The 72,089-nt window shown below is 36.6% G+C and overlaps 4 protein-coding genes across 4 annotated transcripts in view; 2 read left to right on the top strand and 2 right to left on the bottom strand.

Moving 5' to 3' along the window:
* The window catches only part of sh3d19 (SH3 domain containing 19), a 33,791-nt gene extending 26,499 nt beyond the window's left edge, over positions 1 to 7,292 (bottom strand). Inside the window, exon 1 of the mRNA XM_084401744.1 lies at positions 7,078 to 7,292. Within this exon, the coding sequence (XP_084257870.1) occupies positions 7,078 to 7,150 (73 nt within the window). The 5' untranslated portion in view covers positions 7,151 to 7,292. The remainder of the gene's footprint in view (positions 1 to 7,077) is intronic.
* A 6,537-nt stretch (positions 7,293 to 13,829) lies between these two features.
* fhip1aa (FHF complex subunit HOOK interacting protein 1Aa) lies at positions 13,830 to 38,813 on the top strand. Its single transcript, XM_084402977.1, has 13 exons — positions 13,830 to 14,129; positions 22,982 to 23,111; positions 24,700 to 24,908; positions 26,042 to 26,734; positions 31,686 to 31,844; positions 32,287 to 32,373; positions 32,459 to 32,626; positions 33,638 to 33,717; positions 33,962 to 34,161; positions 34,958 to 35,911; positions 36,620 to 36,798; positions 37,403 to 37,517; positions 38,031 to 38,813. The coding sequence occupies exons 3-13, from the start codon at positions 24,804 to 24,806 to the stop codon at positions 38,231 to 38,233; spliced, it is 2,943 nt and encodes a 980-aa protein (XP_084259103.1). The 5' UTR covers positions 13,830 to 14,129; positions 22,982 to 23,111; positions 24,700 to 24,803; the 3' UTR covers positions 38,234 to 38,813.
* Positions 38,814 to 42,472: 3,659 nt separating this feature from the next.
* On the bottom strand, positions 42,473 to 61,535 carry gatb (glutamyl-tRNA(Gln) amidotransferase, subunit B). Its single transcript, XM_084402980.1, has 13 exons — positions 61,307 to 61,535; positions 59,364 to 59,514; positions 59,110 to 59,223; positions 52,689 to 52,887; positions 52,477 to 52,599; positions 50,705 to 50,818; positions 49,646 to 49,730; positions 47,657 to 47,701; positions 45,667 to 45,859; positions 44,550 to 44,683; positions 44,005 to 44,083; positions 43,757 to 43,891; positions 42,473 to 43,433 (listed from the first exon to the last, which is right to left on the bottom strand). Exons 1-13 carry the CDS (start codon positions 61,465 to 61,467, stop codon positions 43,308 to 43,310), a joined length of 1,659 nt encoding a protein of 552 aa, XP_084259106.1. The 5' UTR covers positions 61,468 to 61,535; the 3' UTR covers positions 42,473 to 43,307.
* Positions 61,536 to 61,579: 44 nt separating this feature from the next.
* dctpp1 (dCTP pyrophosphatase 1) lies at positions 61,580 to 62,563 on the top strand. The gene has a single exon (XM_084402983.1). The coding sequence runs from the start codon at positions 61,736 to 61,738 to the stop codon at positions 62,225 to 62,227; it is 492 nt and encodes a 163-aa protein (XP_084259109.1). The 5' UTR covers positions 61,580 to 61,735; the 3' UTR covers positions 62,228 to 62,563.
* The last annotated feature ends 9,526 nt before the right edge of the window (positions 62,564 to 72,089 follow it).

Raw genomic sequence — 72,089 nt, 5'->3', positions numbered from 1 at the left:
TAAACAAGTATAGCAACTGAAATAGTTACCTTTACACATAAATGACAACTTAAACCTATCTATCTATCAATCTATCTATCTATAGATTATTTTTTTAGATTTTCTGCTTTGCCTGAGTTCTGTTCGCTATAGTTAGTTTCTCTGGTTTCTGATTGGATTACGTTCACCTGTTGTTCATTGTGGGGTTTTAAACTAAAAACATAAAACTTTTTATGCGTTTTGGCCGTTCGTTTACACACCAACGGCGTTTTGGGTGCCTGAATAAAGGAAACTTTTGAAAACGGGTTTCAAAGTGCAAGTTTTTGAAAACAGTCTCCGTGTAATCAACAAAAACGCAAATCTCTGATGACGATGACGTCATGCACATGCGTATTACGTCTTCAGTCAATAGTATTTCATCGCCATCTAATGGCCTGGCAGCAGAATAGCAGCGTTTTTAGTCATTTTCGTGGATTCGTGTGAATGGGGATCATTTTGACAATGGTGTCGACAAACGCTGTATTCTGCTGCCAGGCCATTAGATGGCGATGAAATACAATAGACTGAACACGTAATACACATGTGCATGATGTCATCGTCCTCAGAGATTTGCGTTTTTGTTTTTTACACAGAGACTCTGAAACCCGTTTTCAATGTTTCCTTTTTTGTCCCACCCAAAACGCCATTGTCGTGTAAACAAATAGTCAAAACGCATAAAACGTTTTACGTTTTTTAGTTGAAAATGGTGTCGTGTAAACAGCCCCTTAGTCACCTTGTTATCTCTGTTCATTGTTCTGTGTCTTAGAGAGACGGACGGACAGATAGATGCTATTATTATTTTTGTTGTTAAACTCGAAATAGTATTTTATTTTGTTATTATTTTAATTGTAACATTTAACAAAAAAATATTATTGTAATAATATTATAGGGTCATTCCGTGTCAAATCAACTACATTTCGGAAACTTCCCCGACTTATATTTTAGATTTTTTTTTGTAAGAAAGACAGATAAACAGTGATTAAAGCCAAAATATTAAATGTCATAGATATGTACTCTGAGTAATCCACTATTTTGTAGAAGGGGGTCAAAATGACAATTTGCACATTAGATTTCGAGCCAAATTACAGGGGGGTAAAAATGACTTTAGAAAGATGGCAACATAATTATTTTTTTTTTTTTTAAACAGAGATTGGTAGATCTATTAGTAAAATCTGTTGATTTTAGTAATCTTTGTTGCATTATATGCCAACGGTGACAGTTCAAAAATGGGAAAAAGCAATTATTGTGTTTTTTGCCAAGTTTGCATGCCTGTAACTCAAGAATTATTAAAGATACCTTAATATCGTTTTAGATTCTGGTTGTTAACAACCATTTCTTTTAGTATCTTCTGTTTAAAGGCCCCATATGGTACAATCCCAGAGATGTGGAGATCTTAATGCAGCTCCCTGAGTAAATTGGTCAATTGAACATTTACAGTGGTCAAAAAAACAAATGTGGGTCACTTTGCATACAGTTGATTTTCTTCTTTTTTTTTTCTTTTACAGAGGAATATCTGAACAAGCAACACAATTGCATACAACATACCTGTCATAAGTGCCATAATTTTCTTTTTCCAAAGTTTGTGTTAACATCATCTGAACATCCCAATATCTCTGGGATTGAACCATATAGGGCCTTAAAAAAATTTAGATTCCAAATATGAAAAGTTTTGTAGCAACAAGAATCTAAAATGATAATAAGATATCCTTAACACTTCTTGACATGTAAACTTCAGAATTTTTTTTTTTTTTTTTTTTGCACTCAGAGAGGGATGCTATATGCAATTATTGTGATAAAGGAAAACAAGATACAGAATCAGCTATTTGAAAAGTTAGCTACATTTGTTTTTTAACCATTGAAAATGTTTTAACACCATTGTGTTTTGATAATCGCATTTGATAATCACAAATCCATATTGCATTCTTACAACCACACATTGTTAAAATTCATTAACCTTTTCATATTTTTACTTGCATTTGACGCTTGACGAGTGTTAATTTTGGAGCATTGCTGAGATGTTAAAGCTGTTCCACATACAGCCACTAGATGATGTCACTACCTTGCACAGTACTGTCAAAAGCTACAGTATCCATGTAGGAAATACCTTTTTTATGTATTTGAAAATGCAGCAATTTTCCCCCCCTCAAATTTATGCAATCCATATGGGCCATATTCCTCTGAATCATACAACAAGGCCGGTTACATAATAACAATTGCAAACAACAATGATCCAACGATCCACTCAATTCCCAATGGACAAAGTCAAGTTCCACCCAACACTTTTTCTTGTTTGAGAAGCCGTTTTATTCGGATAAAGGCCTACGTCACAATAGGGAAGAAAAGACTATTGTAACTTTGCTTTCATGCCAATTTTGAAGGGGACCAATTATGCTTTTTTTATTTTTTTATTTAACCTTTAGTGCGTAATATAGATGCTTGTGCATGTAAACAATCTGAAAGAAATTACAAAGCAGAACGTCCACGAAAAAGGGAGTGAATCTCTCCAACATCAAACACCTGCCTCAAATCCCTTGTTTGTAGTACTGCCATTACTTCCATAACGAAGCACCATGTCACATATTTGCACAATGCCCACCTGCTGGCTACTTTGCCTCACCCTCAAACAAAAGTGGGTATAAGGCCAGGAAGAGTTTATCTCTTTGTTGAGGAAAGTTTTTTTTTTTTCCCACTTGTTCTAGCAAATGTTTTTTCGGGTTCGATTAACTTGTTCTTCTTGACTGTGCTAATCGGACTCGGGCTTGAACTGATATGGCAAAACTGATGCTATAGTTAGCGTAGTTAAGAGTAGTATTTACTGTGCCTTTGGAAGCTTCAGGACTCACTGGTTATTGTGGGGCATTACATTTTTCGACACACACTCTAAGCAGTAGACCAATCACAACAGACTGGGGCAAGATCACCAATTAGAGCATACAACCATTTAAGAAGGTGGATTTTAAAGAAACGTTCAGACAGAGGGTGAAAACAGCTGCTGCAACAATGTAAATGGATCACCAGTTGCATAAACACAGCCACTATGCTAAATCCCCCCTTTAGTCAATCATTTTATCCCTTAAAACTCATCTTTGATCACCAAAATGACATATTTAAGTGTTTTTTCCATGAAAAAAAACTCTTCATGCCTTAAAATAGCTTGAATTCTACACCCTTGCCTCATTTAGTATAGCCTGTTCTATGTATATGCAAATTAGCCCCAATTCCACTCACTCACATGTATATGCAAATTAGCCCCACCTCCACTCACTCACACCAGCTCAGAGAATCACTCACACGTAGACGTGATCGGTTACAAGGTAGTTTGTGACGTCAGAAACACCAGCGATTTCAAACCATGTCTTTGGTTCACTGCCGTTTTAAGGAGAAAATACTCAGCAATGGTTTTGACTTGCACATGGTTGGTCTTTAAGCATATTAAAAACACCACATAGAAGTATAAACAATATTAAAACCTTGATTTCCAGCAGAGGGGGACTTTTAGACTGTGTCTTAAGAACATCTGAACAACAACTAGCAGTTAGACAAAGTGGTAATCAGTCTTACTTTTCGAATTCAAATTAGACCAATCTAACCTACATTTTTATGTAAAAAAATGGCTTTAAAACAATAAGACCAGTCTTAAAGAAAAAGCACTTAGATGACTAATTTATCGCCAACTAATCGTCAAGTGTTTTATGTAACCGGCCTTAAGTGTAAACAGGGCCTTTGGGAGAAATAAAAAGCGGGGGAGAACTAGAGTTTGTAGAGGAAAAAAAGAAAGCTCTCATTCTGAAACTTTCACAAAATCTAAACATCAAGTGATTTCCATTCTCAGCTGAAACCATGCGAGACATTTTTGTGAGACAATTTTGTGGATACTGATCTGTGTTTAGACAAGTTGGAAGGCCTTATGAACAGACTATAGGATACATTTGTGCTGACAGAGTGTCTCTGAGCCTGTCTGTGTAGGCCAACACTTTCACACATTGTACTGAGACAAAACCTTTTCACACTGACCTGAAATCAGATTGCACCAAACAGCACAGGATAGAAGCTAAATCCACTTTGAACAGCTCTTTCCAAATCATGGAGAAAACAACAGACTTTACTAGCACACCTTAAAGCAGTGGTTCTCAATCTTTTTTGGCCACGCCCCCTTTTAAACCTTTTTAAAAAATCATCTTTGTTTATTTCCCTGACAGTTCGAGTTATATAGTTTGCGTGATCATGATTATCAACACAACGAGGCCGTGAAAGCGGACTAGTGAGTAAGCCTAGATGAGTTTAGCAGATGACAGATGACATTTAATGTGTAAAAATTATGACAGAATTTTTATGAACTATCCCTTTAATACAGAAAGTAACATAGTGTGCACAGTCAAATAGAAAGATAACTATATATATAGATATAGATAATATAGGCCTACATATAAACATATAAATATGTACATTTGTTTTACTTGTAAGTGCATTTCTTTTTTTTGTACTACATAAATATTAAATAAAAGATCATACTGACATAAAAGTCTGAGAGAAGCCAGCAGGCAAAAGCACAGATGTCAGTCCTCTAAATGTGAAATGCCACTGACACAGCGGCCGGTGAGGTCACTGATGACTAAACAACATGTCAAAGTAAGAGTCACACTGCACTCTTATATCTCACAGAACGTTCCCAAAAGACAAAACAAGCAATGCATGTTCTAACAGTCAGTGCAACACTGGAAAAATTGTACAAATATAAATGCATGCTTTCACACCCACTATATTATTTACAGCACATTTACCCATATTTACTTAAGTAAGCTGGGTTAATGATTATCAATGAGCTACAACAAAATGTACTGGCATACAAAACATTAAACATTAATACAATATGTAAACTTGCAGTCAAAGTAAACACAGCACAACTTCCCTGTTAGAAAAATAGGCCACAATTAAAAAACATCAAAAACATCATAAGATGCAAAAAGGCATAAGACTGATTTTGTTGGAGAAACAGATGTGATTTATTGTGTTCATGTTTGTATGTGTTAAAGAAAGTAGGTAAAACTCCTGTATGATAGTTCACATCTCTGAAAAACACACAGTAGTAATGGTTTTCTTTTTCTTTTTTTTCTAACTAATTGGTTGAAATGGTAAAGTGAATAATCAATGGTTTACTCAAAGACGGTTACTTGTCGCCATCTACTGGAATAATAAAACGTGCAGAAAGAGTCAATAAAAAAATCACCACCACTAGCAGTGCATATCAGAACACTCAACCAATCAAATTCAAGGGCCAGAACTAATATTGTGTAATGCTGAACTGTACGGTTAAAGAATTTTAATGAAAACGGGACTTTCCTGCTAGGTGCTGCCCAATGCAGAGCCTAGTAGATAATGCTATGATAACATGCTGGAACATGTTGAAACTGGAGCATTTCATCATGATTTCAAGAGACATGTTTTAAAGTCGGCACGAAACGGAAGTTTCAATCGCCTTTTCATCCCTATTGTGTTGTATATCCAGGTGAAACCAAAAAAAATGTAGGACCGGACATGATTTTGTGCATCGGGAAATGACTGGCTCGTTGGATGGTTGTCTTTTGCTATTGATTTGAGTGACAGGTTGTCTCGCATTGCGCCGCTGAACACATCATCAGAGAAGAGAACAAATGTTGCAAGAGAGAGGGAAAGTTATTTTTATTTAAGATAAGGAGGGCAAAAAAAAAAAAGATGTGCACGGCTAAATACTTCATAATATATAGGCTACTGCAACGTTCCATATAAAATTGTCCATTTTGATTTTATGATGCCTTTGAGTAGATGAGATTAGGGGTAGGCAGGAAGTAGGAAGGCTATAGACACTTGTTATAAGGGCATGTACCAATTTCATATTTTCCTCTAAAAACAACGCTTCAAGGTTAAAAACTAAGCCTATGTTTTTGTACCATAAGACCAACATTAAAAAAATAATCATATGAAAGACTGAACAACATGTGAGACAGTTTAATATGCTGAGTATGCCAACTGTCCGGACACACATATGACGCTGCACAGGTGGTATGCTTTCACACAGGCTGCTGCAAGCACAACTGCTGCCTCATGTTTCCTCAGTTGTGTCACCTGTTGTGTGTCAACATAGGGGAAAAGCTGTAACCTGCTGTTTTTCCTCCCACTCACAGCTGACTCACCGATATACACCCAGACTAATGCTGAGGAGAGCAAGAGGAACTTTCCACAGATCAGTTTTTACTTTCTGATATTTTTCAATGTTATTAACAAATTGCCTATGCTAAATAATAATACACAAAAAAAATTCTTGAATATTGTGAACCAGAGGTATAGGCCAATAATGATTGGGTGCAATTCCTTCAATTTTCTCACAGAATGTGTTTTCCTTTTCCTCACTATATGGGTCAGCAGCACCACTGGATACATAAACAATGTGACAAATATTTATTATTAATATTGTCAAAAGTTGCATTCACTTTAATTAGTGAATTAATTGGAGGTTTTTAAATAGTAGTGTTAACAATTTATTTCAGACATGCATAAGCCAATTTTTATATTTTCTGGTGCAGCCTATTTCATTACTAGGATTTGAAAATGAGAGAAATTGTCTAAAAACCACAAATAGACTAAGTTGATATATATTAATAGCCTATGTAAATAACCAAACATATAGAAAGATGACTATCAGGATGAAGGATGATTTTGATATTGATTGTATAATGTTTGATGTCATCATAGCCTATCTAAGAGAGTGTTGACAAAAAGTAGGGACCAAGTTGCAAAAACAAAAAAGTTTTTAACTTTTTAAGTGAATGATAATGCAATGCCATCATTCTGATAAAATAAAGAGAAAATTAAATGTAATGGTACATTTGCGTGAAGAATATTATATTGATAATCTCTGATTAATAAAGTGGACTATTTTCAAAAGTAATGGTAGGTGAATTTGTGACATTTTTGTCCGCTGTCTGCAAAATCCGTGAACCACGCTAAGATTTCAAACAGTCGCAAAACTACACAATCTTAAATCTGTCACAGAAGTAATTGTAACAGTAATAATTGTCCTACCTGTTGAACCTCTTCTCCTCGTAATAGAAACATTTGGGAATTCTTCATCTCCATCATTCCGTGCTTCAGCCATTAGTTTAACGGCTATGTCCGTGTTTAAAATCCAGACCTTTAACTTGCGTATATTAAACAAAACTGAGAAGATGTCTGAATTCTCTTTAGAAACTCTAACGGTATGTCTAAAAAGTCAGTTGTATAGTTTGAGTTATCGCAGACCTGTGTGTCTGTTAAACGGGAACTGTTGATGAACTGAACACTGCGCTTGGCGCTTTTGCGCGAGCATCATGACAAGCTGATGAGTGTGCTGTGCACGCGCGTCTGTACATGTTGTTCAGAAGAGGGCGGAAAAGACAAAAAAAAAAAAGGTAATAATGATAAGATTGAAGAAGATTTATAAGATTAAATAAGAATTAGAAAACACTTAAAATAAGATTAATATTTTATTTGTTTACCTGTATATGTGACTCCATGCCATGACGTGACTGCAGTAGCCTGAATGAAAGGAAATAAAACTCCTTTTCTCTCTGTGGAAGGTTGAATGTACCACTACAAATGTACTAAATGCATAGAAATTCATTTGTAATACCTGGTTGTGGTACACACTATTACCTCTTAAGTTTTATATAATTAGTTTGAAATCTGTGATCTCCAAAATGCTTACAGATTATTAAATATAGCCTATTTTTTGTCCTGATGATATTGCCAACATACTGTATTTGTCAGTTGTGTCAGATATATTGAACATATTGATGTCTAATTAAAATGAGGAAACAATGAGATAATCAATCTTATTTAAAATACTAGCTCTATAGTGTAAAATATTTTTTAAAGATAACCTACACTTAAAGATAGGCTACATCTTTTTAATGACACGTTCAATTTGAAAAGATACATGGAAATTGTATCACTGTAGGCTACATGAGACATTCTTTGATCCCGATTAGCCTAGCCATAGTGCATGAGGCTATATTTTAATTTAAATTTTTGCTTCACTTATTGTTGAACAGTTATTGTTATATTGTTATTATTATTATAGTATTTTTAACATTATTTATTTCAAACAAAAGTTTTGGAGTTCTGAGGTCTTTTTTTCACCGAAGAGCGCAGTGATGCTCTTCTGCCCTCTTGTGTTTGGATACAAAATTTTAGCCAGAATATTTTTGCCAGTAGCTTTAAAATGCTGACGTGAAAAATGACAGAAACGGCGCTGGAGTGATTTAAGAAAATAAGTAGGGGAGACCGGGGATGATTGTAACATGGGAAGAGTTCCATTCCATTGAGGGCGTGAGTCATGTGATCACTTCAGTATTTTCCTACTTCCTCCCCGATCCAGCATGGTGATTGTCAAGGCTGGAAACAGGCACATGCAGAATATATAGAGAAAAAACTGATTTTGTGGTCAAAAAGTAAAAGTTTTGACCAATAGGCTACTATATTTTGTTTAGTAGCCTATCTGTACTAAAATTGTATGACTTATTAGATTAAATAGTAATTTCTTAGGCAATATGTGATGCATCCCCCCACCCCCCTGCTAATTTCAAACCACCATGCTAATACAGCTTGCTAAACATTGGCTGACAGGGGTGGGGTAGCTTGTAACACTTATTTAAAAGTGTTTCAACCATCCCCTTACTAAGAATATAACTAAGAATTTTCTTGATTTTCATGTTTTTAAAGAATAACTAGGGCATGGAAAAGAAAGACTGACAGAGGTGTCTCTGCCAGTGTTTTAAATAAAGTGGTTTGCATGAAGCCATTTAACAACTCAGAGCCAAAGAAGGTTTGGATGAAATGCGCCCTATGCTGTTTCTGGGCCCATCAAGCCTGGACTCCAGGGTTACCAGCATCATTCATCTGTCAGAACTGTGACTTTGATATATATATATATTACACTACATTACCACTCTCTGAATCATTTAGATGTTTGTAAATGCAAGCAGCTTCCCACATCATGCATAATGCTGTCAGTCACCAGTGCAACATTTAATATCCCAGGGGTGAGGGGTCGCAACCATGACCATGCCGTGATTACTTGGATCCCATCAGCAGCACAGTATTTAACATGCCAGCGACTACTGGGATCCCATCAGCCACCGGCACATATGGTACATTCAGCACAGTAAGGAACGATGGCCCTCCTAACTCCCCGTCCACTCCCTATCCACTCCCGCCTCGTCCCCGCTATTTATCTATCTTCGTTGCCCCTAACCCTAATCGACCCCGAACAACACCTCCCTCCCGAAAATGTGAGTGCCGCCGTCCTATTTCCTCTTATAATTTAACCGTAACCGAGCCCCCGTCCATTGTCTTTTGCACTCTTTTTAAGCCTTTTTCCACTCTCTGAATACACAGCTCCTGCCCCAGTGTTCCTCATTCCCCAATCAGTCCCATTAAATTGCTGCCAAGGCAATATTCCAAAATGCAACACACATTACACTATTAGCTCAACTGGCCCCCAAAGGAAGATCTAACTGGTCAACCACCTTCCGACTTGAGCACTGGGACTCAGCTCCCTCTTGCGGTAGGACCAAGGGTGCAGCTGTTTCTGAGAGAGAAGAAAGAACATAATGGTTTGAGTCTATTATAATGTACCACTATCCCCCAGTCCCCTGTCCAAACATGATCTTGTAAGGTGTAAATCCTGTACTGGCATGGACACTACTTCGATAAGCCATCATAACATATGGCAACAGACAGTCCCAGTTGGTTTGATTCTCATTAACAAACAAACTCAACATCGACAGTAAAGTAAGGTTAAATCGCTCCACCAAACCATTAGATTGTGAGTGATATGGGGAGCTACGTGTCTTACTCATATATCCAACAGTCGGCAGACTCGGCACAATTCTTTAAACAGGGCAGACTCAAAATTTCGGCCCTGGTCAGAATGAATACTGCGGGGACTACCAAAGCGACATATCCACTCCTCAACCTCACAAGCAACTGTCTGTGCCTCCTGTTTGGGAAGGGGAAATGCCTGTCCACTTAGAAAAGTAATCACTCACGACAAGGATATACCTATGCTTTTTAGGCATCTCAGGTAGAGGCCCCAAAATATCCAACGCAATACGTTTGTGAGGACGGGATGTAACTGAAGAATTCATCGGGGCACAAGAGGGCTTCCCTTGCGTCTTTCGAGAAGCACAATCTACACATTGCCTACACAACTGTCTTACGTCTGCAAACCACCCTGTCCCTGGCCAATAGAAACAATCTCTTACTTTCTCTTGCAATTTTTGAATACCCAGATGGCCTCCCATTACTGAGCTGTGAAGCTGATTCAACACAGATGCTACCAGCACCTTAGGGAGCATCATCTGTACTTTTGAAGCTGCATCTGAGTAAGGAGGCACCCGCCAAATCCATCAGGGCGACTCGGCGCAGTAAAAAGTCACGTTGGTTCTAATGACAGAAGTGAGAGGGAGAGGATTTTTCAGTAGTGATGATATTACTGCGCCGAGTCGAAGTGCTCCCAAGTGCTATTCCGCCATACATTATAGTTATCCTTTTTATCCGCTTAGAAAAGCACCACGTTTTATTTTGTGTCACCATACTTGGTCGTGTAACTACTCGTGTAACTGTATTTAAATAGGGAAAACGTGGAGGTGTTTGGTCGCTTCTAGCTTCATCTCTGTTTGGATCCTAATGAATGAACTGGGCTAAGCTAAGTGCTATCAAAGCGTCACCGCGCGCCAGAGCGATTGAGTGCACGCACTGAGACGAGAGAGGTTTGTATCAACTCGTCTTAGTTAAGGGAATAACATAGTTTAATATGAAAAAACGGTGGAGTGTTCCTTTAAGTTTTATGGTGTATTACAATAAGATTTCAAAATGTCTTACATTGCATCAGGAAAGGTTTGTGACATCAAACACTTGTCTGCCAGTAGAAGTTATTAGGATTTCCAGCCAAGTTAAAGGCAGTCAGCAATGGTACTATTGTTTGATTTTGACACATTTAGTATATTCTGAATTTATTTTTGGTATCTTTACCTTTATTTGTGGTAAAGCTTGACCAGGTTTTGAGTAAAAATGACCCAGATGAGAACATTTCTCAAGCAGGAAACATTACACTACACCGAAAAGATTTCTGGATCTTGGGCCTCAATGCAGAGCTTGAGGCAACAGCAATGATTACATTTTTTTTAATAAAAAATAGAAAGATCGACCATACAACTGATAAATTATTTGCATAAAAACCCCCCCAAAAAACAACAAAGAGCTGTCCAGTTTATCAGTGTCCATGGAGACATGAAGAGAAGCACACAACAAAGATAATCCGTTGCTGGAACTTTACTTATAAGACACAGGTTTTCAACAACAGGGGTTTTATGCTCTTGCCCAGAGTTATTTTTTTGTCTTTTGTAATAGTTTTGCAATTTAATGCTATAGGGAATGGATGTGTTGGCAGCGGATTCGTTACCTGGCTACCACCACTTGATTTGGACCCATAATTTTACAAATTGCATTCATTTCTAATTAAACTGATTATTATAGTATGATATTAAATGTAAAAGTGATTTCATGAAGCAATACAATAACAACTGTATTAACAAGCCTAAAAACATCCCTAAGGGATTGGTGATACACAATATGTGACTGTCTTCAGATTGCACTAATATAGATATTATATATTTTTTTGTATTTTATTTACTTTCAAAAGATGATGCAAATACACGTTAAGTTTCGTTTACTAAAATAATGATAAAAATATATTTTTTAAAGTGTAGGTTGTTTTAGTGAATTTTAATAAACACCCACACGTGTATCATAAAAAGGGACAGTAACAGGCAATTGTTTTAATTAACCAAGCCCTTTCTAAAGCACATAAAACAATTATTACAAATGAACAAAAGACAAATTATACATAAACTTAATGGTATGAAATGATTACATTTAATAGCATACACTTTCATAAAAATATTATTAATTGACGACTTGTAAAAGGTGTGCAATGCATGTTTGGGTTGTTCTCGTTGGTCGTCACATTTACGTTTAAACCAACAGATGTCGCCAGCGTGCGGTGTTTCTAGTCAATTATTTTGTATTCTAGTATGATTCGTTAGAAAAGCCTCGTTTCTCCCATGAGACCATCACTGCTACACAATCTTCCTGTTTTATAAAAACACATACACTTTCATAATTTCATAACTTTCATTTTCACTGTCAAATTTGTTACCAGAACCAAAAACAGAATTACATCGACAAACCCACTAATTAACTAGATATTTTGTTTATACCTTCTTCGTGAGACATTATCTAATGTTACATGTTTCCCGAAGCCATAATGTTTGTTTACAAAAGTTTAGGCTAATAGGAAACTGAGACACGTTTATGGCGCAAGTGATGACAGAATCTGATCTTCTCCGATCTTTCTTCTTCTTTCTTCTTCGTTTATTCGCAGTTGGTATTTGGTTTAGGCCTAGGCCTACTAGCGCCACTAACTGGGCAGGAGTGGGGAGCTTATATACTGTCAATGGGAGCACCAAGGGAAGGAAAAATTAGGCTGAAGTTTTATTTATGTACTTAAATTTGGGTAGCCTCAGCCTATATAAATGTGTTACTCTGAGATACTTTAATGTGGCACACCTTTTCTTGTCGTGGACCATTTAAAGAAGATTCAGCAGTGTAAGGCTGACTTCCCCCATATAGCTTGTAATTACATTGCCAGTTTGAACACACACAACAGGAACGAGCGCAATGGACAATGAAAATTGGCAAATTGGCAACTCATCTGTCTCTAGCCAACTTAATAGCAATAAACATACATTCTCATGATTTATGTTTATCTATAGTAAATAGTGAATGATATAAACGAGTGTCCTGTTCTGATAATAATAATACTATAATATTTTCTATTATTAGCCTATATAACGACCCTCTACTAACTGCTTTTGAATAGGCTACTATTTAAATGAATTCTTACCACTTTAGTGTTAAATAATGTTTATGTTCCCTTTTGCTTCTGACTTAATCAAAGGTATTGTTGGGGTCACGGGGTGCCATAAAGCTTTTTTTAGCCGATGTATCAGCAATTTTATAGGCTACCCCCACCCTGGTAAAAGACAAGACATGGCATTTTGTGGTTCTTAAGGAACTCAAAAGAATTTAATATTTTAGGCATATATATATATATATTGACAATATTGTCCACTTGAAATGTTTATTAAAGCTGAAAACGAGACAGTAGCCTACATTACCACATTTAATACCTGAACATCCTCCACCCAGTGAAGGGTAACAAAACTGATTTTAATTCAGTTGAAATACAGATATGACATTAAAAAATGGGAATATGTATTGCTGTAGTTGTGTGAGAGAACGTGCTATTTCATCTAAATTTGAAGATGTAGCATAATTGAATATTTTCTATATTTAAAACTTCAAACAAGAGTGTGTTAGAATCAGGTCAGAATACATTATACTCAATTATAATTAAGGTATTATAATCTAGGCTTCTTTTATTTATATGGCGACATTATATAGCCTATGCAAAAAGAAATGTATTATATGTAGATATTGTTACTGTTTGTGGCTATAGGCTATACGCCATTGCTTGGGATGTCTCTACGCACGCAGTATTATGAATGTTATTGACCGGTATTTATTTGTTTATTTATTTTAGTCTATTATGTCACAAACCTTTCCTGATGCGACATGTTGAAATCTTATTATAATACACCATAAAATGTGTTACTGCTTCACAAGAGACGAATAAATTATTCAAATAGGAGTGAGCAATCTCCCAAGCAGCCAATCCGGGTCGGTGTAGAAAGTAGGGGCGGGGCTTGTGTTGGAGCTCACCTTTCTAATCCACACTCAGGTGACCGAGCAAGAACCGTGGCGTCAGAGCTCTCTGGATCTATAAAGTGAGATCTGACAGATAAATAGAACCGTCGTGGCGAATTGCACTGAGCCACGATTATGAAATATGAAAAAGAGACGGTATTATGATTGGTTCAACGACAGAGGAATATAACACAGGGACACGGAGCTGCTTAGTCGAAGTTTTGACAGGTGTCGAAGAAAAAAAGCGTTTGGACATTAAAGGCGAAGTATGTGCTATTTTACAATGCTGTCTATGTTGGTGCTGTTTTATTCTTATATGTTTTATGTTTTAAAAAAAAGCATATTCTACCGGGTTATTGTGTTGTTCTGCTCGAAATCGGAGTTGTAGACTACCTTGTTTCTAATCCAGCCCGAACATGAACATGAACAGATTGATCTTGGTTAAAAACATGCGTGGACTCTTGATGGAGCCATGACTACTAAAACAAAACTCTAGTTATTTACATAACCACATAGTTAATAACCTACCTAGTTATTTATACACATACTCAGTCCATTGTCCATTCTAAAGATCTTCCTCTTGTGTAGTGTACCAAGTTTGGCTTCTTTGTTGACATGACATGAAAAATGCAACAGATGTTTTGTTTGAATTTGGTCATACAGGAAACACCTATATTTTACACATGGCTCATTTTTATTTAAAATGTAATGCAGTGTGTATGCTGGGATTGGCTCAACGAAGTTGGAATTCAAACGTTTATACACTGATAATGAGACAGTCAAGAAAACGTTAACAAGGGTGGGAATAAAAATTAAAGGGGAGCTGAGCAGAAATGTAAGTTAAGGGGGAAGAAACGGACATAGAAACCAAAATATGACAGAACAGCAGGAGGGTCTGAGAAAATCACTGCTAGATTTAGTATGAAAGTGTGAGAATTCCAAGAATGCTCTAGATCCCTCCGTGTGATGTTATTCTTCAGCAACAAGTGAAGTTGCACATCTGAAGCTTTTTTTCTGGTTGCACCTGTGATGGAAGTTGGAACCATGTGACTTTATGGCTGTATGTTTTTACCAAGTTGAAATAGATAAGTAATTTGATTTAAAAAATTTTTTTTTTTTTTTTTTTTTTTGTGCTTACAGCAGCAAAAAATACTGTTAAGTTGTCACATATGTTAGTGGTTCCCAACCCTGTTCCTGGACGCACACCAACACCACATATTTTCAAACTCTTCCTAATCAAATACACCTGAATCAACTCTGCTTGTTTATAGAGACTCCAAGACCAGAAATATATTGATCGGATAAGGGAGACATCCAAAAATGTGCACTGTTGGTGTGCTTCCGGGAACAGGGTTGGGGAACACTGACATATATGCTATCATCCCCACAGTTGTCTCAATAACTCTGAAATGCGTCATCTCAAAGCTTGTCCATGATGCTTTCCAGTAGCTGCCAAGCTGAATATAATGGATTGTATGGTTTTTGAAAGGAGAAACCCTTCAGGTTGATTTTATGCTACTTTTATGTGGATTTGCAGTAGAAGACAGATTAACAGCTTTAACTTGTTTCTAAACTTCAGTATAGCCTACAATTCCAGCCGTAGCTCCTCCCCTCTGCTTGCCCCTGTCTGGTTCAGCCTTGTCTTGTGTTGAAGATTAAATCTCACACAGACACTCACTCACTTACTCACTCACTCACTCACTCACACACACACACACACACACACACACACACACACACACACACACACACACACACACACACACACACACACACACACACACACACACACACACACACACACACACACACACACACACCAACCTTCAGTACTGCATAACTGTGACATTAGACTCACTAGGAATGCTGGGGGAATAGTGACTTGATTATTACATCACTTTAACTATGAATGTCACGATGTTGGGCAAACAACATTTTTAATCCCTGCCTCCAGTTATTTGACTAATTTCTGGTTTATTATGTTCTATTCATAAATCGTGTTTACTGAATCATCAGAGACTCCTTGTGAAAGAGTGGCATTGAATGCTTACAGGAAAAAATGACTCAATGGAACTGCAAAGAGCGTTCAGACTTCAAAAAGCACTTTGTGTCTCTCTCATCTCTGCGTTTGATCTGACTTGTGTAACTGGAGCATGCGTGCATCTCTTTTGCTTTGTGAGACAAACCACGTCGTGAGGGTTTTCTGTGTGCAAACATTCCCTCTTCTTTCTATATTTTTTTACGATCTGCCTCATTTTGTTTGCCCTTCCCCTTTGAATCATACACAAACAGCCTTTGCTCATTATGTAAACCTCTTACACGTTTTGATAAATGCTAGCAAACCAACAATGATGTAGCATGCCTGTTATATCAGAATCATGTCAGGAAATTGTTTATGTTGTTTCCTTAGGCTTTAATTACGATGATTTAATGATTTAATGACGAGATTGGTACTCATGAACACATCCTGAACTCGAATAGCCTAAGTTTAACGCCAAGAGAAGGCCAATAATCATTTTAAAGGTGCCTTCAGTAAGCCTTTGTTTGCCTTCTCTTCTTCATCCTATGGTGTTGGGCTTTATATATAGCCAAGTCAAGTCAAGTCAAGTCAAGTCACCTTCATTTATATAGCGCTTTTTACAATACAGATTGTTTCAAAGCAGCTTAACTGTGGTAATAGGAAATTAATGCAACAATTAATGCTCTAGAAGAAAGTCTTAAGAAGATGCTCTAGAAGATTTTACTTAATCTATGGCTGTGACGATTATTTTGGTAATCGTGTAACCGGTCGATTATTTTGACAATTAATCGAGTAATCAGATATTTTTTGTGGTAGTAAAAATAGACCTATATGCAAACAATAATAGCCTTTACAATGACTTAAAATAGATTCATCAAGCACAGTATCAAAAGCAAGTAATCATATAATTTTGTTGAACAACACCGTTAAATTGCATAATGTAATATACATAATATAAACACAATCGTATTAGCCTATGTACATTACAAATTATAACAAATGCCTGCAACGGCCTGGTGATTGTTGTTACACTTTACAGCAGATCAAATCCTTGTTTCCATTTCATTAAAATGTCCACTTAGTCTTTAATGTTTGGTCACTTCTTTACGATACAAAATGCTACAGCATTACAAAGAACATGTGGACATCAAAACATGCTAGGCAATGATCAGTTTGCATATTTAGAAACCTATTGATGTATTCTCCTGTGTTGGCGTAGGTTTGTAAATGATTTACGTAACAAATCTGGTGAAATGGCGCACGTTGCGTTCCCAGATGAATGTTATAAGCAACCCAAACTCAAAGAATATGCAGAGATGGAGTTTGAGACGTGCTCGCTCCACACATGTAAATGATAATGGAGTAACACTTTGCTATGAAACACAAAGCACGTCAGACTTTAAATGCATTCCTAAATGCATGTTATTAGAAACCCAAACAAACAGCACATGCAGAGTTCATGTGGAGCAGCACTTACTGTGAACGGAGCTGCTCTGAGATACTGGAAGAAACCGTAACCTACACGCTGTAACCAAAGCTTTGCGCTTCAATCTGAAATCTGCAGGGCATATACTTAATTGAATCAGCCTTTGTGATTTCACAATAGCACTATGTTATATTAGGATTTTGAAATGGTTTTAATATGCAGCCTTAGAAAATGGTCTAATAATGTGGTTAATGGATTCTCATCTATGGAATGCGCCACTTTGTGTATTTTGCCTATTTAGGTTGTTTTTAACCCAACATCTGGGTAAATATAGGACAGAACACATGTTGGGATAATCTTACCCAACAAGTTGTGTGGTTTGTTTAACCCAGCATAATAGTTTTTTACAGTAATACTACCTTATTTACTTTATACATGATTTAGTACTTACAGATTAACTTAAATCATCTAAACTTTTGTCAAATACTCACACAACCACTGGTCTACATGATATCTTTTTTTTTTTAATGAGTAGTTCTTAATACAGTATTTTATACAGTTTTAAAACATGTACACAATATTGCCAACATATAATTTATTGCCAGTTTAAGTGAATGCAAAAAGCCTGTGCTCTATTACCAACACAAAAACTACCCAAACACTGAAAAAATAGTTTGGGTAGAAAAAATAACCTAGCATTTTTTATAGTGTAGTGAGTAGCCCAGTCAATTGCGTGACGCAGTTGGTCATGTGATCTTAAAGTCGTCATGAAACAGAAGTTGTGATGTATATCCGAGTGAAACAGCAAGGGAAAGAAAGTATAGGGTAGGACTTGATTTGGTCTATTGCGAATTGATTGGATGATTGGATGGCTGAGGTTTGCTATTGCTGTGATCTCATGTGAGTGACAGGATGTCCCACCCTCATGCCAGTAAACACATCATCAAAGAAAAGAAGAGATGTTGTTTCAAGAGGGAGGGGAAGTTATTCAGATTAAAGATTACGAGGGCACATGAATAAAAAAAAAGTGATGTGTGCATGGATAAATCATTTAAAATAAATGCTGTAATATTCCATAAAAAAGAATTGTAAATGTTATTGCTGGCTCCCATGAGAGCACAACCCACTCTGTGTAGCATAAAACTACTTTTAAATAGTGAGCACACCTTTAAGCCTGCAGGATTTCTCACATAATGATGTGCTTTATCACAAAAGGCAAACACCTGACTGCTGTTCCTTTGTTTGACTTAATGGGGCCACCATAGTTTTGTTTTATCTCAGTGTAACAGGCAGCATCATAAAATCCTTTCATTTTGAAAAGCTTTCTTCTGTGGGAACTGGGAAGGATTGCCTTGCTTGGTGTCATAGATTTTCTGTTTCTCTCTCTGTGTGTTTCGTCAGGATTGTTGTGTCAGATTTTCTTACTTGTAAGTGTGGAAACAGTCACGCTCTGTAAACAGAAGATGAACACCAACCATGTTTTGTATGAAAACATTTTAACATGCCATATTTGCATGGGTTTTTGCATTATGTAAAGTCGTTGTCTCCCCAACCCACTTCCCTGTTTGCAAGTAACACTCGGGTTGCGAATGTCCCCATAGTAACTGGTCCCAAGTTACCTCTAGGCCTGTGCATTTTCCAACAATCAGGAGACAGGTGTGTTAATAATATTTATGCAGATCAGGTGCTTTGAACTCTGGGTAGGGAACAGACAGTATAGTATGAACCACAGGTGTCAAACTCAGTTCCTGGAGGGCCACAGCCCTACAGAGTTTTGTTCCAACCCTGCTTCAACACACACACACACACACACACACACACACCTGCAGTTTTCAGATAAGCCTGAAAGACTTGATTAAACTGTGCAGGGCTGTGGCACCCCTGGTATAAACGCACAGCACGTGTTTGGATCTAGCGTGCATACAGTAAAACCTTCACAGGCCATAAAATTATGATAAGGGGTTCTGGTTATCTGCTGCATTTTGCAAAACAAAACCTAATCATTTAAAGATCCTAACCCTGCCCTTTATGATTCCATGGGCAGGTGTTGCTTTTGAAAATGTGTTTTCACGTGTGGGTTTGCTTTCAGGTCAGAAATCGTGACCTGAGCCGGGATCAGTACCTGAGGCTGTAGTTGTCTCATTGCATCCATTGTAAATTTTTCAGTAGTCTCTGTCACTGTAATAGCCCTCACGTCACCCAGTCACCATGGGCACCATGCAGGACTCCTGGTGAATTCCCTTGTTTGTCTTCAGACAGCGCTTGATCATGACAAATGTCCCTGCTTTGATTTGCATGGGTGTCCTTCATGTGTACGTGCATCACTGTGTGTGTGATAGAAAGAGAGAGAGTGAAAGAGAAAAGAGGAAGGGCCAGGTGTTCCCATCTTCAAAGTCATACGAGATCAAAAACCATGCATTACTGTCTATTGGTAATGTGGTAATTTTGCGATATTGGTAATTTTTACTTATAGATTTTTATTTAATTTTTCTGATATTTTCATGCATTTAAACATTTAATCAAATGAATTGCAAGAGCTAATTAATTATGAAATTATTGGATATTGAATATTTAATTATACTTGCTCATTTGCCCCTATTTTCATTTCAATTATATTTCCCACCACTCATTTAAATGTTATCTTTAAAAAAAAAAAGGTAACTTGTTAAATGTATTCTTTCTTTAGCAAATCTCAGTGAATACCCATTTTCACACTACATGCAACGCTTAATTTGCATGTAGCATTTAAAGTGAGTAATTTTAGTTTAACACACTAAAACTATTTTTAATAATAGAATTTAAAGTGTAGTTTTACTCAGTATGTTTTCTTGTTCCGGTTCATTATTTAATCCTAATGCCAAATTTTAATGACTTGTAAAAGTCTACATATATCTTAATGAGGTTTTTTTCTGAGTAATGCTGCTGTTCATTTAACCGACCTCATTTCAACCTTGCTTCAAATGAATGTTCTGAGCTACTGATCTGACATATGGCAGTCGAACATATGGCGTGGAATGTGACAGGCAAGTGCTAGTAAATGAATGCGCACAGAACAGTCTCCAACACAAGTTACGACAGCCCTGTGTTAGGGTGGGACTGTCTTACTCAACCTCTCGCTTCAGCATGAAAAGCTCCAAGGACACTCCTTTTGGCCAGCGGGGCGTGAAACCCAACCCATTCTCAAAGGAGAGTCAATCACAAAGAGACTCCAAACAAATAGTCCAGCCCTGACCAATATCACATTACTTTTTAAAGTGATTTTTTTTTTTTTTTTTCGTATGGGAACAGTTGCTCTTATGAGGTCCTGTGAGTTTTGGCGTGACTACAAACACATGAAACCTGTTTTTCAGTGGTGTGGCATGACATTTAAAGGGTGATGTCATTTCAGAACTGCTTTATAGGATGTGACCAGCATTGTGCTCAGATAAAATTCAGTTTCTTAGTCCTAAGAGTTTCTCAGACTGTCTTTTTGGATTATACATTTACCTTAAAATTATTCTTTTTTTGTGGTTTGTAATTTCTCAGGAAGCGGAAAGTATCTAATTAACATACTTAACTAAATGACCGTAATTGGATAAGTGCTGTTAATCTGAGGTAAACTCAGATCCTGTGTGCTCATCATGAGTGACCTCATTCTCATACACCCACACGTTAGACCATTACTAAGATAAGACATCTGTGCTGCTCTGTCAGGAAAGTCATTTCCTAATATCTGTAGTGCCTCTGTCCCAGTTTTGTACCGGTATCTCCTCTGATCTCTTTGAAGAAGTAGAACAAGATCAAGAATCCAGTGTAGTTTCCTCTCCAGTGGTTTACTCTGTCCACCCCTCTCTCTCACTGATTAATGAGTGTATGTGCAATTTGGGTCACGTTTTTCTGATAACAGAACGCAGACAATATAACTAAATTTGATTTGTGTCTAGTCAACTGGATCGCTCAGTAAAGGTCAGGCATGTGGCGTAATGCTGCTGAATAGTCACTAGCCAGGTTCATATGCTTAACAGTAGATGTACTTGTCCACTTGTCACACTGGTACATTGTTTGGGCATTGATGCACAGTTGCAGTATGTGTCTGAAACTGAAGATGGTTGCCTTGCTACCCAGTCAATGATTTAAGTGAAAAATGTTTTTGTATGAAAGCATTATGTAAGGAAACTTTCGAAGGCATCATAACCTCATGTATAATGATCTACAACAAATTTAAGTGAACTTAAAGGAATAGTTCACTTACAAATAAAAAAAAAATCTGTCATAATTTACTCACCCTCAAGTTGTTTCAAACCTGTATGAATTTTTTTCTTCTACTGAACATTGACATTCTTCAAAATACTTTCCCATTCATAAATCTTTTCCTGGTCCACTTCACATTTTTGGTGTCTCTCTTATCTTACACACATATTTAAGGTCTTGGGCTACTTTCACACTGTCAGTCCAAATCTAAATATTTGTGTAGCCTATCCAATTGTAATTTGATCTAAAATTATTGACTGTATCGCAACTGTTCAGATCCGATTTGTGTGTCCCATGCCTCTCTTTCGTTTCCTGGAATATCTGCATTGATTTCTATGGCGATGACGTTGCGTTGGTACTTGGTAGGTACGCCAAAAATGACAACAATAACCGCAACATGGAGGGGTTTGCAATACAGATGTTGTCTTATTTACAACATGACAATGTGTAGCCGCCGCGCTGGACTACTCCATCTTAGGAGGCAGCGGCAGAACTGTAGGAGGCTGGTATGTGTGGCTCTATTCCACATTTCATGGGATTATTATTATTTATTTTTTTTATATAATTTTTGCCATTCACACTTTCTAAATCTGATTTGATTTCAAACGGATATGCACAAAAATTGGATTTGGATTGACAGTCTGAACAAGGCTTTGGAGTATTTTCCTAATGAGCCGATGAGTTAAATCAGGGACATTTGAATAGGGAGGCCCCTAAAAGTGCAGGGGGTGCTCCTAAACCAGGATTTGGAAACACTGCTATAAAACAAAATTTCAGCCTGGATCAAGCTAATGCGCATGCGCAGTAGAAGTGCGCATCTGATAACCAGAGTTTCTAACGGCAGCTGCAGTGATGCGATGACTTTACCAATTGCCGATTGGCTCTTATTTAGAAGGCGGGACCTACTCCGCCATATTGAGCTTTGCACTTTTCCATTTTCAAAACAATAAGAGTGACTCGTCCTGTGTTATTCTATAGTCTTTGGCCACAGTCTTCAGTGTCACTTGATCCATCAGAATTAATTCAAATATTCCCATTTGGTGCTCAAGATATATAACTTGCCCTGTGGGAACCTGGATTTTTTTGGCAGGGCTGTTCCTGACAAAGGAAGGGAAAAATTATCCCCAGCAGTTTAAGCATTATCTCCTGAAGCTGCAGTGGCTCATGGGATCAGTATTTTCATGCTCTTTGTGTCTGTCCATTTATTGAATGGGATTTAAGAGTAACTTTATTTGAGGATTTTATGCAGTTGCACTTTGGAATTTTTCACAGACACTAGTTCCCTCTCTCCCCTTCTCCCGCTCTCTGCGTTTCTGAATTCCCACCTCTTCTGGTGTCTTCCTCATTCTCATTCCCACTCTTCTGCAGAACTGTTCTAAAGCTCTTTGTCACTGCTCTGATCCATCTAGTCATTTCCTGGCCCCTTTTTAAATCTTTTTCAGAGCCCCCTTTGACTAGATCTCAATCTACATGTCTCAGGAGAGACTCCTGAACCCTCTGAAGATGTGGATGTTTTATGCCATACGAAATACTTTTTCCCCGGCAGCAGCTTTCAGCAATAGTCTGACTGAGGTAGGTGGAAATTTAAAATCCATTCTGACGGTCTCCCCTCTGTGTCTGTGCTTTAGTGAGAGTGGATTGCCCCACGTGTATCTCTGCCTATTTCTGTCACATTTCTGTTTGAGATAGATTGAGCTTTCTGCACTGATTGGTTCTAATTCAGGCATGGGTAATGGTTTCTGGCTACTGATTGGCTGGTTAGTGTAGTGTAAAGATTCAGTTGTGGTGTGTGATGCACTCATTTAGGGTCCTGTTTGAAGAGGTGTACTGTACACATGCTTATGCTGAGAACACTTCTTAAACTTGAATCTAATGTAGAGAGAGACTGACAAGTTTGACCATTGTTAATAAGAAGAATGAGAATAAAATGTGCATATTATGTTTTTAATATAGTGTTTTAGTTAGTATTATAGTGTTGTATTTAGCATTGCATCATTATGTATTTATTTAAAGGGAATAAAAGAACATCAGTTTCTCAATTCTCAAATCTAAAGGTCAATATAAAATACATAACTGCTTGAAATATTTTTTTAGACAAACAGTTTGTGCCTACATATTAATGACTTTATAAAAGAAACTTTTTTTCTTCTTCTTTTTTTCAAAATAATTTTTAAATTGATGAGTGTGAATGAATGTGAAGGAAAAACAGCCAAACATCCTACATGGAAATGTTTAACATATGTTATATGTTTAAACGGCATCCAGCATGCATCTCATGAAGCTTGAGAGAATACCCTGAGCGTGTAATAATCTCAATTTAACTTAATTTTCACAACTGCATTCTTGGAGGTGCGATCTTTCTTTAGAAAGAACTCCAGACGACATGGATTGTGGAGAATGCCATTGTTTATGCTTTTGCTCATCTTTTAGACACACACACCATGAATCTATAGCCTAGATAATTCTCCCCTCATGCATTTTTGACTAGAGACAAAAGTTATCTTTGTATCCATCTAGAATCATTAGTGCACACACATTTGGTTTAAGCCAATAGCTGTTATCTAAATGCTTAAGGCTGTGGGTCTGCCTATTGATTTGATAAAAATAGCTTGGCATATACAGTAGAGAGAAAGCTATGCGGTATTGCTAAAAAAAATTTTTTTTTAGAAAGCATTACATAAGCCATAACATGTAGGCTACGATATTGCATAACACTCACATCCACATGCTGTTAATTAACATCTAGAAGTGATGGCAGTGCATTCATTCACTTTCATAAAGAGGTCCCTCTTATGTATAGGGTTTAGGCAGCTACATGATCCCAGCAAATCCTGCATGGAAGGCTTTGATTTTCTAAAGATGACACAATGGTGTTGCCAAGACATCTACTGAAAGCGATGCACATTTGAAACAGACCACGACCTAATGGTTCTCTGATGTTACTATTTGTGTTTGGTTTGTGCTGTGCAAGTATAGATGTTTATTATTTTATTTTTATGTGTGTATGGTGTGTTTTTATGCGTGTGTGTATGATTTAATACATTAGTTAGTTAATTAATAAATAAAAAAATTTTTTTTCAATATCAGATTTATTGAAACTGTTCATTTAATTTTTCCTATTTTTTTTTAATTAGGCTTTTCTGTGATTATTCATCTGCAGGTGATCAGTGTCTAATGCTACCATACCGTGCAGTTGTCCACATTGAAATTTGGCATCAGCGCCACCCTTCAACCTGAACATGATGGTTTAGTGAGGGCACAACAATGACATCCATGGTTGCCGATGGGAACCGAGATGGCCAGTCACTGGTCCTGAAAGGAGCAGACCCCGAAACATGCATGATTGTGTTCAAAAACCACTGGGCGCAGGTACGCAATATCTTTCCAATATCTTGCTCTTCATAAATATAAACAACACTCTCTTCAACTATGCAGTGCTATTTCTCTTCTGTTTTATGTACACATGTTGCTATTGTTGGCAAAATAAAAAAATAAAACACACAATCATTGTTATGACCTCCAAATGAGAATTACATGTTTTCTTAAAATTCTTTTTTTACGGGAAATATTGTTTTATGCAGTATATAACTGGCAGACAGAAGATAACCGTTACCACCTGCTATACAACCTGCTTGCTACTTTTGTTTTGTATATAATTAGATGAATTGTGAATATACAGCATATATACAGTTCTTATACAAATAAGGAGTTTTGAAGCGTCATGATAAAACAGTTAAAATAAAATATTTACATTTAAATGGTATTATTTTGAGGATAATAAAATATAAAATTTTCGATAATTAAAATAAGTAAATTAAACTGGATTGAACTGGTCTTAGGACAGGCTATCCTGTTGTAATGCTACACTGTGAATAAGGCTCCTGACCTCTCCTGTTGATTCAGCAGAATGCTCCAGAACATAGGAGGCATTGTTTGGGTACAGAAGACAAGTTCAGGCCATTAGAGAAACTCTAAAGACAGAAATTAGGGTGGTTTTCTGAAAGCAAGCTAGTATGTTTGGTAACAGCATATCAAATCATTTGAATAGTTTAGTACTCCGTTGCATTCGTTAACACTTTCACTCTTTCACCTCTTCCTGCTTACTTTGCATTGATGAATGATACACTTTAAGAGCATTATGTCATTTGTCCTTGCTTGCACTTCCTCTTCCTTGGCTCTGTAAATAACAAAATCTTAGTCTGACACACCTGACTGGGAGTTTTGTCACAATGTTAATGGATCAGCACAAGGACAGGGGGCTCATTGTTTCAGATGATCAGGATTAGCAGCTTTCACCTACTTCTGATTTAATTAGCATAATAACTATCAACTATAATAATAACAACTATATTCATCTAATTATTTTTAAGAACACTTTGGGGCGACTTCATACTGTAAACAGAGAACTTTTCGTAATTTTCTATAGCATTAGCATGTTAAAATGTTAACTTTGACCGTTCTCTCCAGCTTGAACTATCTCTGATCTCTTGACATTTTCTCAGGTGGTAAAGATTCTAGAGAAGCATGATCCACTGCGCAGTAATGTTGGTGGCCTGGGTGGAGGTCACGGTCTTGGTGGGGGCGGAGGAATCGGCAGCTTCCGTTTTGGTCCAATCCCTGGCGATGAGGCCAGCGCTGTGCAGAACTATGTAGAGCACATGCTCTTCCTTCTCATGGAGGAGGAGTGTGGTCAAAATGGAGCCATGGGGCCCATCCTGGAGTTTGTGGTTATGGAGAACGTGTTGGAGAGACTGTTTATCTGGAGCCTGAGGCGAGAATTCACAGATGATATGAAAATAGAGCAACTGAAGATGTACGAGATGCTGATCGGACAAGCCAAGCAGCCATTACTTCATCATAAACCTGTACTGAAGCCCTTGATGATGCTCCTGTCATCCTGCTCTGGCTCGCCGTCGGGTCCGAGCTCTTCCACTGTGGAGACAGAACTTGTGCTGCTCCTGAACCAGCTGTGCTGTGTCCTGGCTAAAGACCCATCGGTCCTGGAGCTGTTTTTCCATACAAGTGAGGACCAAGGAGCAGCTAATTTCCTCATCTTTTCCTTACTCATCCCTTTCATACACAGGGAAGGGTCAGTCGGACAGCAGGCCAGGGATGCGCTTCTGCTTATCATGGCTCTCTCTGCTGAGAACAATGTTGTGGCCAAACACATTGCGGAGAACACCTATTTCTGTCCGGTATGAGTCTCTTATTGTAGGTCGTCCTCTTTTATTTATAGTCTTTCTCTATTTGTTTTTCCTCTCTATTTAAGCTACTTGGATAATCTTGAGCACTTCTGGACAGAATCCAAGTTACTGCTGTGGTAGGCTTACTTTATTTAATGCTGTGCATTGCCTAAATTACCATTTAATTAAATAGTCTCTAGGGACCTTGGTGCTTTCTGAAAAGGAATTTCCATTTGGCTTGCATTCCCATTTCACTTGTTCAAAATACTGTATTGAATCCCAATGTAATCAAAGCCTTGTTCATACTGTCGAACCAATTTGAATCCAATTATATTTAGCCTGTGTGAACGACAAAAAAATCACATAAAATACAGTTTTTACAAATCTGTTTTTAAGCTACACAGTACTATTTTTAATGTTTTTGAAAGAAGTTTCTTCTGCTCATCAAGCTTGCATTTATTTGATCAAAAATGCAGAAAAAAAAATTCATATTGTGATATATTATTACCATTTAAATTGGTTTTCAATGTATTATACTTTAAATTATCATTTATTTCTGTGATGCAAAGCTGAATTTTGAAACAGTTCTGCTGCTTAATATTTTTCCATAACCTGTGATACTTTTTTAGGATACTTTGAATAAAAAGTAAAAAAAAAAAAAAAAAGAAGCAAATGTTTTAAAAATAGAAATCTTTTGTAACAACAGTATACACTGGTCAGTAATTTGCGTTTTTTTCTTTCTTTTTTTTGATAAATCAATACTTTTATTCAGCAAGGATGTGTTAAATTGATAAAAAGTGATAGTAAGGAAGATTTATAGTATTAGAAAATATTTTTTATTTTGAATAAATGCAGTTCTTTTTAACCTTTTATTCATCAAATATATTAGGCAGCAGAACTGTTTCCAACACTCATAATAAATCAGAATATTAGAATGATTTCTAAAGGATCATGTGATAGACTGGATGTCACACCATGTGACACTGAAGACTGGAGTAATGATCCTGAAAATTCAGCTTTGCATCACAGAAATAAATGATAATTTAAAGTATAATAAATTGAAAACCAATTATTTTAAATTGTAATAATATATCACAATATTACATTTTTTTCTGTATTTTTGATCAAATAAATGCAGGCTTGATGAGCAGAAGAAACTTCTTTCAAAAACATTAAAAATAGTAATGTTTCCAAACTTTTGGCCTGTACTGTATGTGATTTGAAATCATCTGATTGGATTTCACATAGCTTTTCTGCCTGACTTTGACTTTAAAAATGACTTTTATGACACATAAAATGTAATCATGTAAGAAACATGCTGAAAGTAATTGCACAAACGAAGTTGTTGTGAAGTGCAGGTCGAGCAAATATTACAATATACTGCTAGTCAGCCTGGTCTACACACTTCACAGTAGCAGGGAATAAAGCCACACATGCCATCCTCCTGTGTTTCTGCTGCTGCCTCATAAGACGTCATTGTCTTGTTATACTCATTGTCATGTTGTAAGACAACATCTGTAGTTGGTGGCTTACGCAGAATTAGGGATGCAATGGATCACAGTTGATCCGTGAGAGCCGCACACACAGAGACAGGCGCATTTTAGATAGTGTGCCAACACGGAATTAATTCCTCTTTCGCATCTCATTTCGCTGACACATACACATAAAATTATGGTAAAAAAACCCATCTCAGCGAGTATTCTTGTAAACAGTCGGTTATGTCTTAAGTGAACGTAAACAGTTGAGAAAGAAATAGGATGTGTATCATTATATTTGATCCGTGCAGTCGGTCTTAGACAGCTGCAGGTATTCATAGGCTGCTGTCACTTTGTCATTAATGTTACTCAAACAAAACACAGTTTTGTACCATTTCTTTACCTGAATGCTACTGTTAGACTTTATTTTAAATGTTTAATTATTTATTTAAGGCTAGGCTAGTAGTTTTTGCTGTGGAAGAACTTAAAGTGGGCTTTAAGTAATAAATGAAAAGCAAAGTTATTACATTTATATTATTATATTGCATAAATAGTATAATTAGTGCTGTCAAAATGATTAATCACGGGTAATCACATCTAACATAAAAGTTTTTGTTTATGTATGTGTGTGTGTGTGTGTGTGTGTGTGTGTGTGTGTGTGTGTGTCTGTCTGTCTGTCTGTCTGTCTGTCTGTCTGTCTGTAGGTATGTATGTATGTATGTATGTATGTATGTATGTATGTATGTAGGCATGTATGTATGCAGGCTATGTATGTATGCAGGCTATGTACAGTATGTATGTATGTAGGCTATGTATGTATGTATGTATGTATGTATGTATGTATATGTATGTATATATATATATATATATATATATATATATATATATATATATATATACAGTGCCGGCCCGAGCCTTTTGGGGGCCCTAAGCAGAATTTGATTTGGGGGCCCCCTCCCACCACGCGGAGTCACCTGTGCTTGACGATTATTGACACAATGTCACTCTATAATGTTACATTATAAATTAATACAATGAGGTTATGTATTAATACAAAATAAATAGCCTACTTAATAAAAAATAGATACTTAAATAAAAATGTTTTAACTTTTTCTTTACTCTTTTAATAACTCTTTGACACTTCTGAAAACAAACTGTCAAAAAACATATAAAAAAAATTATTTGCAAAATATCCTCCAACGTTTTGCAACCCTTTGCAGTTTGAATGATGTCTTATATGAACATGACGGAGTATGTGTTTATGTTTCCACTGTTCGATCGCGTCCGCGCCTCACACACACACACACACACACACACACACACACACACACACAACATAGGCTATTCCAGCACTGCAATCTTGACATCGCAGCCTGTTCGTTATAGCCGTAATAAAAAATAATAATAAAATAGTCAAACTAACATATAAAAATTACACTGCTCTTTTTAAATAGTCAGTAGTAGCCTACAATTCGTACCATTCAGCGCTGCGTAGCCTAAGCACCGCTCCACTGTGATGTTTCCAAGCACATTTTTGCGCATGTGAAGAGAATGATTTTTTCCCTCGATATTGGATTTCAAGCACATTTTTGCGCTTGTGAAGAGGATGATTTTTTCCCTCGATATTGGAACGTGGGTGAAGTACAAAGAAGCCTATAATAAATAATAGTTTACCATCCAAATCCATCGCGAATGTTGAAACATTTTGATTCTAATGAGAGAGATCCGCTTTCACTTTCGCTTTAAATTATTTCGTTTTGGCTTGTTTATAGTTATTTTTTTATTCTTGTTCTGTTCTGAATATCATTAAATTTAAAGGATAAATCATTGATCAAATCAAATTTGTGTGAAATGGCTTAACATTAGGCTACCGTGACTTTGCGCACGAGTTTTCTATGCACGCGAGGTTATGCGCATATGACTCAAACACTGGCAGACACAGCAGCAGTTGTAGGCAGGTATATTGATCATGAAATCAGAATTTTCTTGTCTTGAATTATTAATCCATTCATTAATTTATGTCACTTGTTTAATTTAATTAGGCCTAATATGTAAAAAAAAAAAAAAAAAAACTCGCTTGGGGGCCCCCTGGTGGCGAGGGGGCCCCAAGCAGCCGCTTAGTTCGCTTATGCCTCGGGCCGGCCCTGTATATATATATATATATATATATATATATATATATATATATATATATATATATATATATATATATATATGTATATATATATATATACACACACACACACACATGCGATTAATTAATTGCGATTTGCTGTCGATTTGACCACTAATAATGTCCTTTTCTGTGATTGGCTACTTTGTTGTGATCTGTTTCAGTTATTTACAGAATTGAATAACTTACAAAGGATTCAATTAAATCAGATTTGGACTGACAGTGTGAACGTTGCCTAAAATACACAATATATATATTTTTTTGTACATTTAGATAACTTTTGCCATCATCTTCTGCTCACATAAAATAAAATCTTAATCTTAATAAAAAAAAAAAAGGTAAATATTTATATATGCATGCAATATGCATGTTGAGATGCCTAAATTTACTTGCAACTTTTAAAACCTTTTTTTTTTTCTTTGTTTTATTTTTAACCTTTTAGACCAATAGTTTTTGTTTTTATCACAGATAAAACGTAAACAAAAAATGAACGCTTATTAGTATTGTATGACATTTTTTAATCCATAAACACAGCTCATTAATTTGGGCCAAGTAATGTTAAATGTGACAGAACAAAAAAATAAAAATAATACAAAACCAGAACTGAATGTACACATACTGTACAATACATCATATGAACTGTCAAACCATAAAGAAATATGCTCATTATAACTTAGCCTTTGAGCATAAATAACACTTTGGAGTCATTTTATCTGGCTGTTTATGAAATCACAATGAAATCCAGTCAATATAGTCAAATGGACAGTCAAACTGCTTTAGTGAATGCCTGAATTTCTTTCTGAATTTCTTTCGAATATCTGTCACTGTGGGCCTCCAGCAGCACAGTATGTGCTTATGTAAAGTAATTAGAGATAATTGCATAATTCGTTACACCATAGATGAGTACCCTTCTTACTGAGATGACATCACCCTCAACTTCAATAGAGTCTGGCAGCGGACATGCACTCTCAGCCTCACATGCTCTCTCAGCCCTATGCGACCTCACATACATCTGCCAGTGAATAAAGGCAGGAAGCATGTGACTAAAGATTGTTGTGCTATTACATAATGATTGTCTTTCTTCAAATGTGCACACGTTGCATTTTGCGTTATTTGGCTATTACATTTACTCAATATTCATACATTATAAACCTGGCATCCACAGCAGTGCTCATCCATAATTCATCCAGCTATGTTTTCTCATTGATTTTAAAAGCCAGGAGAAGAAAATCCTGTCAGGTTGTTCCCAGGTGAAGATTTTAATGTTTGCAGATGAATGAAATGGAGTAACACATGTCATTTGTTTTGATTAAAGGTTTTGGCTACAGGTCTGAGTGGGCTTTACTCATCTTTGCCTACCAAGTTAGATGTACCAAGTGAGGAGTGGCACTGTTTGCACCGTGAAGACTGGCAGCAGCTGCCTGCTCTTGTGCAGTTTCTTAACTCCCTGGAGTTCTGCAACGCCGTCATACAGGTTTGTGCTATTGCTACTTCATTTCTACTGCCCTACTGAGTTTTTGTCCATAGCAGAGGTGTCCAGTTTAGCTCCTGGTCTATTTCCTGCAGAGTTTAGCTCCAGCACACCTTCCTGGAAAATTCTAGTGATCCTGAAGTCCTTATTCAGCTGGTGTGTTTAATTAGGCTAGAGCTTAAATTTGCTTTAAGATAGCCCTACAGAAAGAGTACTGGACACCCCTGGTCTATAGCAAAAATGATCAGTCATTTTACAATCAGACACAAGACTTCAGGAAGAATGTATAAAAATGTGCAGAGGAAGTTTATGTCAGGAGACAAAGGTTGAGCTTTTAAATAAACATTGTTGGTCCCTTATCTTTATGTGCCAAGTTGATAAAAGGAAGTGAAAACACATTTATATAGTGTGAATGTGTCTCAGTTTAGCTTTGCTTTCTGTGCAGGTGGCCCATCCTTCCATCAGAAACCAGCTGGTTGGCTACATCCATAATGGTTTTCTGGTACCTGTTCTAGCACCGGCATTACACAAGGTTAGTGAGCCATGAGGCTTTTTTTTTCTAGATCCGACAGCTGATGTAAAAAAGATTTAATTTCAAGCAACCTAATCTTCTGTAGCTGACACTTGAAGAGGTGATGACCACAACAGCATACCTGGACCTGTTTATACGCAGTGTTTCTGAACCTGCATTACTGCACACCTTCCTCAGCTTCATTCTGCTCCATCGCCATGACAGCGTATATATTTTGGACACACTAGTCAGCCGCATCAATACTCCCTTTCAGGTAATCACAATTTTATTCTGAATGTCAGCCATTTATATTAAACGATCTAAAAAAAACTGTTCATACTTGAGAATGGGCAACTGAACAACTGTTAGTAACACTACTGTATTACTATACTTCAAATAAAGGGTGAAGTCAGGCTACGAAAGTATTTAAGGGTTAGTTCACCCCAAAATAAAGATTCTGTCAATTACACACCCTCATGTTATTCCAAATCCGAAAGACTTTAGTTCATATTTGAAACTGAAATGAAGATATTTTTTATAAAACCTGAGAATTCTGTCCCACCATTAAAAGTTCATTCCACCAAAACTTTCAAGTTTCAAAGGCTTCATGAGACATAATAAAAGTGATCCATATGAATTAAGCTGTTTAATCAAAGTCTACTGAAGAGACAATCAATATATATAATAAACAGGTTTAAGTTATGTTTTTATACACACTCAATGCACATACATAGAGCACATCAAATAGGTCAATGGCAGGTACCGTACTTGCATGTCTTGCAAGAACAAATCTCATCAGTTATTGCAGAAGCTCAAACATGATTGTGTGACACACAAAAACAAACTTCATTGGCTCTCACGCTCATTGATTCTTTCATTGGTGCCATATAAAGTCTAATTTAATAAGTTTGGAATGACATGAGGATGACTAATTGATGATTTTTGGGTGAACTATTCCTGTAAGAAGTGGTTGGTATATTGGGTAGAGGGATGAAGATAAAGGTTCTCCAATTGCAGACTCTTAATTGTTCTCCAATTGCAGACTCTACTACATGAGACTAATATTTGAAGTCAAATATTAGTTTTCACAGCATGTGTATTTAAACAAAACACCCTACAGCACTGAGCCTCAAGCATCCTGTTATCCACAAGAAAGTCAACTTTGTTTTATCCAAGATTAATATGGAATAACGTTTTACATCAACTAGGTTTATTGTTTTTAACATTCACATTAAGCTGTTTTTGTTTGTAGTAGTGTGTTTTATAGGCTGTGCTTATGTTACAGCTTGGCACTGTATCTCTGGCTCTGTTCCGCACTCTCATTGGCTTATATTGTGAGGATGTCATGCTCCAGTTGATTTTCAAGTAAGGATACTTCTGCTGCCTTGTCATGTTTATTTACACATTTGTTCTATTTCTGACAAGATTTTCATCATATGTATTTTAAATATTCTCAAAGGCTGCAGTTTGAACTTAACCATAGTCTCTGTTCTGTAAACCACAGTCTCACAGTATCAGTTGTTCATTGTGACATGTTAATCACTTTCCCGTTGGGTGTAGAAGTGCATATCTTGGGGCACTATAAGTTGTCTCTCTCCTCCCCCTACAGGTACCTGATCCCCTGTAACCATATGATGTTGAGTCAGCGTAGAGTCCTGAGAGAAAGAGACTGTTACTCTGTATCAGCTGCCAAGTTTCTAGCCCTTACACCCTCTTGCTGCTCTCCAGATATCATCCCCCCGCCACTTAGAAAACTGGACTCCATCTTGTGGTCAAAAGTCACTGATGGCTTCCATACAGGAACAATAGGTATCATGTAGTTTCATTACTTCCTGTGGAACTGTTTGCCATATTATGTCATTTGAGGTTGCAGTGTGCATAATGTATAATTGTAATAACAAGACTTTTAAATCTTTTAAGGACCTAGGTTATTAGTGTCCAATCTTGCTCTTGGAGGGCCACTGTCCTGTGATTTAGCTTCAACCCCAATTAAATACACCTGAACCAGCTAATTTAAGGTCTTCAGGCTGACTAGAAGGTTCCAGGCATGTGTGTTGGGGCAAGTTGAAGTTGAAGCTGAACTGTCCATGGCATTAGTTCTCCAGGAGCAAGAAGTGGACACTCCTGTCCTAGATTATTGCATAGCCTTAGAAGTGATAATTGTTAAAGTTGTTTTATCAAATTATTTCCAGGTTTCAATGTCAAAAGTGAGACAAGAAGATTTCATGCATCTTTTTGTGTTGGTCTCCAATAAATTATGCGCTGAAGATTTGTTGACAGAGATCAAACTTGATCAAAATTGGTTCAGATGACGGGACTCCAGTTGCTCTGTGGACTGTTTGTAGACTGAAATGCCATTCACGTCTTAGTGACTTCCGTCTTATGGATTAAATCTGCAACATATTTCACTGCATCAACTTCATTTCTTCATTCCAGACATGTAATCCGCTTAATGTCTGTGCCTGTTATTAAAGTGTTTACAAGCTGATACAAATTCCAGAGAACTACTTTTGTTAGGATCAGTATTTGTGAAAAAGAGGTCATGAAATGTAATGAGATTGCTTGTATTGCTTGTGATTAAAATTGCTTGTATATCTTCCTTTAGAATCAGAGGAGGTCCTATCAGAGGAGGACGACTGTGGTAACTCCTGTGTCATTGGCTCAGAGATCTACCTGGATGTCAGTTACCTGCACTACTTGTACGATGCACAAAACGGCATCAGTCACTGTATGCGAGCATGCCGTGTGTGGTCCGCCCCATACGACGGTGAGAACCCTCCTCCAGAGGAATACCAGCGTAGTACCTTGGAAGAAGCAGGTAGGACTCGGCAACCAATTGCCAGCAGGAAAACCCCAAATCAGATGCATCGCTCCGGTCCACCCCTCAAAGATCTCACTGCTACTCCCAGAATGCTGGAGCTGGAGTGGGATGATAGCTATGATGCTTGTCCAACACAATTGCATCCAGAGGAAGATCAGGAGACTCATCCCATCCCTGAAGAACCCCCAAAGCACATTCAAGAACTAAGGAGAACCGCTATTATGATTGTGAAGGGCTCTTACATTGAAGAGTCTGAGTTTCAGAATGATGTTATGGTCTATGACCTGGTAGCTCAGAAGGATGCCAATGAATCTGGTAGCAACTATCATGTCTCATCCAGACCTACTGAACCAGCAGAGCAGGAGGTGTTAGATGGACCAGTAACTGATCAAAAGACTACAAATTCAGAATCTTCAATGAGCAATGGCTTGAACTCCTCAGTAAATGAAATGGACAGTCAAAAGAGAGGGTCACAATCAGACCACAAGTCAACGGGTCCAGAAGGGGAGGACCTCATGGCCCAGTATGAGGAACTGATTAGAACTCTGGGTGCACAGCCTAGTAGTCCAGCAAAAGCAGACAGTGAACTCAAGAGTCCTACAGACCTCATGAATGATGAGGAAGATGAGATAGACTTTAACTCTTTCTCACCTGAGACACCAGAGGCAGAAACATTGCTGTCTCCTTTTGGGACCAAACCTCGCAGTGGGAGCAAGGGTCATTCTGTGCCTTTTACAGGTCGGTAAAACATATTTTGATATGGACTCATAATGAGAGGCTTATGGGGTGATTTCGGATACAGCCAGAGTCAAATTTTTGTTCTATACCTGAAACAGTTAATCAAATGTTGGATTAGACATGGAATACTAGCATACTGCAAGTGCATTTCCCAACCCTGTTCCTGGAGGCACACCAACACTATACATTTTCCAACTCTTCCTAATCAAACACAAATGATTCAACTCAACAGCTCGTTAGTAGAGACTCCAAGACCAGAATACTGTATATGGGTCAGATAAAGGAGACATCCAAAATGTGCACTGTTGGTGTACCTCCAGGAACAGGGTTGGGAAACACTGCATTAATGTATATTGCCTGTTCATGTAAAACAGTATGCAGTATGCTATAATTTCAGCAGTACTCTGCTTCTGATGTCACATGGCCTGTTCAACTCAACAATTAGCATCTATACACCATTTGTTCAATCATTTTACATTTGCATGGCAATTAAATCAAAGTACGAGTCCAGAAAGATTGTAACTGATGTTGCTGATTCTATTCTAAAGTATTCTAAAACATCTCATGAAGTGTGACTTCAGTTATGGCCCCCATAAACTACTATGCAGAGTTTTGGAATTATTTAGTGTTAACTTCAGTTTAATATTCTGTATGATATTTGGGTTTGTGTTCTATTTATTTGAGTTCTACTCTTCTTGTCTCTTTTAGGGCCGTTTGTGAGTGTACTGCTGTCTCGTCTAGAAAACATGCCGAGTAACGCGCTCCATGTGAACTTGCTTCTGACCGGTATCCTGGCTCAGTTAGCTGCTTATCCTCAGCCCCTGCTGCGCTCCTTCCTTCTCAACACAAACATGGTGTTCCAGCCCAGCGTCCGCTCACTATACCAGGTACTGAAGTACATACAGTATCTGATCTACTTGCATACATATCTCTGTTCTTCTATGTTTTGACATGGACAGTAAGGCAATATTTGTTGCCCAAATACAATTTGTTTTTTAATTAATATATTTTCAATTAGGATTTGGCCCACTTTCACTTTTTAAGTCACACTAACTCAATATTCACTGTCATTGCATGCTTAATGTAGAAAATAATGAGTCCCTGGAATGTCACTAAACATCAGGTTCAATGTCTCTCAGATTCAGATTAACAGTGTTTTATGTATGCAGGTCCATTTAGAAATGTCACCTGTTCAGACCAATGTCTAATGTGGGGCACATTTAAGAGCTTGTGAACATTGCCTCGGATTTGGGGGATACAATTTTTTTTTATTTGGACCACATTCAGCTGTGGTGTGAATGTTGCATTTGTCTCTATAACTCTAATATTATTCAGATGCACATCTCAGAATGACCGTGTCAATGCAAGGTCAATGCCCTCAAAATCTCAGTGAAGCTTGGTCATTTAATACATGGTATCAGTAGGAATGTGGAATCTGTTTATTCATTAATTTCTCTCTCCCTTCTTGCCTTTCCATTTTGTATTGTGTAGGTACTGGCCTCAGTGAAGAACCAGATAGAGCAGTGGTCCACGAATAATAAAGACTTCCCTGAGCTCCTCACAGCTGCTCAGCACTGCTTATTGGCCAGAGAGAGTTCACTAAGAGGTCAGAGAATGTTCATATCCTTTTAGTCATGTTGTTTTATATTTAAGACACTATGTATCAAAGCTTAATAAACACAAAACTGTTTTAAGAATGAACAATATGTACGTGTTTCATAAACATGACCCACCGTGAGCATCTGCTCCTGTATCAGCAGAATGTTTTCTGAAGAAGACTGTTGCACACAACAGGTGTACTGTAGTTTGTCCACTGGGTCTGTAATCGCATACATCAAATTTTTTCATCGAAATGACCCAATATAATATAATATAATATAATATAATGTAATAAAGGTATAGACCTGTGGAAGAAACTGTCCTCTGATTTACACATTTTGTTTTACTCTGAATCTAATTTATTTGATATTGAAGTTATTTGTCTCAGTTTCAGGAGTACATAGCTGCTGTTTTTTGTATGACAATATAATACTCATCCTTTTATTGGTTTGAATGATAGACGTTATGAAAATGCTTAAATATTGCACAATGACTAGGTTTTTCTTCCATTTCAATCTAGACTCTCAGAGTCCACAGACTGGAGATTGGCTCCATGGTTCTGAAGCAGACAGAATCAAGAAGAACCAAATCCAACCTAAAACTGTGGTTCCCCTAAACAAAACTGAGGTATACGCCACAGTTCTTTTCACAGAGTTCCTAAAAGAACTGGCAGCCATTGCACAAGAACACTCCATTCTTTCTCATTTTCCAACAGACCAGTAGCCTTTGATTCTGTGTTTGTTTGTTGTTAATGTTTCCAGGAAACTTTTGACATTTTGAATGAATTTTAGTTGAAAGTACTGAACCTCTAAATTAATGTGAGATTTTTTTGGACAATTTTTTAATATATATTTTTGATGGGGGATTCTTTCAGCATGTTTTTGTCTGCTATGTGAAACAGTCTTTTGTACTTCCATCATTTATTTATGCGTTACCAAGCCTCATTTCCCAGAAAATACAGTTACAGCACAAATCATCACTCATAAAACCAGTGTGTCCTGCCATAAGGCAATAAATTGATGTGCCTTCACTTCATAAATGCTGGATAAAGCCTTCCTAACTTCAGGCCAAAACCAAAGAGTGACGGTCATACAGCCATGAGCATTAAGAGGTGGCGGGGCATTAGACATTAATAACAACACTTGACGACTGAATGTTTTGCAGATTGTTCAGTGATGCTGATGTCTCTTGCTGCATTGTTCTCCTGATGGCCTTATACTAAAAGTGCCTATTCCTTTAGTACTTAATTTTCAACATGTCTGTACAGTTTTCTATACAGTAAACATACTTTGTAAACCTGGACACTGAACGTTTCATACAACTGACCAAGTGACCTGATACCAATCTTTCATTTGAAAGTCACTTTTCTAGTATCTGTAAAACCAAATTCTTCCATCTTAAAAATATATCTTAATTGCGTCATATGCTCACAATGACAAATGCAGAACAATTAGTTCATGCGTTCATGACATCAAGGCTAGATTATTGTAATGTTCTTATGGGTGGTTGCCCTGCACGCTTAATAAATAAACTACAGCTGGTCCAAAATGCAGCAGCTAGAGTTCTTACCAGGACCAGGAAGTATGACCATATTAGCCCAGTTCTATCAACACTGTATTGGCTCCCAATTAAACATTGTATAAATTAAAGTAAGTAAATATTAATAAATTAATATTGCTGATTACTTACAAAGCACTAAATGGTTTAATTCCCCAGTACTTGAGCGAGCTCTTAACGCATTATAGTCCTTCACGTCTATTGCGATCTCAAAATTCCGGCCAGTTGATAATACCTAGAATATCAAAATCGACTGGTGGAAGATCATTTTCCTATTTAGCACCAAAACTCTGGAACAGTCTTCCTAACATTGTCCGGGAAGCAGACACACTCTGTCAGTTTAAATCTAGACTAAAAACATCTCTTTGACCTAGCATACACATAACACATTATAAACTTCTATAATTCAATGTTAGGCTGCATAGATTAGGTCAGCCGGAACCGGGAACACTTCCCATAAATCCTGATGTACTCGTTACATCATAAGAAGAATGGCGTCTACGCTAATATTAGTCTCTCTGTTTATCCCGAGGTTTACCGCAGTCTGCCGAATCCAGGCCGTATCTAGATCTGATTAAGTACATGTCACATGCGCCTGGACACTACGACAATGCAGTTCTGAAGTGTCAACTAGTCTCTCCCATGTGAAGACCTCCTTTCCGTGCCTTCCCTTCCCTTTAACTCTGCACAGAAAAAACGTTGTCAAAATAATTCCAGGTCACATGGCTACATGGATGCGATACAAAATTCTGTATTATAATTTTTTAAGGCCAGATAAGTAATTTGTTGAGGTCAATTTGTAAAGAAAGAGTACACGTCTGTGCACATATATATTCAAACGCACATACCTATAGACTAAACACGTAATACACATGTGCACGCCGTCAGCGTTTTCATAGGTTTGCATTTTGTAAAGTTTGCGCAGAGATAACCTATTTCAAGGTTTGCATTCTCAAGCCACCAGGCACTGTTGTGCGAATGAGCGGGCCGGAGCACGTTAAGGGTTTTCTGTTAGAACGGTGTCGTGTAAGCGGCCCCTAAGTTAATAACTAATAATCTTTGCAACGGAAGTGAATCAATCAAAACTAACTTTAGCTGGACAATAACTTTATTCTAGAGCTGCTGTAAAGCCAAAACAATCTCTGTTACTTTAATTTCCTGTTATCACTGTAAAGCTGCTTTAAAACAATCTATATTGTTAAAAGCACTGTATAAATGAAGGTGACTTGACTTGACCTGTAGAATTGCTGGATTTTGAGAAACACAGTTGTTCTGGTTCCTTGTAGAGCATCACTGATATTAACTTATTACAATGTGAAAGGAACTAAGTTGTTAACAAACATGTTTTAAAGTAGCAACACGCCTACTTGTAAATCAGGATGAGGTGTCTTTTTTTAGTGAGGTAAGACATTCACTACCGTTCAAAAGTTTGTGGTCGTAAGATTTTTGTTTAGAAATAAAGATATACTTTTATTCAGCAAGATTGCATTAAATTAATCAAAATTGACAGTATATAAATTCTAAATAAATGCTGTTCTTTTGAACTTTCAGTTCATCAAATAATCCTGAAAAAATACATCACAGTTTCCACAAAAATATTTTAAGCGGAGCAACTATTTTTAACATTGATAATAATAATAAATGTTACTTGAGTAGTAAATCAGCATATTAGAATGATTTCTGAATGATCATGTGACGCTGAAGTCTGGAGCAATGATGCTGAAAATTCAGCTTTGCCTTCACAGGAATAACTTGCATTTTACAAATGTAATTAAAATAAACAATTAAATAAAAATAAAAAAAAACAATTGTAATAATATTTCACAATGCTACTGATTTTTTTCTTTATTTTTGATCAAATAAATTCAGCATTGTTGAGACGTACCAACGTACCAACACCAAACTTTTGACCGATAGTGTATTAAAACCATTATAGAGTTACATAAAATCTTCACAAAAATGATTTAAGACATTCTTTTTTTTCTTTCTCTTGAATCCCCATGACTTTGTTTGCAATGGTCATGAATGGCATTCATTTAGCTGAAACACAATCAGAGAGCCTATGTACATACTGTACATCACATATTTTAAATGTATAAAAGAAAGCAAATTATATAATTCCAGTGTATCTAAACACCCCATGTGCAAAAGTGAAAGTGTCCTTTAGTATAAAAGTTGCCTTGATTTGAAAGTATTTTTACTATCTCCAGGGGTCTTGTTATATGTATGTATATTGAAACTCTGGAAGTTCACCTGATCCCTGAGCACATTTGTTTTTAGTGCAAACTGATAGTTACATGGAATTTGTAAACACACCATAAGCAGGTGATCATGAACATTGGTGGTTATGCTTTAAATAGTTTTACGAGAAAATTAAAAAGTTTTATGTATATTTTTGACATATTTGATTAAATGTCTTCAACATATTCAGTGGTCAATTTTTGAAGGTGGATGTTTTGCTTTCCCCCTTTTACAAATTATGTCAATCAAAACCTGATTACCAAACATCCGGAGGCCACAATGTAGCTTGTCAATCCAAAGATATTTATATGCAGTTTTATGTAATGAAGTTGACTTTTTTTTTGTAGGGGGGGGGGGGATTTCTTTAAACTAGAAATTCTGGATTAAATTGCCTTTACTGGTGGTAAGCATTACTTAAATTGTACAGTTCTGTATGCCTTGGTTGTAAAAAGAAATGCTGAATCTGTAGAAATGTCACCAGCTCATATTTTCACCTTCAAATGACAATAGTTTCAAATGGCAATAGTTTCAATGTCAGAAATGTAAAGCAGGATGACTTGAATAAAGACATCTCTTGTCCACTAACAGAAGTGTCATATGAGTTAGTGGGCAATAACATTGTCAATCTTCCGTGCTTTAACTGATATGAACATCCCTTTTCTGCAGCTTGTTTAATTATACTTGTTTTTACAGCTCCAATACATAATGCATATATAATCACAGCACACAAATTCTCTCCTTTGTTAGGTTGCTCGGTGTGTCATTTTTGTATATATACTGTATATAAATAAACGGATAGGAGTTTTTATACCTAAATAAAACATTATAGAATTGTCCATGAAGTGCCTACTCCCAAATAATGCTATTGTAAATATAATCTTAAGAGCTGGTAGTGTCATTGAATGTTTGTATTGTAATGTATTGTTAACATTAGCCTACTACATGTACAGCTCTGGGTGAAGTTGAATCTTTATGTTTGGTAATGTTAACTCATGGATACTCATGTATGCGCATGCACTGTTGACACAATTTAACTCCTGTTCCCCAGATAGTCCTTTCAGCCGAAGGGGTTTTTTGTTTAAAACTGGGACCTTAGTTCATTTTCACTAATGGCAGCAGCAATTTTTTCTAAAGGGCTATCTATCCATCATGATTAACTTGTATTGAATGGATAAGACGACTTTATTCAAAATATCTTGTCTCTTAAGAGTCATAAAGTAAAAAGTAACATAAACTGAATTTTCACAGACATTTTAAATTCAGTTGAATTCAAAATTTAAAGTATGTTAAGCATGGTACAGAGCATTGACTCACAGGTCTTGACATAATGGTATATGAAATTCATACTCCACCAGAGGGCGCTAGTTAATCATATGACACACGTATACAAACCACCAAGTTATCATATACATATAATGATACTTTTTTTTTTTTTGCTGTCTTAAATATGTTGGGTCTGACAAAAAGCAAGTCTCAGTAGCACACAAAAACATTCCTTTTATTTCAGTCACTCACGCCAGCAGACATCGGCTGTGCTAGCAATGGCTAATGGTGATTACACACCAGAAGTTTCAGGCAACCTTGGCCCGACCTGCTAAATTCTAAAAGTGACGAATAATCCCACAAAACCCAATTGTAATAGAAAATCCATACAGAGCTGCAAACAACTTAAAGCAGCACAAAAATATTCTGTGCACACAAAAGGTTTTCTCACAAGGCTCGACTATTAAGGAATCGATGATCATTGAGTGATAAATGTCTCAGAGCCCAGAATTAAATGAGCTGTGATTAATTAAATACTGAAATCCTTAGAAGTAAAACAACACAAAGTAATGTTGCATGAAACACCTTTGTTTTATCAAAATGTTTGATGAATATATTTTACAGTGGAGACACCTTTCTGGAACGTAGAGAGGCTATTAAATGTTAATTCCATTGCTCCATTAAGCTGCTTGTCCAGAACACAGCATTAACCCACAAAATAGGCATGCTGGGCAGTTCATGAGATCATTTCCTCTAGAATGGCTTTGACTTGGACCGGATCAGTTCTGCCTTTAGTTTCTCTCTGAACTTCACCCATTAATTTGTTCAGTACTTTCTTATTACCCCCTCTGATAATCTGAACCTGCAACAAAATTCATTTGCAAAAATTAGTGAGCAAGAAATTAGGTTTCGGCAAATAGTTTATCTTTAAATAAACAAATTGTTTTACTTTTTTATTTCACAATAATATCACGTTTGTACAAAATAAAGTTTTTCTGATAATCTGAAGCTGCAAAAAATAAAATACATTTGAAAAAAATAGTGTACAGATTATCGTTGGCTAGCAGTTAATCTTATAAGCAAACAAATCAATAAATAGTTTTATATGTTTTTATTTTATTTGTGCAAGCTGAAAATAGTTGAAGACAAACTAGGTTTTTAAGGTGGATTAATGTCTGGATTTACCTCCTCAGTGTAACGGTCCACAATCCTCTGACAGATCTTTCGTAGCTCCTCTTTGTCATTTATCATCCACAAATCCTGCTCCTTCACTATCTGGCCCACTGTCTTCTCTGGAGCCTTCCACATCTCCTGGAAAACCTGCGCTCACCACATACAAACACAAAACAGGCCTGTGGTTTAAGGAGAACCTCACATAATATGGCTTGTACGTCTGTCAATTAGCCAAGTTAAGGATTGTTTTTCTCTCTTACTTGTTTGGCAGTCGAGGATGAGATGTGACCAGATTCCACAAGATTGATCAGCTCAGCAAGAGCACATGGAGAGATGGGACTAAGAAAGAAACGGAGAGATTAGTTAGAAAGAACAGATTTCACACTCACAATACATAATTCGGTGAGCAAGACTTAGAAACATTATGACCAAGGAGAACTCATTACTGGATGGGTTAAACATGGCTTCTTTCTCAGAATTTGGCCCCACTCACATATTAGTGAACTCAAGAAAACAAGAGATGATCACTGAGGCAGTTTCTGATCACTGAGCTGGAGGAGTCCCAGAAAAACACTCCCGTATATATATATCCCTAGGCACGGAGTGAACACAACCGCCATTATTTATTATTTACTGACAGGAAACAATATTGGAGAAGGAATAACAAACAGACTGGAAAAAAGCCTACGGCGCACACACGCACACTTCCTCTCTCCCTATTTCTTGGAATTATTTATTCTAATTTATTTTCCAATGTTTTGGATGTATTGGAGCTGTTGAATGATTGTTTTCAGTGCTGGCTCACCTCTGAGAGACTTTCAGACTCTGAAGATTCAGATTTCCCATCAGCTCATTCATCACCCAGCCAATCACCTTCCTCGGTTCTACCTTGGTCATCTGAACAACACTCTCAAAGAAGTCCATAAGCCCGTCCTCATTCTGAAACAGAATAGTTATCATATCAATACAAAGCTTAATGCTAATCGGTGAAGTATCCCTTTAATATGAAATAAAAGTAAAAGTAAAAATAAAAAAAAGTATAACAAATGACAAGATTAACCCAAAACTATGGAAGCCTGTTTCCAACTCAGAGTAAAAAAAATAAGACTGTGAGATAAAGCAAGTATGCAATTGTGAGATACATTTTAAGAAATTAAGTAACATTGTGAGACATGACGTAAAGTTGCAATTATGAGAAATAAAGTCACTATTGTGAGAAATAAAGACAAATTAGAAGTCACAATTGTTAGATAGTCGCAGTTACAAGAAATACACAATTACGAGGAATAGTCACAATTGTTAGGGATTAAGACAATTATGAGAAGTTGTGATTAAAAATACCTGAAGTTAAAACAAATAAATATGCAATTACGAGGAATAAAGTTGCTATTCCAAGAAATAGTTGCAATTGTAAGCTGAAGTTGGAATTACAATAAATATTTGCCATTGTGAGATAAACTGACAATTATGAGAAGCTGCATCTGTGAGTCACAGTTACAAGAAATAGTTGCAATTACAAGGAATAGTCACAATTATGAGAAAAATATCACAATTGTAAGATATAAACACAATTATGAGTTGCAATTGTAAGATAGTCACAGTTAAAATAAAGTTGCAATTACAAGAAATAGTTGCCATTGTGAGATATGAATTCTCAATTAAAAGAAATAATGACGCAATTGCGAGAATTAAAGTCACAATTGTGAGATATGATATGATTCACAATTTTAAGAAATAATATTGCAACTGTAAGAATTTTTTATCACCACAGACATGACCATATGAATGTAAAATCATAGTGCTTACTACTTGACAATGTAAAAAATGCAATTGGAATTAATTATCTTAAAAGAAGCAGAGTGCCTGATGGGAAATGTGTGCCATAAAACAAGCACGCACAGCTTGAATGTGAACTTTCTCACCACCAGCGTCAAGCTGTGCTCTCGCAGAATGCCGTACGTCTCCACAAGCCTCGTTCTCCTCACAGACGGCAGCTCTGGCAACTGGGCACTCAGCCTGTCAATCACCACAACCTGGGCGGAGTCGACGCCAGCAGGCACTGAAGCTTCACTCTCATAAACAAACAGTGGTGGCAAGTTGGGCTCTGGCATGAACCTGGGAGATAATGAGAGAATGTATGTACATACAACACAACAGAAGGCGTGATTCAAGCAGGTCATGTGGGGGAAAACAAGAGCGTGTTCTTATCAGGTGCAAAGATAAGCCAGCGTTTGTAGTGTTCAGACAGCGTGTGTCATCTCAAGGCCTAATCTCCAGCCCTCTCTGTCTCTCTATCACACCCTCCTCATATCTCTTTGACCTGAACCGGCCACACATGTCCAGCACTTCCGTGTGTCTGAGAGCGTCCTCTCCAGTGGCAGACCATCAGAGGCAATGGAGGCTGAGCGTACTGTAGCTGAGTTCTGATCGGTGCATGAATGTCAGAGAACACATCTCAGATTAATAAAATGACCAATCAAAATGGATATTCACATTTACATTTGTTTCTCTCAAAGAATGCAGCTGAAAAGGCAAAACTGAGAAATGACTTCCTTCTGCATAGTTAACCAATCATAAATACTGTACGAGTCTGAGATTTTTTAAAATGTTTTTGAAAGACTGCATTTATTTGATTGAAAATGCAGTAAAATAGTCATATTGTGAAATATTATTACAATTTAAACTAACTGGTTTCAATTTTAACATATTTCAAAGTTTTATTTATTCAACATAATTTTCAGTAGCCATTACTTCAGTCTTCAGTGTCACATGATCCTTAATCATGATCCTTAAAGGGATACTCCACTTTAAAATGAAAATTCTGTCATCATATACTCACCCTCATGTTGTTTCAATCCTTTATGAATTTCTTTCTTCTGCTGAACAGAAAGGAAGATGTTTAGAAGAATATCAATAACCAGACAGTTTCTGGTCTCATTGACTTCCATAGTATATTTGTTTCCTACTATGGAAGTCAATGAGACCAGAAACTGTCTGGTTGCTGACATTCTTCTAAATTTCTTCCTTTCTGTTCAGCAGAAGAAAGAAATTCATACAGTTTTGAAACAACATAAGGGTGAGTATATGATGACAGAATTTTCATCTTAAAGTGGAGTATCCCTTTAAGAAATCATTCTAATATGGTGATTTGCTGCTCAAAATAAACTTTTTTTGTTGTTGTTATTATCAGTGTTAAAACAGTGTTGTGCTGCTTAGTATTTTTTGTAGAAACCGTGATAAAAAAAATTCAGGACTCTTTGATGAATAGAAAGTTCAAATGAACAGCATTTATTTCAAAATGAATTTTGTGTGCAATGTGTTTACTGTCACTTTTGATCAATTTAATGCATCCTTGCTGAATTAAAAATTGACTGACCCCAAAATTGTGTGTGTGTATATATATATATAGTTAAAATATGTGTGTAGATGGAAAGTGACTTTCAATGATTTATAAATGTTTATTTTTGGTCTCAGTCTGTAGATGGCACTGCATGATTTGCTCCATTTCTTTAGTACTTCCACCCACTCTTCCCTCTCCTCCTTTATGTGGATCTACAGCCGCATTATCACAGCACAGCTGATGCATATTCAGTCCTTCATATCACCACTTGTCTAGTCTTCTTGTCCTCTTCCTCCTCTGTTTTGTCTGCCCAATCACTCTCTTTCCTCTACAGCACCATATTAATTTTCATCCATCTCCATGCTACTCCCTTGTTGTCTATAGAAACACAGTATTTTCTTCTGCTTTCCTTTTACCTGTTTTCCTTTTATCCTGCACTGTCCAGGTTCCCTTTACTCCATCGCTCTTTCCAATGTCCTCTCCTGTTTTTCTTTATCTTTACTCCCTGTAATACTCCACAGGAAGGAGCAGATTTCATTTACCTGCAAGGTTCAATGGAGCATTACACTCACCTGTAGTCCTGTAGGCCTTCCTTATCCCTCATCGGAATTGTGTTACTGGCGAGAGAGAGAGAGATGGTAATAAATAAGTTATAGCTTAAAATAAAATAAAAAGTTACAAGCAAAGTATGTACTGATAGAAGGTTCTTACAGAGAATTTAGAGTTTGCATGTTCAGTCAGCTGGTCATTAATACCATGCAGGAGTTGTGATGCGCTCAGCGTGTCATAATTAGAGTAATTACTAGATGACAACCAGGACTTAATGGCAACACTATTAATGCCAAAATGAATATGTAATTTCAGTAATCAACAGACAAAAGCACAATAACAAGTAAGTCATTATGCCAATGCCTTTTTGATAAACTTTTAAAGTTTATTTAGCTTATTAAGCAGGACATTAGTTATCCAACTGTGCAAGCTACGTTAAACTGTATTGTATGTCTTTCATTTATTTTCAGATTAATCTTGCATTAAGACATTAACAATAGTCAGTTATAGGAATTATTATTAAATAACTGCTAACTACTGTAACTACATTTTAATTCTGAAACTGCTGCCATTTTGAGTGATTATGAATGACGTTGCGGTGGTCAGGTGGTACAAGTTGAGGCTCTTTTTACAATAATTATCCTGTATCATGTAAATTGAATGACTACAAACCAAATAAAACATAAATGGATTCAAAATTTTGTTGAAATTATGTGAGAAGAGACCCAAAGTAAATTATAGTTTTGCGGCCATTTTAGAAAGATATTTGAAGACAGACTGCCACGACTGACCAATTAAAATAAAGTATGCCAGGACAGAAGGTTGTGTACTAAGCTCTTATATATTGGTGGATTGTGCTAGCAGATCATATCCAAGAGCAGGAGGACACAGCTGTGAGATGAGGCTTTTATTTCATGGGCAGATGCTCACAATAATACTGCTCTGTCATCTGTAGAGAACATGAGTTAGTGTGTGTGTGTGTGTGTGTGTCTGGTGCTGCCATGTGTACAAGTCAACACATGACAGAACTACTGAGGTCAAATGACCACATTCATCTTTGGTCACAGATGGACAGGAAAAAGACCAAGGGAAAAGTATGCTGCCCATGACTAAACACAATATTTCCAGAATCACTATTTGCCAGCGCTGCAGAATCTACAGCGCCACAAAAGAAAACCGTTTGCAGTTTGAATTGAAAATGAGATAAAAGACAGTGTATCACAAAAAAATGACAAGACAACATTGTGCTGTCTTCACTGGCTGCACGCAAAAAACAGCATGACAAGCGTAGCCCGATTCACGGATAAATGAACGTTATTGGTTTGAGTAATTATGACGGATCCTTTAAGGTTCCTGACTTGCACAATTGTTCAAAAGTGCTGATTTGGTGCTCAGGAAATATTTCTAGTTTTAACCACAGTTGTGCTGCTTAATATTTTTATGAAAACTTGATTTTCTTTCTTTTCCAACATTTATTCAGGATTAATAGAATGTATTTGCCATTAATTTTGATCAAAAAAATCGTACAGACCCCAAACTTTTAAACGGTAGTGTACTTACTCAAGCACAAGTCTTGACTTTAAGTGATGTCCAGCTCGAATCAAAGCAATAACTTTTGAACCTTTAATTAGCAGCATTATGACTGGTTGTTCATATGACAATGTATTGATTTTTAATACGTTTTCGGTTATAAATTGTGTTTTTTGGCATTGTATTACAATATGTTCTTATATGGTTGGTTTGCAAAAACAGAATTCTGTCAGAAACACTGACTAAACCTGAAGCAGAAGCTCAATGTGTTCAACGTAAAGCTCAATGTGTGTGATCAGCCATGAGACGCTAAACATTTCATCTGACATGAATAATTTAAAGTGGCAGTGGGTTTAAAATTCAAAAAGAAGCCAATATAGAATCTGAGACTCAAACCATGTAAAACTCAGATCGTCTAATTGCATTGCTCTGTTCCAGTTGATATCACAGGAGAATGCAGCTCTTGTTCTGGGCCCCCTTACCCAGATTTGCTGTCAAATGCTCGGGTCTCATTAAGAACCGTCCCACCGCTCTGCAGAACCTCCATCTGTCTCTGGATCTCGTAGTCTACGGAACATGTACCAAGAGAGGACCAATCAAACTCTAACCACAACCTTCTGCCAAAAAAAGACCCTAAAGTACTTTTGAAATGGCTGCACATCAGCATTTTTCCTCATGACTGCTTAAATGTGCTTTTGGGGGAAATTGTACTAGTGTAGAAAACTACTGGTAGTCCTTTAGTTTTAGGACAATGTGCAGTATTAAACAAGTATAATAACTGACTTTTCAAGACATCAAAACAAAATGCATTATAAATATTAATTAAATTGCACAACTTTCTCTCAGGGGGAACAGTGTAAAACATCATGTCACATTCAGCGATTAAATATTTTCATGTTTTCAATGTTTATTCTTGCTTTCATTGACAGCACTATTTAATCTTCTCGTCCTTGACAGGCATGTTTATGTGGGTCTTCAACACTCATTATTTTCTTGGATCAAATCAGTCAGATTTCCTTTTGAGTGAAACTCCTCGTTTCAAAAACACAACTTTGTGATTGTGTGTGTGTGTATGTGTGTGTGTGTGTTAATGCAGTAGAGATGATTGCTTCTGCAGCCTTTATTCAACGGTGCACATCTTGACAGAGCATTTAACACGAGACAGAGATGGAGTGAGGTGAAAATGCTTATTGTTCGTGTTTCTTATCTGGAGTTTGCAGTCTGACTTTCAGCGCTGGCATAATTACACACAGACACTCATTCCCTCCAACTGATGCTGGGCTAAATGTGACAACCACACAAGAAAAGTGACTTCCAGCTATTACTAAAGTGCGTGTGTGTGTGTGAATATGAATACAGCATGATTAAAAGATTTCTGAAACCCACTGGCTGAAAGTCTATTTCATTCCCTCGACACGTCTTGCTGTACTGAGGAGCGGTGCTTGTGCTTGTGCTTAAACCAGAAAAACCTTCTCCAAACCAACAGGCAGATCTTGACATCCATAAAATTCTTTCTCAGAATCAGTTAGACATATCCTCACCTATGGCTTTGGCCATGTGCCTGACACTGTTGATGTTTTTGACCTCTGTCCTCACTCCCATAGGTTCTCCAGGTCGATGCACGGACACATTGGCATCAACCCTAAGCTGCCCCTCTGTGAGAGGAGAGAAAGAGGGATCAAATGAGAATCACTCTGAACAGTCATTACAATTCAACCATCCACAGCTCTCAAAACCCCTGCTTAACAAACAGTGCATACATTTGAATTTGAATGATTTATTTGCATGAAATCCTGTATTCTGGAGAGCACCGTTGAATAGTCTGCAACAAATAAACAATTTGCTGTATTTTGCTTCAAGGGGTTTTGATTAAACAAGAGCTATTGAATTTTTCATTACAGGAAGACAACAGGTTTATTTATCAGTGACACATTAAAAACGGTTGAGGAACAGGTCAGTTATTTTCTTATATGAATTTGTGTATCTTACACAAGCACTACATTTCCTTAATGTTCTTACTTAAAGTGTAATATTAAGATACAAGAACATCTCAGTGCATCCGAAGCACAAATTCTAGTGAAGTCGGAAAGGTGGAAAGGTGTTTACAAATTGGTTGGGAAAAGAGGGTCATTGTTGCGGGGGGCCACCTATAATCCTTTTATGCTATATAGGCTATTCATTTAGCCCTGAAAAAATGTGTTACAATGCCAAGACATTCTATTTATGTGTGCCTTTTTCATTTTTAAAGATGATTTTTAGATTGGTAAACAACATCATTTTGTGAACATTTTCTCATCAACAATACATCTTAAGATGTCAGAATGGCATTCAGCAGACATTTCTGCAATATTCATGATTCAAGACGTACGCGAGTCCACATGTGTTTGTCGGATGTTTGAACACAAAAATTAGCGTTAGTGGCTTTCCACCTAATGCGCTCTTTAATAGACATCTTGGTGACATATGGCACACTATGTACTGGGCTGATCGGTATATTGAATATCTGCAATGATTTTGCTCAAATTCAGTAGCATTATGATTATTGTGATCATTTTAACATTCTTTTTTAGCCATTATGTTTTATAAACACTGTGTCATTGGACTACTTTTGCAGTCTTTACCGGTCTTATTAAAAGCAAATCTTTAATTTAAAGTTCAGGGACCAAATCAAGTCGGTAGGTTCAATTAATCTCTGTGAGTTAGTTCAAATTGTCCTTTTCAGTGAATTAGTTCTGATTCAACAACTCGTTTGCCTACTCACAAATGTTTGCATGGCAAATTAATGTATTAAAAGGATAGTTCACCGAAAAATGAAACCCTCAAGTTGTTCCAAACCTGTATGAATTTCTCTCTTCTGCTGAACACAAAAGAAGATATTTTGAAGAATATGGGTAACCAAACAGTTGATGTACCCCATTGACATCCATAGTATGAATACTATGGAAGTCAATGGATCCCATCAACTGTTTGGTTACCCATACTATCCCTTTAAATTGTTAAAATAGTAATTTAATATTAGCACAATTTAGCTTTAGTTTTCCTGTATTTCACATCTTGCATTAAATATTTTCTACAACATAAGTCTCTCTAGTGACAGGGGCTGTTTGGTCAAAATTATGGTTCTTCTGATATAAGATTATGACATCGATTTTTAGCCATATGGCCCATCCTTATGGGTACTGGGTGGATTACTAACTCAGATAACATTGGTGCAAGCAATGCGATTAGTGCCTTAGACCAATTCATGGGAATAAATGTGTGTAGACATTAAAGGTTGTGATCAATGTTAGCTGTAGGGGGTGTATTAAATCACCAGCCATGTTGCCCTGGCAGGTGCCCAGAGCCTGCAGGATGAGTTGAAGCTCTCTGACGGCAGCTGCTGCCTCCTCTCCACAACACATCTCAGGCTCCATCACCAGCTCCATCAGACCTACACCTACAGACAGAGAGACACAGCCTTAATATCAGACACTTTCCACAAAGATACAGTCATTATGTTTCTGTATAAGAGTAAAGAAGCAGCACCTGCTCTGTTGAGATCTATTAGAGTCTGGCTCTGTTCATTATCATGGAGACTCTTTCCACTGTCTTGCTCAAGCTGGATCTGTTTGATTTTCACACTCTTGGTTACCACTTGATTCCTTCTGCGACCTTCAAAAAGACTATAGACCAGTGTTCCATCCACTGCTATGGGAAGCCTCTGCTGAGTGATCTGGTAGCCTGCCTGAAAACACACACAAAAAAAAACCTGTTACAAAACTAAGCAACGGTATGTGTCGAGACCATTTGAATTGCTACACAGAAGTTTATCTAGACCTAAATAGATATGTTACAGTAATGCACTTCTGTTTCTGACAGGGGTTTCCAAACAGCAGGAGAGTGCTAGAAGAGCCATGTATAAAAACAAATACAATATAATAAAACAATGATAGATTGTGTCATTGTTACAATTTCATTCTGCATTTTAAATACTGGTCAGAAATTAAATTAAATCACAATTATTTAATAGAACTTAATAGAAACGAATAAATATTTTCTAGACAATATTTTACACATACACTACTATTAAAAAAATTGGGGTCGTTTACTTTTTTTTTTAAAGGGGTGCTATCATGCTTTTCCACTTTTTCAACTTTAGTTAGTGTGTAATGTTGCTGTTTGAGCATAAAAAGATCTACAAGGTTACAAAGCTCAAAGTCCATTCCAAAGGGAGATATTTTATATAACAGAATCCACTTTCCAAGACCTACAACGAACAGCTCGTTTGAACTACAATGCGATTTTACAGATCTTATGAGGTCACAATGGTTCTCATTTAAATAATCCGCGCCCACGGAATATGCAAAAAAGTGGACGAGGTCTGGTTGAGCTGCATTAGAAAAGTTGCCATGTCAAAGAGAGACCCTTCCTAAGTCTGATGAACTTAGAGTGGTAAAAATGTATCCTTTTCCTGAACATTATAACCCCAACGTTTATCTGTGCGCTGCACATTTTATGGAGAACAGCTTGTTTTCCGTTGCTTTTGTAAGCTCTCGCTTTTATAAGAGGTTTCACCGCTTCTTAGCAAAAGTTCTTGATCAAATAATGTTTGTATCACCTTAGTTTTCCAACAAATGGCATGATTAAATGGTGTAAACATCTATATTTAATGTATATACGAAAATAACACAAAACACCACATCCTGTGAAATCGGTGCTTGCAAAGTCTGTGCATGAAATCCGTTCTGGACGATCCTCTTGTTTGTTAACATTGTCAGGGTCTGAATCGGGCTCAAATAGGTTTGAAATAACCTTAATATTTACGCTATAGAAGAACGCACAGTTATGGATGGACGGGACATTTCTCGAACACATGCAAAGCGGTGCCAATCACAACACACTGGGCCAGCTAACCAATCACAGCACATTTCGTATTTTGGAAGGAGGGGCTTTGTCGAAATTGCCGTATTTGAGCCAGACTGGGAGAGAGGAGCTGTATAATGCAAAATAATTAATTTTTTGAACAATCAAGCATGAAAACATATTCTAGTACACCCCAAAAACAAAATCAAGACTTCGTAAAAGGTAGACTAATAATAGGACCCCTTTATTAAGTTAATACTTTTATTCAGCAAGGATGCATTAAATGGATCAAAAGTGACAGAAAAGACTTTTACATTGTTACCAAATAAATGCTGTTCTTTTTAAGTTTCTATAATTCTATTCATCACGAGAGAAAAAATGTATCAAGGTTTCCAGAAAAATATTAAGCAGCACAACTGTTTTCAACATTGATAATGAAAAGAAATCAGCATATTGGAATGATTTCTGAAGGCTCATGTACACTAAAGACTGGAGTAATGATGCTGAAAAATAAGCTTTACCATCACAGATTAAATAAAAGCATAAGAGACTTCTTTCAAAAATATTTCAAAAATCAGATCAACCCCAAACTTTTGAAGGGTAATGTACAGTGAGGAAAATAAGTATTTGAACACCCTGCTATTTTGCAAGTTCTCCCACTTGGAAATCATGGAGGGGTCTGAAATTGTCATCGTAGGTGCATGTCCACTGTGAGAGACATAATCTAAAAAAAAAAATCCAGAAATCACAATATATGATTTTTTAACTATTTATTTGTATGATACAGCTGCAAATAAGTATTTGAACACCTGTCTATCAGCTAGAATTCTGACCCTTAAAGACCTGTTAGTCTGCCTTTAAAATGTCCACCTCCACTCCATTTATTATCCTAAATTAGATGCACCTGTTTGAGGTCGTTAGCTGCATAAAGACACCTGTCCACCCCATACAATCAGTAAGAATCCAACTACTAACATGGCCAAGAACAAAGAGCTGTCCAAAGACACTAGAGACAAAATTGTACACCTCCACAAGGCTGGAAAGGGCTACGGGGAAATTGCTAAGCAGCTTGGTGAAAAAAGGTCCACTGTTGGAGCAATCATTAGAAAATGGAAGAAGCTAAACATGACTGTCAATCTCCCTCGGACTGGGGCTCCATGCAAGATCTCACCTTGTGGGGTCTCAATGATCCTAAGAAAGGTGAGAAATCAGCCCAGAACTACACGGGAGGAGCTGGTCAATGACCTGAAAAGAGCTGGGACCACCGTTTCCAAGGTTACTGTTGGTAATACACTAAGATGTCATGGTTTGAAATCATGCATGGCACGGAAGGTTCCCCTGCTTAAACCAGCACATGTCAAGGCCCGATCATTTGGATGATCCAGAGGAGTCATGGGAGAAAGTCATGTGGTCAGATGAGACCAAAATATAACTTTTTGGTCATAATTCCACTAAACGTGTTTGGAGGAAGAAGAATGATGAGTACCATCCCAAGAACACCATCCCTACTGTGAAGCATGGGGGTGGTAGCATCATGCTTTGGGGGTGTTTTTCTGCACATGGGACAGGGCGACTGCACTGTATTAAGGAGAGGATGACCGGGGCCATGTATTGCGATATTTTGGGCAACAACCTCCTTCCCTCAGTTAGAGCATTGAAGATGGGTCGAGGCTGGCCCCTCTTTCACACCGCAAGCGTGAGCGGCGCATCCGCGCAACTACATCATCACTGCAGCAGCAGACTCCCGCTAGTTTTCACACTGGAAGTACAGCGTCACAGCAGCGGCTGCAAACCGTGTTTGGCAGACAATATAACCATTTCAAACAATGGGTCAGTTCTTTCAACATTTTTGTTTTTATATAATACACCTTATTTTCACTCAAAATGAATAATTAGAAAGTTTAAATGGGTAAATACATATTTGTTATACTTAATTTTCTTTTCTGGCATAATTGTTAAAACACTAGACATTGGCATTGTTGGTAAAACTCTTGACATGCTTATTCTGTGCATTTTGAGCACGTTTTGTGTTAAATCACATTTATTTTGTCCATCAAAAGCATCAAAAGTGTTCTTTCACTTTAATTGAGCGTGAGCAGCACAGCAAAAAATAGACCGGACGCCGAAACCCCCGCTGCACTGCTGTTCACGCGACACTCCTGCTTGACGCTCACGCGCTGCTCCTGCTCCCGGTGTGAATGCACTCATTGATTAACATGGACGCCGAAAAAAATACGCGCTGCTCACGCGCCGCTGACGCTTGCGGTGTGAAACCGGGGTGGGTCTTCCAACATGACAATGACCCGAAGCACACAGCCAGGATAACCAAGGAGTGGCTCTGTAAGAAGCATATCAAGGTTCTGGCGTGGCCTAGCCAGTCTCCAGACCTAAACCCAATAGAGAATCTTCTCAGCGACAGCCCAGAAACCTGACTGATCTAGAGAAGATCTGTGTGGAGGAGTGGGCCAAAATCCCTCCTGCAGTGTGTGCAAACCTGGTGAAAAACTACAGGAAACGTTTGACCTCTGTAATTGCAAACAAAGGCTACTGTACCAAATATTAACATTGATTTTCTCAGGTGGTCAAATACTTATTTGCAGCTGTATCATACAAATAAATAGTTAAAAAATCATACATTGTGATTTCTGGATAATTTTTTTTAGATTATGTCTCTCACAGTGGACATGCACCTACGATGACAATTTCAGACCCCTCCATGATTTCTAAGTGGGAGAACTTGCAAAATAGCAGGGTGTTCAAATACTTATTTTCCTCACTGTATTTATAATATTTTTTACACAGTATAAATGAGGTCTTTCTTTAAACATTAAAATATAATTGCCTTTTGTATTTTAGGGGACTGTCATATTTTGGTGACTGTAGCATCAAAGCCACTACTGTGCTCTCGGTCAGACCTCTTTCAGACTTGACTTGAAATCTAATTGAATGACCTTAAAATATCAATATTGTATAATCACAGTAGTCTTTTGTGAAGAACCATCATCAGGATCAAATATGGGGTTGGATAGGGTTAAAAGGCCAGGATAAGGGTTATGGCTAAATTAAACCACATACAGATATGTGTGATCTGGCTACATTTTCAACCTCCTTCAGTTTAACTGTGAAGCAAAACAGAGCACTTGTAACTGTTGCTATGGCAACACCATGACCAAAAAGCCACTAGAAATGTATCATAGTTATTGGCATGCAAAGGACTAAAGGAAAGGGGGAAAAGCAATTATCCATTACCATCTGTGTGTTGTACCTGATCAACTACTTCATCGCTAGCACAAAAACAAACAAATGTAAGCACTTAAGAAATTATATTAGCACTAATGAAGAGTGACAGATTCCTCAGAAGTCAAAGATTCCCTCCTCCATTTCAATATCTGAGCTTTCTCAATGTCAACTCGATTTTGATTTTTCAAGCAAGTCCTTGATTACCTTCGATTATTTTGGCTTAAAATTGGTTTAGCAGTCCATTTGGTAATGTAGACACCATGCATAATTCAAGAAAAGAGGACATGGCTCACAAATCACTCGTATAACTGTTCAAATATATGTATGAATTCAAAACAGAATTCAATATTTTGTCTTGCGGTTATTTTGTGTCGGAACTAAAATGACATTTGCACTTAGTCTAATAATGCTATTTAATTACAAGTTAATTTTAAACACTGTGTCTTTACACAAGAGATATCGGTGTATCTGGTCTTCAATTATGATGCGCTGATACAACAAAAATCAATCTGTAAAGGGACTTTAGCCAAAGGATCGTTGAAAAGACTTGAGAGCACAACAGTCGTGTTCCAGGAAAAAAATAAATCCAATTTATTATTAGGTTTTTAATGATGATAAAATATATAACTTTTCAGACAGAGTATCTTAAGCTCCAGGGTTGTTCAGAGATAGCTTCAAAACGAGCTACACAATTTCATTTTAAGAACATCATATTCAGTTGCAGAATTCCCAATGGAGAACTACATTACCCACACTGCTCAAAAGAGATCTACCAATAAGAGAAAGCATTGTTACCATGGAAGCAAGAAATGCAGCAATCTCACTCTACAGTAATCCACCACTTGAAAATCTTTCTACATTTAAAATCAACTAATTTATTTGTATATACTGCATATTGTACTGTAGACTTATAGCTAATTGTTTGTAGGTTTTATTTTTTGTAGGCCAAAACATGAAAACAAGTTAGCATTTTAGCACTTCCACTTCCATCGTCTTGAAATCAATGTTTAAAAAAAAAAAAAAATGTTTTATGCTTTAGGTTAAATGCCTGAAATAAGGTCTGTGGTTTACACAAGCTCAACAAATGTGCATGTTTTATTCTACAGCAGAAAATAAATCAGTAATACCCCCTCATGATTTTTTAAAGCTTTTGCTTGTCTTGAAAAAAAAAGTGCCTAAACGGGACTACAGATGATGTCAGGGACATTAAATGTCATCACCCCAAACAGGAAAACTCATCTACTCATTAGTTTGCTTTCACAGCCTCACTGTTTATAATTGTGCTCCTGCAAACTATTCTAACCCAAATTTTAAGGGAAAACATTTTTCAAATAAAGCACTCGATAATACTTATAATAATAAAAGAGGGGGGTTTGTAGTGCTTGTTTGGTGGTGACAGTATTAAGAACATATTTATGTTCCTAAATGTATACAAAAACTGACCCACACACACACACACACCCCACTCGTACAACTATATGGCCTCACAAGTCTGAATACCAGAGCTGAAACATTGCTCAAACCAGAGCTTGAATGTTTAAGCTTTTAAGAGCTGACACTTGCTATTCATCTACATTAGTGGCAGCTGTTCTGTTTCCTGCCTGTTCAGCATGGACAGCCATCACTTCTTCATTAAAGCTCAGGAAAAGAGATGTACTGGATATATGTGCACGTCTCTTTGACAAACAATGACTCTATAAAGCAGCTAATCAAAAATAACAACCACATAGAGTTGGAAGCATAAGAAAGATGTTCTTGTTTATTGCATTTGTATCATCAGCACTTCTATGCTTTGGAATACGAAGATAAAACTACAGACAAATTGATTAAGCACCCAGATGTGTGTGTAGCTAAGGGAACTCACAGGCATGTCTGCATAAAAGTAGTGCTTCCTGTCGAACAGTGACTTCCTGTTGATGGTACAGTTTAAAGCAAGGCCTGTCAATACAGCAGCCTCCACACATCTTCTGTTCAGCACCTCAGGAAAGGAAGCAGCAAGACATTCAAAAGCATTTATAAATGCAATGAAACAACATATATAGTGTAGATTTATATTAATATATAATTGAGAATCAAATTTTGTATTTATTTTTATGTTAATTCAATTGATTTACTTACTGGCAGTGTTCCTGGTAACGAAGCATCAAAATATGAGACAAGCGAGTTCGGTGGAGCCAAGAATCTAACATGAGATCCAGAAAAGAGCTTTGATGTGGACTGAATCTGAGCGTGGATTTCCAGACCCACAACACCAACCATTTGAGGAAGACTAGAAAACATAGCACAAGAGATGAAGAGTTGGTGAGAACTGGTGACTTTCTACAGTTACTTTAATACAAACACTGTAAAAAAAAATTACCTCCCCAAGTCAAAAATTTAAAGTGACCGATAACATCTAAATTTTTCAATTAGTCTGACAGATTATTTCTCATTGAGCCAATGTTAACAGACTATTGCAACAAGAATTTCACTTGGGCCAATTGAAAAATTTAGATGTTATCGGTCACTTGAAATTTTTGATTTGGGAGGGTTAGAAATTTTTTACAGTGAAGGATATTAAAAGACAATTATATAATGCTTTAAAAAACAGCAGCTCAATTCCATTAAATTATGAGTTTATATGAAGATATATAAATCAAAGTTTAAATAAAAGGTAGATTGGTCTAATTTAAATTTGAAAAAATAAGACTGATTATCATAAGTCTTATGATTATTATCCCTTGGCTAAGTGCTACTTAATGCTAGTTAAGTTATTTTATTTTTTCTAATGCAATTAAAAATATGTAATAATAAAAAATAAAAAGGACTAGTAAAAATGTGCATCTCAGTTACTATAATGCTTCGAGTCAGAAGTCCAATAACAGTGGATTTGTATGCTGGTATCAAATACTTACACTACCGTTCAAAAACCGTCAGTACTCAGTAAGATATTTTTTAAAACGAAATTAATATTTTTACTCAGCAACAACACATTCAATTGATCAAAAGTGACAGTAAAGACATTTAATATTACAAAAGATTTATATTTCAAATAAATGCTGTTCTTTTGAACTTTCTAATCTATACATCAGAGAATCTTGAAATAAAAATCTATCATGTTCTCATAAAAATAATAAACAGCACAAATGTTTTCAACATCGATAATAATAAGAAATGTTACTTGAGAACCAAAGGATCATGTAACACTGTCATCACAAGAATAAATTACATTTTCAAATATATTAAAATAGAAAACAGGTATTTTAAATTGTAATAATATTGCACAATATTGCTGTTATTAATATTTTTTATCAAATAAATGCACCTTAGATGAGCATAAGGGACTTCTTCTAAAATATATATAAACTAATATAAGCTATGGTAGTGTAGTTTAAAGCCCTCTTAAAATAGAATGTGTTAGTAAATTCTGTCACCCAAACTAAAAATTCCATTATTGTTATATTTTTGCTTACACAATAAACTGTTGAACTGTATTCTCAGGACAATGCTGTTTTTCCAAAAATGTCAGGATGTGGCTATAATTATAACTGACTTGCTGGTTTTACTGATTAAATTTGATCAATACCAATTTTTTGCATTGAAGATTTTATGTGGCTATTGAGAAAAATACACCTACCCTAAGAATTATTCATTGGAGTAAAAAATGTGAGAACTAGCCAGGATGGACTCACCTGTAATAATTTCTAAGTACAGTAATTTAATTCATTTTAATTACTATTATCCGTTTGTTTAATTTTGTTTCGTATAATTTTTTTTTTAACAAACACACTATTATCAAACACCATCTGTTCTTCTTTGTAGTATCTGTTAATGGGATTTATATTTTGTACATTTTTCAGAGCACACATGTAAAGTCAAGGTCAGCAATCAAGTGTGGACTTGCAGTCTGTCAGCACACCTATACTCCATTCATTAATTCGATTAAACCAGAGAAAGACTCCTATTCAAATTCAGTGTGTCATGTTGATGACAAATGTCAGAATGTCTGTATCTCCGTCTCCAAATATATGAACCTACTATATTTACAGTAGACAGCATTTTGGGGGGTATTTGATGCCTACCTTTTTGTCTGTACTTTGGGCTTAAGTTGTTTTTTTGATCCGGATGTCCATATTGTCCTTAGCACGAAATTAGTATCAATATGATACAAACTTTGTGATTTATTAGTATATTTTCTCAGGCTAAAGAGCATTCTGCTGTATCCTGAAGAGGAGGCTGCCATGCTTGTGTTTGTGTAGCTGGTGCATGTAGTTTTACAGAGCCACCAGGAACCCGCTGGTGTACCGTAGGATAATGAAAAAAAAACTTCAACTCCCACAATGCCAGAGGCTTAACGGCAACGTTTCCGGCGATTTCTTGTGACGGCATTCACAAACCGCGAAATCTCATGACTGTGGTGCAGTTGGTGGCGGGAGATTCACGCATGGTCATTATTGATCACGATTCACCCCTCTATTTTCAGTACTAGCCTTTCGCTCGTCTCAGTTACAATGGCACTTCAACAAAACGGGACCGCATCCAAAATGCCCAAACACAACGGCGAAACTTCCAGCCATCACCCAGCTTTAAATGGGAACGGAGAAATCAAGAGCGATCAGGCCGGGCGTTTCACTTTCACCCCCGAACCGACACTTGAAGATATCCGCCACATGCAGGCTGAGTTCACGGACGAGAGGAACTGGAACCAATTCCACAAGCCGAGGAACCTGCTGCTTGCGCTGGTCGGAGAGGTCGGGGAAGTGTCCGAGCTGTTCCAGTGGCGCGGGGAGGTGGCGGAAGGTCTACCGGACTGGACCGAGCCGGAGCGGGAACACCTGGCTCAGGAACTCAGCGACGTATTGATCTATCTGGTTGAACTGGCCGAGAAATGCCACGTTGATTTACCCCAAGCTGTTCTGCGCAAAATGGCTCTCAATCGACTCAAGTACCCGGCCAGCAAAGTTCATGGATCAGCCAAGAAATACACGGAATACAAGGACTGATGTGGGTGATTTTGTGCTGTAGCCTAAGACGATAGTTACTGAACAGTATACGAGGGAACTGATGTTGAGTGCCTTAAGTTTCAAACTGTAAAATTCCACTGGGCTCTTAGTTGCTGATTTTATTTTTCTCCTGTGTTTGGCACTACTATCCTTTGTTTTACATTAAGCTTTTGTATGCAATAATCTGTATGTGAGAAACAATGTTTGCACATTTCCACATGTAAGCAACTTCGTTTTAAAGTTTTTCTGTTTTTATTTTACCAAACAATTAAGAGCTGATATAGTTACTTTGCTTTTGTAGCGTTTTTGCATCACAGTAAACTGTTTTGCCGCACACGTGGTCTCTGTGCAACTGTTCACTCTGGAAACATCGAAACTGGCATTTTCAAGCTCAGCTGCATATAGCTGCACTGATACAGAATAATTTTGATTCTGGCCCTCAAGGTCCTGATCAAACACGCCTGAACAGGCTAATCAAGGTCTTCAAGTCAAAGATTACAAAAAAAAAAGTTGCAAGCGAGTTTGATCAAGGTCGAATGTCATGGTGGGACATTACTGGAGTGCATTAAAAACATTTGCTATTTTTAGTTTCAGACATTTCAAAATGGGTATAATTAAGAAAAATCATGGTTTTGAAAATGAGTCAGAACTTTCCACCTAATGTAAGATTAGGTAATTTATCAATACCTTCTTTGACACAGGTGTTCAGTAATACTTTTTTTTTTTTTATACTGCTTGTCATAATTTGCTGGAATTATCCATAAATGCCCTGTTCATCCTCATGCACACTTGATATTACAACCAAAACCAATTGAGCGCTGCAGAAAAGCCCAATATAATTTCTTTCCACTGGCTTTTGGATTATTGCAGAAAATAAACTGAAACCAACAATGATTCTTAGGTGTTTTGTTAATCTTCACAAATGAACAACTTTTATAAACCTTTCACCTTCACAAAGCTTCCGACAAAATTTTCAGTCAATTCAGTTCAGAAAAATCATTTTCAATTAGAATTAAAATACTGCGCAAGAACTTGATGATAAGGGTCAATGATATGACATGCATATTCTGTGTCCAAGTGCATTATTTCCTTATAAAATAATTTGATAAATTCATGACATGTATCACTTTATTCTATAAAACCTATTTAGTTTGAGTTAATTTTCAGCACGTTAAAATTATAAATATTATTTTATGTTTTGGTTTCTTAAACCCCCAAAATGTCAGATGGTGCAACTGTTCGCACAAATGAACAGACAACTATTTAAGATAGTGTTTTAATTAGAAATTCAAAATAAAATACATGTTTGAAACCTTTCCTATACATTTTATAAATATCAGTAATTTTAAAGCTGCTGAGACCACTGAAAAACTTTTGTCTGGCAATTTGTAAATTCTCAAATGTCAGGGTGGCACAACAGCAAACATGGGGCTTTTATTTTGAATTTGAAAGGTAATAGCAGGAAGCATGATAATGCAGCATCCAGAGGACCCCATCCTGAAAAGGTTTGTAGTTTACTTAAATACTGATAAAAATAGCTACTTCCAAGTATATTGTTAGCCTCATAGCATAATTGCCTAAGTCATTTTTTTGGCCAAATTGTGATATCTGCCTAACTTTACTGTCCTACCACTGCTGCAAAACTTGTCTTGTTTTCCAAAAACATTGAAATATGACTTAGGCAATTATGCTATTCAGGCTAACGATATGTAGGTTGGTACATTCTCCATGTCAGGTGGTACAACCAATGTAAAACTAGGAACATGCTATTTCATCATAAACTTCTTTGTTATATTTAAAAATTCTGGCTCCGTCCGAAATCGCATACTCTTTTATACTTATTTTGAATTGGTAAAGTAATTACTTCTTGACTGCTAAAAAAAGTAGGTTCTATATAGTATGAAAGTGTGTAGTATGAATGTAATCTGGACGTATACTACATTCGGCATGTTGTCATTATGACCTACCAGCATCAGTTGCATTGCTTCACTGCCTTTCACAAATCCTCTCCCATGGCCTCATGGGATAAAAGTGTAAAGTGTTCATCGTATGCACACTTGAGAATCTCGCTGGAAGTAGTAGATCATCAGGTACTTTTTGCCTTATCTTTTCAATTTTCTCTTTTATGAATACTGTGGATTCGGACATACTTCTTTTGTCACATACCGTTTTTCGCCTATTTAGTAGGGAAGTATGCAATTTCGGATGCTGCCCATATGTATGAACTTGCTAGCATAGGCAACAGCTAGTATACAGGCATCCAAGTAAGAAGCCTGTTCAATGTAAAATTAGTTGCAGAAGTCAGGTGGTGCAACTGCAATAAATAAAATAAAATACATAATTTAAGCTAAATAAATAATACATTTAAGCTAAGATTGTCTATTATTATTCTATTTTTTTAATTATTGTTCTAAAATGTTAAAGATGTTTTATACTTTCAATTATATTAATGATAATAATTTTTTATCCACTATTGTATCAAGTAAAGAATCGGTCACACTTTATATTAGGTGTCTATATAGTACTCACATCAAAAATAAAAAAACAAAACAAACATAAAATTGTTAGCAAAACACTTGTGCTGCTATTGAGGTGGGATACTGGTAAGATAGGGACATGTTTACTGGTATAGGTTTCAGGGTGGGTTGAGGTGTATGTAGACAATAAGTGCATTGTATTTAAATGATTTATTTAAATTTTGTTTGTATGTAGTTAAAAACACTTAATATAATGTGGGACAGAAAGCACGACACAGAGAGCACATTAAAATATCAAGAGAGTGCAAGAGAACCATATCTTGTAAAAAGAAAAATGAGGTGACGAATCTTGTTTAGTAGTTATTATAGTATTCCATTAAAGTTGATATGCATTTAATGTTTTAAACATTTGGATAAATGCATTTTTGAGATTTTAATTTAAAATTCTCAACTTAGAATTAAGCTGATGATTTTTTTTGTATCAATATAAAACATGACTTTGTTGTTATTCTATCACAATAGATTACAGTATCTACAGTAACCATATATTGCACTGTAGCCTATTTCCTATGTTCCGAATGTGATATCATGTGATTTATTTGTTTTTGATCAATTTACTACTTCAATAGAGACTGTTGACTAAAACACTTGTTTTTGTATTTTGTTTTTATAATTGAAATAAAGAATCTAGCATTCAGCATATTCCATGTAATTATTAATGTTGTCAGTTATTAATGTTAATTATTAATGTTGACACAACTATCATCAGGTGGTACAACCATCTAAATTCTTGATTTAAACTATCGAATAATAGTCAAAGTGAAAAAATGCCTGTATTCTGTCTTTAAAAGTAAAATCAGATGCTCACTAAATAACTGGCCACTAGACTGCATAATTATAATATATTTGGTTGCACCACCTTACGAAAAAACAGTCAACAATTAATGTTATTTAACAATTGAAACTTGTTTAAACACATTATTCCTGGTTCAAAAATATGCATTACATCAATTTTGAAAAACCAATTTTTTTTTTTAAGCTTTATTTGTCAATGACCCATAAGCACAACGAGGGTGTGAAAATGAACTAGGGAGATGAGTTTTCCTATTCGGTGTGTGACGTTAAATGCCCCTGAAACTTCTGTAGTCCAATTTATTCATATGTTAGCAACCGCCCTATGTTTTTATGTCAGAATAAAATGTGAAAATATCTTGATCTTGTGTAAACCACAAACCTTTTTTAAGTTATTTACTTAAGATCCTATTAAAAAACCCACTGACTTTGGGGTAATGGAACAGGAAGTGCTAAAAGTCAAATTTACAAAAAAAAAAAGTTATTTTCTGTGAATGTATTTATGTGAACATAAATGTGAAATGTGAATATGTATTTATATGAAAGACTACTCAAGAGAGTAAATGTTGAAATGAAGTTTTATTTTCATGTGTTTTTGCACATAATGATATAATGAAGATCTGTTTGATCTGTTGGGATTTAAAGCGTTCCTGTTGAGTTTTGTGGGTCACATTGTGCTGAAGAGTAGAGCCTGTGCTTCAGTTCAGGATGAGCAGAGAAACACTGATGATATGATGAATGTTGCTTTATTTAAAGGCAGTGACTGTGTAGTTGCTGATGCACTGATGATCTTTTTGTTAAGTTCTTCGTCTCATGCATGTGTGCTGTTGTTAACTAACAATTATCTGGAAGAGGATTGAGTTAAATTTATGTTTTGCTAACTCATTTAAATTATTTTTTTAGAAACATTCTTTTTTTAGTGGACTCAAATGAAATAAGATCACAGTAAAAACATGAAATGGCAATCGACCAATTTAAGATAATCGGTTTCCTCAAATGAAATGAGTTTACACAGGTTTTAATTAATTCTGTAAAGATTGCAGTAAAGAACTGTAAATTCACAGCTGCTCTTGTTTTGCTGTATTTTTACAGTTTAATTGTAGTTGATGATTTATGGTAATCTTTTTTTAAATATACAGGCTTACTGGCAACCAAAATTGCCAGTAAGTTGCTGTAAATTTTACAGTAAATTTTTTACAGTGTACAAAAATCCCTGCAACACCCTTCAGAGAATTATGGAATGACATTTCGCTTTCTGGTTATCATCCTGTAATGTTTGTTTTTCTGATGGTATGTACACCTCTAATTAGCTAAGTAAAGGTTTGGACACCTGATTCAATTCATCAGCTTATTAGTAGAGTGTTTCATCTCCTGAGCTAAGTGTAAGATTCCTTAACACTGCAGGGCTGAGGGAGGGACCTCCAGGAAAGATACACTATTAAAGAAAGTGTCTGATACAAGCAAAGTAGACTTCTGCAGCAAATAGATTAGAGAGTACCTTAATAGATTATTTAAAAACGTTCATACATTTTTACAGGAAACCATTTTCTTTTCAGAACTACACTCTCTCACTGCACTGTTACTGAGAAGAATAGTAGTGATCAATATATTTGATCTTATTCCAACTCAGTGCTGGCGGTCGAAGAAGGCCATCTGCAGCTTTTCATTGTGTCCGGATTTAAAAGATTTGAGGTCTATTTACCAAAGTCTGTTTTAGCAGAGGTTTTTATCTTTGACTGCTGTTTAAACCCTTAGCAAATAAGTTGTTTTTATTGCAATATCAAAACAGCTAAAGCATAATAAGGTAGATACAAACAGAAGTTGAATCTCCCTGACATTGTTGATCTATTGTGTATCTCTCTCTCTGTGTCTGCCATAGTGGGGGGCAGAGTGAGCTGTCAGCGTCCTGCACCAAAGGGGATGGTGTACTGCTGCTTTCCCCCTCGCTCAGTGATTTCTCATGCCACTCAGTCTTTAGCCAGACAGTGATTTTCCCAGCATCTGTTTTTCATTTGATGTCATCCAGACCTGAGTGTATGTATGGAAGACCCACCACCTTTGTCACTCTTTGATTTCTGCATGAAAATGTCAATATTCAACCTGTCTATCTTGAAAGCTGTAAACAGTCTCAGAATTAGAAATTGGTGAAATGTTGATGTAAGGCCTAGTGTTTAGAGATTTATCCAAATCCACAACAATTTTCCTCAAATGGGACAATTTTGAACCATATAATCAAGTCTTATTTTGTCCCCGAATGAGGCGTCCACAGGCAATGAAAACACTAACTTCCTCTGCCCCTTACAGAAGACTTTTCATTCTCTCAAATGTCTCCCAATTTCCCTGAATCACATACATTCAAACAGATGATTGAACAGCCACAGAATAGATAAAGATTTATGTGATCAGACTTTAATTCAGTTTACCACCGAAGAAGATAAGTGTAACAGGTTTAAAGTTCAGGGAAGAAGGAGGCAGGAACTGGAATACAATACTTTAATTCCCAAAATAAACAAACAACAAAACGAAATTAAAGTGGCAGTCCCTACAGACGACTGCCGCATATAAACATCATAAAAAAACACAACATAAATGTCCCAGGCCTGGTCCTCTCTCCTCCTTCACTGTCGTCGCTCCTCCTTTTATCCTCCTGGAGCTCCTCTGTGAGAAACTCGAGGCACTCGCGCCACCGGCCTCCGTTCCCACGGCTCTCGGCCCCTCCCTGCTTGCCACAATAAGCATTTCAGAATCCCACTGAAATTTTGCTGAAATATCCAACCTGATCTCACGGGAAAACATACAAATTCTACGAGGTGGCTAATTCGTACGAATTCATATGACCTCACTCGTACGAATTATTTGCAAAATCGTACATATTTTACGAATTGCCCAATTCGTATGAATCCATACGAATGACCTACCCCTGACCCCGCCCCTAAACCTACCCATCACGTGGGTTTAGACGAATCGTACAAATTCGTACGAGTGAGGTCGTACTAATTCGCCAACTTTTTATCATTCGTACGAATTCGTACGAATTGGTCGTGAGATAGTGTTGAAATATCAGTGTGACAATAGGTTGTCTGGTCCCAATTGTAGGATGGCCATTTTAAAAAAATAATATGAAATTTTATTCAATAATATGAAAAAAATTCTAATTTATTTAGTTTTATTCTGGGTCACACTTTATTTCAAAATATACACTTTAGATATTCTACTAAGTAACTTTGCAACTACAGGCCAACTGTAAGGTTAGGATTAGGGTTCAGGTTAGGGTTACTATAACTTGACTTGTACTTGCAAATTTACTTCTAGTCAGTAGAATGTCTGTTGGGGGAGCATCAAAATAAGTGACAGCAGATATTAAGCAGACAGCCTACTAATACTCTAATGACTGGTAGTTGACATGCAGTTGCAAAGTTTCATAGTTAGTAAAATGTCTAAAGTGGATAGTGTCACCTTTTTTGTGTTAAAGGTTGTATTTTACATGAAAGCAGTAGTCAGGCTATAACATCTGACTGAAAAGCTACACTTGACCCTAGTTTGAACCTCAAACTTTAATTATTTTTTATAGATATTCTGAATATTCAAGTCAGCTATTGGCTTACATTATATTCAGTTCCATGCCTCTCTTCAGACACGACTAATCCCTGTGCAGATCTGAATCTGTTGTTCTGGGGTGCCGTCTGTACAGATCCAATAGAAGAACCTTTTCCCACAGGATGAAAATGAAAGAGAAAAGTGCACTTTGTAACATCCAGTCAGTTAAATCAAAGTGCTATACTGTGGAGATGGAACAGTGCTGCATGGGGAAAGAGGAGTTAGTGAATTTCTCACAATGACACTAAAGTGCCACACATTCCCACAGCAATAACATCAGCACATTTTGAGTAATGGGTCTGATGACTCCAGCCTCTGTATAAGTGGACCAGAGCGTGGATGAGTGCACGCGAAACTCAGATTCTATCACTTATTTCCTGCAAAACCTTCAAGGGTGAGGTGAAAAGAGGGTCAGAGAGAAGAAAGTATAAGAACGTACTGGAGTGTTTTTTTTTTAGAGATTGAAGTAATACAAGACCATTCACCTATAAAGGTCCTGTTTCTCAAAGTTTTGTTTTTCTAGAACCCCCACTTCACCTGGCCTGCCTGCAACCGCCCATTTCTAACAAACCACCAGCACCTGAAGTCACCCAACCAACCTAATGAAAGCAAACTGGTTGAAACTTAAAGGGATAGTTCACCCAAAAATCAAAGTTCTGTCATCTTTACTCACCTTCAAGTTGTTCCAAACCTGTATGAATTTCTTTCTTCTGCTGAAAAAAAAGAAAAGAAAAGAAGTTGGTAACCACACAGTTGGTGGAACTTTTTTTCATACAGGTTTGGAACAACTTGAGGGTAAGTAAATGACAGAATTTTAATTTCTGGGTGAACTATCCCTTTAAACATCACAAAATCTTTTTAAAAACTTTTGCTGGGGGATATCAGTCTTCTAATTGTCACGAACTGTCAAGGATCTGAAAGACTCAGATGCAGAATAGCTGTGAAGGATTTTTTTATTAACAAGACTGTAGACAGGGCACAACAAGGAGAGTGAGGCGTGAAACACGATGACAGGCAAGGAGGATGACCACTGAAACCAATCCTGGGTGACAACAGGCTTGAGGACTGTAGAAGAAGAGGCAGCACCAGGTGGAATGAGGAAGACGAGGCAGGAACACAAGGGACCAGAGGCTTGATCTCTTAGCTGTAGCACCAGTCTAGCTGCCAGGCAGTGAATGTCAGTGGTCAGGAAATCTCAGGATGCAGGGCAGGGACAAACACAAGTCTCACAATGAACAAGATAAGACACAACAAGATAACAGAGCAAGACAAGAGAGAAGATAATAAATGAAGCAAGAGGCAAACTAAAATCTGAGGTAAATAGCTATGGCTAGATAAATAAAGAAAACTAGAAACAACTGGAACTTACAAACAAATAAAATTAAACAAAAGAACAAACTTGCAGGCAACTAGATACTTGAGAAGAAATTCTGAAGTAAAATTTAAATCAAAAGATAAAAACAAAACAAAATAGCAACAAGGATACACTAGAACTAATCAAACACTTTACTGGACCAAGAGCAGAGATACAGTGCTATGCATAAGTTTAGACACCCATGCTAAAGTTGACTAAAAAGAGGAATAAAAAATCATCTTTTGGAAATTGAACTTAATGCCTTAATTAAAAAAAATAGGAAAAATCCAACCTTTAAGGACACCAATTTTCTTTGTGAATGAATAATGTATCATAAATAAATAAATGTTCTTCCTTAAAATACAGGGTGCATAAGTTTGGACACCCCTATGTTAAATTCCCATAGAGGCAGGCAGATTTTTATTTTTAAAGGCCAGTTACTTCATGGATCCAGGATACTATGCATCCTGATAAAGTTCCCTTGGCCTTTGGAATTAAAATAGCCCCACATCATCACATAGCCTTCACCATACCTAGAGATTGGCATGGGGTACTTTCCATAAGATCATCTCTCAATGCAAATCAAACTAGCTATTAGGCTAACTGAAATAAAACCATGCCAGTCTCTAGGTATGGTGAAGGCTATGTGATGATGTGGGGCTATTTTAATTCCAGAGGCCAAGGGAACTTTATCAGGATGCATAGTATCCTGGATCCATGAAGTAACTGGCCTTTAAAAATAAAAATCTGCCTGCCTCTATGGGAATTTAACATAGGGGTGTCCAAACTTATGCATCCTGTATTTTACGGAAGAACATTTATTTATTTACGATACATTATTCATTCACAAAGAAAATTGGTGTCCTTAAAGGTTGGATTTTTCCTAATTTTTTAAATTAAGGCATTAAGTTCAATTTCCAAAAGATGATTTTTTATTCCTCTTTTTAGTCAGCATTAGCATGGGTGTCTAAACTTATGCATAGCACTGTAAACCTGACACTAATAGGACATTCCTGAACTTTTGAATGGGAATAAAATTAAAAGTGTCAGGGTGACACAACTGTCCTGACATTAAAATTATAAAATTCGTGAAATTCATAATCTTTTATTATTATTATTTTTTTTAATATTTCAACAAAACATTCATGAAAAACTTTTTGTACACAAAATCAAAGCCATATGACTCTCCAGTCAACATGCACGAAAAAAAGAAAAAAAGAATTATAATAATAATTAATAAATAAATATAAAATAAACCAGGAAACAATATCACAGAGAGGACCCCTGCTGACCCTCATGTGTGTAGGTCAAAAGTCTCTTAAAATATCACACAATTTGAACTTTTTATTACAAGGCAAGGTTATTTTACATTGGTAGTCACTTATTTTTTTTTTATATATAAATATAATTATAATTAATAATTATAGATGTAAAAAATGATTAAGCTATCATGTCCACTCAAATTTATTTAGGTTGTTAAGAAAATGTTTTTTTTTTTCTTTTTTTTTCACCTGATGGTAACTTCTCTTTAAAATGGTATAAATGTTTTTCGAAAACCAAATGAAACCAACATGAATACAAA

This window comes from Rutilus rutilus (genome assembly GCF_951802725.1).
Source record: "Rutilus rutilus genome assembly, chromosome: 2".
In the NCBI taxonomy this organism is placed as follows: Eukaryota; Metazoa; Chordata; class Actinopteri; order Cypriniformes; family Leuciscidae; genus Rutilus; species Rutilus rutilus.
This window is presented reverse-complemented; position numbering and strand designations above follow the sequence as displayed.

Bases quoted from the DNA above. Each gene is read 5' to 3' on its own strand.
- gatb (XM_084402980.1), bottom strand. From the start codon at position 61,467: ATGGCAGCCTCCTCTTCAGGATACAGCAGAATGCTCTTTAGCCTGAGA. The intron at 49,731-50,704 runs GTGAGGATATGT...CATGTTCCGTAG, and splicing joins GCACATGGCCAAAGCCATAG to ACTACGAGATCCAGAGACAG. The intron at 44,684-45,666 runs GTGAGAAAGTTC...ATTCTGTTTCAG, and splicing joins AGCACAGCTTGACGCTGGTG to AATGAGGACGGGCTTATGGA.
- fhip1aa (XM_084402977.1), top strand. From the start codon at position 24,804: ATGACATCCATGGTTGCCGATGGGAACCGAGATGGCCAGTCACTGGTC. The intron at 32,374-32,458 runs GTTAGTGAGCCA...AATCTTCTGTAG, and splicing joins TAGCACCGGCATTACACAAG to CTGACACTTGAAGAGGTGAT. The intron at 37,518-38,030 runs GTCAGAGAATGT...ATTTCAATCTAG, and splicing joins CAGAGAGAGTTCACTAAGAG to ACTCTCAGAGTCCACAGACT.
- dctpp1 (XM_084402983.1), top strand. From the start codon at position 61,736: ATGGCACTTCAACAAAACGGGACCGCATCCAAAATGCCCAAACACAAC.